Raw genomic sequence first — 64,310 nt, 5'->3', positions numbered from 1 at the left:
ATCTTCATAAGGTCCCAGTAATTCACTTTTGCTTTTAATTCCCTTGCCTTTGGGGATGTGTCGAGTAAGAGATTGCTACGGCTGAGGTCAGAGAGGTCTTTTCCTGCTTTCTCCTCTAGGGTTTTGATGGTTTCCTGTCTCACATTCAGGTCCTTTATCCATTTGGAGTTTATTTTTGTGAATGGTGTGAGAAAGTGGTCTAGTTTCAACCTTCTGCATGTTGCTGTCCAGTTCTCCCAGCACCATTTGTTAAAGAGACTGTCTTTTTTCCATTGGATGTTCTTTCCTGCTTTGTCAAAGATGAGTTGGCCATACGTTTGTGGGTCTAGTTCTGGGGTTTCTATTCTATTCCATTGGTCTATGTGTCTGTTTTTGTGCCAATACCATGCTGTCTTGATGATGACAGCTTTGTAGTAGAGGCTAAAGTCTGGGATTGTGATGCCTCCTGCTTTGGTCTTCTTCTTCAAAATTACTTTGGCTATTCGGGGCCTTTTGTGGTTCCATATGAATTTTAGGATTGCTTGTTCTAGTTTCGAGAAAAAAAGGAATGAAATCTTAAAACATGCTACAACATGAATAAAACTTGAAACAATTATACTAAGTGAAAGAAGCCAGACACAAAAGGCCACATATTGTAAGATTCCATTTATATGAAATGTCCAGGATAAGCAAATTCATAGAAATAGGAAGGAGAATAGTAGTTCCCATGGACTGGGGCTCAAGGGTGGGGAAAGAGAATATTGTGAGTGAGAGTTAATGGGGTTCAGGGTTTCTTTCTTGGGGTGATGAAAATTTTCTGGAGTTGGATCATGATAATAGTTATTCAACTCAGAATATACTAAAATCCATTGAATTGTACACTATAAATGGTAAGTTTTATGGTATGCAAATTATATCTCAGTGAACATATGAATAGGGGGTAATTATAAATTCTTTTACATTCATTTAGAATACACATGATCTTACCATAAGTAATTCTTTGCACTTATATCAAGATTGGTATGTAAAACACACACTGATTTCTATGGGGTATTCTGTGACCTTTGCTTAAAACTAAAGATATAATTATACTAGGTTTTTAAACTATACAGCTGTCTAGATATGTATATGAAACGGAGCTAAGAAATTTCCCAAATTCACTGTGTGATACAAAACTTTTTGACTCTTAGGCTGTGAAATCATGTGCAAATAAGAGAACTTTGACCTAAGATACATTCATGAAAAAGGATATTTTTAAAGCATCTACCATGTAGTGAGCAATTTACATGTGTTATGTCATTTGTCATAATAACCCTATGAAACTATTATTCTCATGCTCTAATAGTGAGCAAATGAGGTTAGTTAACAGGCCAAACATGTGTTGCTCTTTAGTAGAATATAAGAATGGCTGAGCAAAGATTCAAACCTCTAAACCTCAGACTCTTCTCCCAGTGTAACCCTGCCTTCCCAGAGATGGACCATGGATGAGCAGTCTTATTGCACCACATACATTTGGGGAGCTGGAGTAGATATGGGGATGGTGAGATGCCTGCTGGCACTAGAAGCCAGCAGTCAAAGGTAGAAAGACAGGATCATCTTCAATTTGAGACAGAGCCCTTCTTTCTTGAAAAGTATAGTATACTACAATCCCAAATAATGAAGTTTCCTGTGTGTGCTTTATCCAGAAACACCATTTCTTAAGGGATTACAGCAAGTACAAAAAACTGTTTTGAGTCCTCATTGATTCACTCTGTGCTCTGTCTTGGGAATATGAATATGACCTATATAAGTAGGACTTCTCATGGAGCCCAATCTGATGACAAACAAAGATAAGAGATAGTCGCAGTTCATCACAATACATGGCAGGGTGAATTTGTTATGGTGGCAGGGGTCGACATGTCTAACGCGGGGACATAGGTCCAGGAAAGGTCTCATGAAGATGATTCAGTAGGATCTTAAGGATGAGCAGGAATTTACTAGAAATCTATCTGTCCATATAAGGAGAGGTTAGCTCAGAGGAGGGAGGGAAGGAGAAGAAGCTATGGGAACATGCACAGAGTGGCGGAGGCTACTGTATTTCCATCCCACACCACACTGAGTCTGACATAGCTCCATTTCATATACATATCTAGACAACAATCAGTTGTCTACCCAATAGCTCTTCTCCTTTGTTGGCAGTGGAACCCCAATGTTGTTTGTGCTAATAAAATGGCCCTGCCCTTGAGGATGAATCATGGCTGACCGAAACCAGTCACGACAGTCCTCTTCCTCTTAGACAGACATTTATTTACCCGCTCCTGGCCTACAGTAAATAGTGGGAAAAGTTTCTTCTTTCCTGATAGAAGGGTCAGAAGTAACTGGCACCACATGAAGCAACAAATATCATCAGAGGAGCCAACATGCTAAGAATGAGGAATAGAAATGATGGAAATGACCGGTATCCTTGATGCATTGCAGAGAAGTTGTAACTACAAAATCCATCCACTTAGGACTTCTTGTCATGCAATAATATAATAAATCCTTCATTATTTGGCTTGCTGTAAGTAGCAATCAAAAACATTTCTAGAGGACTTCCAACTAAATCCTTTAGCAAGGTTTCCTCCCCACCCATCACCAGCTTCTCTTAATTTGGTGCATGGACTTCATCTCTGATTGATCACTGTGGAAAAACGCTGAGCTCTGTGGGTGTCCTTCCTAATATCGATTCATTTCTAACTCCATTTGCTCAGGAAAATTACAAGAAGAACATGACCATTCTGCCTTGGCATATTCATGATAATGGAGCACCAATGGCAGCCATCATATAGTCTGAAGTCCCTGGGGCCATGGCAGATAGCAAATGGCTATGGTGGAGATGGTCCATGATCCTGGGGACATGCACATGTCAGGTTGCAATTACCAGAAAGATTTCAGCTTTAGCTCCTGGCAGAGAACCTTGTTTATCTTTGTCATTGGCACCATTGCTTCCATCTCTAGGCCAAAAGCTTATTAGCCACTGGAAGTTGGCAGAGAAATACAGACCATGGCAACTGACTGTGACATGAAGAACTGATATTCTTGCAGACTTAACAGTGTCTCCACTGCTGCTTCCCACTGGCCACATTTATGATGACTCATCTCGAACAAGGCTATACTTAGTCATGTGTGTCAAATCCAACTGCAGTCCAAAAGTCAGAAATCATTTAATACTAGACTTGTATGGATTCTTTCAGTTTTGTACTTCATGTTCAATGTAAAAAAACCTACAAGAAAAACAGCCCCAAATGGCTTTTACCCCCAAGTTGAAGCCACGTAAATTTTATACATCAGTGAAAGCTCTGAGAAATGACAGCCTTGTGAAAATATACATGCTCTTTTCCTGTGAGTACTGGAGACTTGGTTAGGTATGATCTTCTTTAGGAAGTTGTAGGCTCACCAAAGGCAGAAGCAAGCCTTTTATTTTAGCACCTCCCATAATTCAGTGTGCTCTCCTCATTACTTCTATTTGTGCTGATTCTTTTCCTCACTCTGTCACTCTTCTCTATAGCCTCCCTCATCCCACCTTCTGGATCTTTCCTTCTCTTGGAGTTTCCATGTTCTTACGTATGGAGATTGGTTTAGCTCATGTAGGTTTCTCCACCTCTGCATCTCCACCCGTTACCCTCAAGTACAACATAGGTGCCTAGCCAAGTAGTGCAAACAGGGTTTCTCCTTAAAGGATGAGGGAAGGGAAATGCTGTGAATGTTTCTATCCATGTAATTCCCATAAATTATAATACGGACAAACTTACTCTCCCCCATAAAAACCCTCTGCCTCTCTCTTTGCCTACCAAATAAGTTCCACCTTGTTCTTCTGACCGTTGATGTCCTCCATTACCAAGACCAACCTTCCTTAAAAACAGGGTTACCTAATATCGGCACTGTTGACATTTTGGGCTGGACGAGTTTTGTTGTGGGGGCCTGTCCTGTACGTTGCAGCATCCCTGGCTTCTACCCATTAGATGCCAGTAGCATACCCCCATACAGTTGTGACAACCAAAAATGTCTCCAGATGTTGGTAATGTCCCCTGAATGGAAAAAATCTCTCTGGGCTGAGAAATATTGTTTTAAAGCCTTATCACCTACTACTTCCCATACTTTGGCTGTACTCTGTCTATAGCCAGCACATTCTGCATTATTTCACATTTACATCTCTGCTTACTCTATCTCTTCGGTTTTGGAGTGCCCTCCCTTTCATCACGCAACTCCATCAAACTAAAATCCTACTCATCCTTTAAGACCAAAATCATTACTCTGTAAAATATTGTTTTGTTTCCTCTTACTTGAAACTTTAAGTGTTTTTCCTTTGAATCGTCTGTAGTATTTTGTCCGTATCTCTCATAACTTAATTCTTCATTTCCGTTTGACTCCTTGAGTATTGTACCTATTTTGTGTGTGCTCAACAAATGAGTGTTTGCCAAATGGATATATGAATGCATCTTTTGTGGTGGGAAATTAGAACATGGGAATAGAAGATAACGGTCTCTCCTCTGTGAAGGAGGCCACATGAAAACTCATTCGCATGCTTTTTGAATCCTTCTTACTGAGTTACTGGCAATAGAGTAGCACAGATCTGAGGATTCAATCCATCCTGTCCTACTCAAAAGAATGTAAAGAAAGAAACCAGCAAGCTGATCTTGAATATTTCCTCCCTCCGACACAGATGATGGGTGCCCTAAACTACTTTCATTGTTGCTAAGTGACTAGAAAAATCTAGGCCAGTCCCCTCCTGCAGTGGATCCCTGGAAATGCCTTGTCTGACCAACCCTGGCTCTCACAACCATTAGCACTCACACTTGGGAAGTCTTTTCTGCCAGTGTAAGTAACATCAACAACAATACAAACATTAAGTTTTTCCTATACAGGCTTAGTCTTTTCCTCTATAAGTCATTAGTCACCTCCAGAGACAAGGCAAGTAGAAACTCAGTGAATTCCATCCAGTACAGCCTTCCAGTTGTCATGGCTACTGACCCAATGTGGTTTTGAAAACTGTCCTTACAACCAACGGACCATTACAGGAGTCCTTCGCGGAATAGTTTGACCTTAGTAGGGGAAATTCATTTCAAGTATCTCTACACTGCCACCTTGAGTTCACCGAGAATAGTGTGTCCTTGTCACTGAGCAGACAGATAGCTGTGTGATTTGCACGTTCTCTGTGCCTTAAATGGCAGGCACTACAGCAGGCTCAAGAAGCAAACCTTGTTCTTATCATTGGACTTTGGTCCCTCAAGCTGGGCAGACCTGTCAATGGAAACATCTGACATCTTATTGGTTGATAGCATAACCTAAACATATCTAGGCATCTGCTTTCTTTAGAGAGATTAGAAGTAAAAGCTCAGAATTAAATGGAATTAAATACAAAAATAGAAAAAAGAAAATCTTTTTCAGATTCTCTATTCCCAGGAGACTGACCAGGATTCAGACTTTTAAAAGCAAAAATAATAATAGTGACCAAGGAATATGTGTGTGTGTGTGTGTGTGTGTGTGTGTGTGTGTGTAAAAGATGGAGAAAATATGGTATTGCTTAATTTCCTCCTGACTGTCCAAATAATTTCATATCACTGAAGTTAATATTTTCTCATTTTAATAACGAGATTTTAAAAAACCCGAATAACATCTTTAAACAGGAAGTCTATTTAAAATTAGTTCACTATTTGTAACCCTGGCATAAACTTTTTCTCCTGGGTTTGTACCTAATGGCTGGTTGGAAAATCTAGAGGATCTGTTTCTTCTTTCCTCACCCCATTTGTGGAGTGGGATGTGGAGTGGGAGTGTTTTTCTTAAATTAATGTCTGTCACATTAATGATTAAATTCAATTAAGTTCATCTTGGAAGGTGATGTAAAAGACAGATTTCCTCATCCACTTAGGTGATTTATTGCCCTCTAGTGGTGTGAGATACTAAATATTGATGTAAAGCTAAAGCAGAATGAATTTGAATTAATTCACTCAATTATTTATTCAGTAGCTACTGTATGCCATGCATAGGTCTAGGCTCTGTGGCTATAGCAGCAAAGACGGTAAGCCAGAATCCTGACTTCAAGGTGCATATATTTTAATAGGAGAGACAGAAAATTAAAGTTTAAATATGAGTGGATTCTTTAGATTGTAGTGTCTAGAATGGCCTCCCTAAGAAGGTGATATTTGCCTTTAGATGTGAATGCCAAGAAAACCAGACAGAGGAAGATCAGGAGACAGAACGCTCCAGGCAAAGAAATAGCTAAAATAAGAATCTTAAAACAGAAATAAGCTTGGAGTATTCGAGGAACAGAAAGATTCATATTGGCTAGAGCATGGTAGATGGAGAGAATGGTATAAGATGAAGGTGGTCAGATCTTTTAAAAAAAATTTTTTTTCAACGTTTATTTATTTTTGGGGGACAGAGAGAAACAGAGCATGAACGGAGGAGGGGCAGAGAGAGAGGGAGACACAGAATCGGAAACAGGCTCCAGGCTCTGAGCCATCAGCCCAGAGCCCAACGTGGGGCTCGAACTCACAGACCGCGAGATCGTGACCTGGCTGAAGTCGGACGCTTAACCGACTGCGCCACCCAGGCGCCCCGAAGGTGGCCAGATCTTACAGGGTCTTGAAAAACCAAGGAAAAGCAAGTTGAAGAACATCAATTAGGGGGAATAACCTAATTTGATTCACATTCTTTAAAAGCTCACTCTGGTTACTATGTGGAGAATAATAAATTGTAAATGAGCAAAGGAGGAAGCTGGGAGACAGTGAGGAAGCTTATATAGTAATCCTCTATCAGAAATGACTGTGTCTCACTCCAGTGTTACGGTGGTGGAAATGGAGAGCCCTGGAGTATCTGATATGTTTTTAAGGTAGAATGAGCAGGATTTGTTGAATGGCTTGGATGTAGGTGTGAGGGAAAGTGAGGGCATGAGAATGACACCTCAGTTTTTAATTGAGTAACTGAGTGGAAGGAAATGGTATATACCAAGATGAGGAAGATTGCCTATGGGTTAGGTCTCAGAAGCAAATCAGGTCATGGCTTTCATGGCTTGGATACAAAATGCAGTACAATTTTTTAAAGAATGCGTAATAAAAAAGGGGGGGGAGGGGGGTGCACATGGGTGGCTCAGTCGGTTGTGTGTCAACTCTTGATTTTGGCCCAGGTCATGATCCCAGGGTCTTAGGATCGAGCCCCACGTTGGTCTCCACGCTGAGTGTGGAGCCTGCTTAAGATTTTCTCCTCTCTCTCTGAGCACCTAGGTGACTCAGTTGGTTAAGCTTCCTACTTAGGTTCAGGTCATTAAGTCATAGTTCATGGGCCTAAGCCCCGAATCAGGCTCTCTGCTGTCACCACACAGCCCACTTTGGATCCTCCGCCCCTCTCCTGCTCAATCTTTCTCTCTCTCTCAAAATAAATAAATAAACATATATATATGTTATATATAAATATGTGTTATAAATATGTTATGAATATATATATAAAGATTTTTTCTCTCTCTCCTCCCTCCACCGTTCTCCCTCTGCCCCTCTCCCCTACTCTCCCTCTCAAATATATAAAAAAAGAATGTACTATACAATGATGCCAGAACAATACATAAATATTTTTAAGTTTCAAGAGGTACAGGAGAGCTATAGAGTCTATCAAAGGAAATTAGGAAGCTCCCAGATGGCAGTGTGAGGCAACCCAAACAGGTAGTGAAAGAGAATTTAACACCATGGGACTAAGAGCCAAGAGCTGTGAAGCTTTCTGTGGGGAACTTCTCTCCCGGTTCCTTTCCTGTGATTTGGGGACTGCCATTATGTACCCCAAGAGAGTGTCATGAGAATCACAGAGTATGAGGTGAAAAAACTTGGAGAAAAACCAGTCTAACTCCTTTCTTTCACAAATAAAGGTGTTGAAGCCCAGACCCAAGTGGGTGGAAGGCACACCAGCATCTGTGGCTCTCCCACAATGTACCATATACCATATGAAGAACTTTGTGTACTTTATCTCATCAATTCTTTGAACAATCTTGCAAAGTATGTATAAATCCCCACTTTCCAGCAAAGAAAACTGAGTCTTTGAGAATCCAAAGATCCTATAGATAGCTACTAGTCGAGATGGAACTAGAACTCTCAAGTTCCAGTGCTTTGGAATCCATGCAATGTGCTCTTCTAAAGAATATTTTTTGAGGGCTGATGAGGGTGGGAGGGAGGGGAGGGTGGGTGATGGGTATTAAAGAGGGCATCTTTTGGGATGAGCACTGGGTGTTGTATGGAAACCAATTTGACAATAAATTTCATATATTTAAAAAAAAACAAGAGAAAACAACTGATACACTTACAACCATTCTGTTTTTCACTTTCAGTATTCAATAAATTACATGAAGTATTCAATACTTCATTATAAAATAAAAAAAGAATATTTTTGAAAATGTGAAGAGAAAAATGAAATTAATTTGGATAACTCTTCTTAAAGTTTAACATCCCATTCTTCCACCCAAACATATGAGGGCAAACCACATTACAAGGTTTCCATAGAGCAGCCAAGCAATTCTCCTGCCTGGCCCAGAACCAGACTTGGAGGTGATGATGATGATGATGATGCAGCTGCCGTTTTCCAAGTGCTTTCTAGGTTCCAGTGTTTCAAACATATTCTCTTGCTTAATCCTTGTAACAAATTTGCAATCAATTATCTTTATTTTAGAGATGAAACTAAGACGTGGAGAGGTTAAGTAATTAGCGCAAGGTCATATGACTACTGTACTCCGTGCAGAAGCTTGGATGTGGGCAGAGGGAAGATCTGTTTTCCTTCTAAGAAGTTTTGACAACTTCTCTTCCCTCAGGTCCTAGTGCAATGGCCCACATAGGCCTCTCCTCCTTTGCTGGGCTGAGGATGCGGGAAATGGGACCACTGAAAGGGCAACCTTTGACCACCATCAAACATCACGCACAGTATAGATCTTACCTCGCATTGTATTATGACCGTATAGGACAAAGTAGAAAGGGGAAAAAAAGCAAATGTGAGCCAGCAGAGGGTCTGTCTGTAAAACTGGGGGCTCTAAAGGCCCCTTGTGAGTCGGAGGAAGGACCCTGTGAAAGATAGCGGGCATCCCTACAGGCTTAGGAGAACCCCCGGGGTTGTCCTGGCGAGCCAATTGTACCCAATTCAGTGAATAGGTGTAAAGGCTATGAAGCTGAGAACAGAAAGCAGGCAAGGGTGTAGGCCTTTTCCAAATAGAAGTCTCTGCAGATTGTAGATTCCATGGCTAGTTGAAGGAATGCCATAACAACCATGGCTAGTTGTTAATATGATTCAGAGATGCCCGCGTGACCATTGCTTGTTGTAGTTGTGTAGTTTGAGTGAACCTGGACATTGTTAGCCCTGAGAGTCCGAGAACCAAGTTCCTGAGTGTGTTGGGCCATGCTGTGCTGTATAGTTATGCCATGTATTGCATGTCGCTGAGATCGTTGCACCACATCAGACCCAGTTAGTGGTTGCTGGCCTTACTGCAGAATTGTTAGTGTGCAGAATTCTCCAATCTCGTAAAATTGGAGGAGGACATTTCATCCTCCTGGGATGCTTAGTCACAGGATATTTTTAGCCCAACTATGTACTCCCGTCCCTGGCCTTTTTAGGATTTGGGGATCGGAAAACTTGTACTTCCGCTTGCCCTAGATACTTCCATTGTTTATCCTGACTGCAACACTACTCGCTTTATCCAAATGGTGTCTGAGTCCAGTTTTTTCATCCATCCAAGTTTGGTGTTGACATTTGTTCCTGCAGTCACCTTGCAGATCGGAGGCGGAGGCAGGGGTAATGACATTACTCCAAACCCAGGAGAGATGAAAGGACCAAGATGGTATCTGTGTTGATTGATCAACAGGGCATCAGCGATTTGAGATAGCTAAGGGCACAAGATGTGTGACAGGAAGAAACATGTGTGAAGCATGGCCTTTATCCCTCTGGATCTGGCCCCCTAACTTAAAACAGAGCAAGACTTCCCCCGCACCCCCGCCCCCAACCCCCAAAGTAGTCTAAAACTAGACATGGCCTGGCTATTATTTGCTGCTCTGATGAAAATCACTGAGCCAACAGAGGGAGCTAAAGCAGCACAAATGGGATTTCTGGACACACACTCATTGCAAAGAAATGCCCAAATATTTGGAGAAGGGCTTAAAGTTACCCTTTTCTATGGCATTTGGAGGATGCAGCAGAAAAGAGGCAAAAGCTCAATAAAAAATATTGCTACCAAGATTCTGTTGATAAGTGGTGATTGCTTCAATATCTACATATTTAATTCAAATGAATATCATGAATGAGAAACTTCTTAGCTGTCATCCAGGTGACTGGGTAAAAAAAAAATGTACCCACTTTCCTATTTTCATGGGTTGTGCTAAATGGGAATCTCTGGATTTGCCAAAGCTGACAGGTGTGATGAATGTAAAATAGTGCAGACTTTCAAAAAACAATAGGAAATAGAATTTTTAATTTAAAGAACAGTGAATGCATAGGCATTAATAGACACTAACTTTACACATTTGCTCAATTTGGCCATGAAAACATCAAGTGGGACCTATTAATTTACTCCAGGATGAGCTCCATAGTTGTGATAAAGAAAGTTCAGCAAGGTGGGGAACAGGATGCAATGACTGACCTTTATATTGCCTTGATGATGCCTTCTTCTCTACCCTGAAATAGAGGACAAGAAGGAACTATTTACTTTTACATGGAACAGAATACAGTATACTTTTACTGTACTGTCTTAGGACTATATTAATTCTATTTTTGCTAATACAGTAAGAAGAGATCTTCCCATGATAATCACAATCTATCTTTTTTTAATAAGAGCTTTCTATTTTGAAATCGTTTAAGACTAACCATATTTTTTTTAATTGGTGATAATTAAGAAAAACATTCTTAGCCATAGGAGATAGACAATATTACATCAGCTTTTTGGCTGGTGAATACACCTAAATATAAGGATTCATAAAAGTCCTAAGCATATCTTAAGCATATCCTTAATTACAAAAATAAGCTGAGAACATTTCTAATTCTACCGTGAGACGGGAGCAAATGGGCTGACAGAATAATTTGGATACTAGAGAAGTCGCCCCATACCTGGGTGTATTCTGGGATCTGTTTGCCAAGTTTCACATTAGAATAGTGCTTTTAAGTGAGGAGAAAGCCAGCAGATGCCACTGGGTCCTTATGAGCTTGTTGATTTTATAATATTGATCGTCTCCACAACAGAGACCTATCGCAATTTGAGACTGACAGAAACCTAGGGTAGCATTAGCCATGGGACTTTAGAACTTGACTTTAGAACCTAATGCAGCTGCCTATTGCTCCCCTTTTGAAACACTTTTAATTGTCGCTATTGATCACTGGTTAAGATGCATCTTCTATAGAAGGACACCAAAAATAATTCTAGGATCAGAAATTCAAAACTCCTTGGGTAACATTTGAAAGATATTCAGATGTTAGAGGGAACACTCGAAAAATAAAATTGATTAAACAGAAATGGTATAGTAAGGAATATACAAAAGGAAGTGAATTGATAGTGGTCCATAGGATCCACAACTGGCAGCTGTAGCCTAGATCCCAAATGGTCCTCACCATATTGTTAGGTATTATTAGGTATTAGGGATTTGTGAGTACATGAGTATATGAATACAAAAGAACATGGCTATGGCCAAGTTTGATCACTGCCCAATTAACTCAGAAGGGTTATGGAAGGTGATGACCGTCTACTCAGCCACCATAAAGACTCTGGTGGAAGACAAGTATAAGTCCGGTTCAATGGGCTAGGTACAAAGTATTTTGGTTGACTCTTACACACCTCTCAACACAAGAACTCTCATATTACTTTTTAATTTTTATGTAAACTCATAGCTAGCAGCAAGGACCTTCTATAAGCTCTTGGGCTAGAATTTGTTTTGTCTGGCAAGCATTAGGGTACCATAATTCAAAGACAAGATTTATAGAAAAAGCTATGGGCTTTTAGATCTCAGATATGGCTTGCTCATTTGATGCCTATTTGTTACATATGGATGAGAAAGATGGTGATGATTGGAACATCAAGGAAGGTCTATTGGTAAGGGTTTTAAAGGTAGTAACTGGGGTCCACAAGATGACTAGACCCTGAGAGACCATGAACCATGAAACATTGGGTTCTACACGATGTATCCCCTTGATCTCATCTAAAACTGTTTCTGTCTCCCAGGATTGCTCAGGTAGACAATGACAAAAGACAAATCCACCTTTGTTCAGAAGACAGAGCCCAAAGGGATGTGGGCCTCTATGTATCATCAGACTGACTATATTGAAACTTTACCTACAGCCCAGGTAGTTTTAAGTATATTGCCTGGTATTGACACTTTTTTCTGATTTAAACTTCATCCACCCTCAGCCTAGTCTACAATTAATGGACTGGAAATACAGACTTCCATTGATCCTGATGCTCAACTGACATATTAGCAGAAAAGAGAACACATTCTGTAGAATGAGCAGGGCAGGAGTGGCTGAGAAATACAATACAGAGCAGTCTTTTCATTTTCATGTTCCTTAGGAAGTAACAGTGTGACTGAAAATTAGGATGGGCAATTGAAGCAATTGTTATACCAAGTGATGCCAGGGACATGATGGACCACGGGCTTTCTAGGCAAGGAGTAACTGAACACGCTAAGCCACAAAAGCAGGTCACTGGTTGAACTAATTTCAAAAGCATGGAATAAAAAACGAGCAAGTGGGAAACAATGAACGGTTTCATACCACTCATACCATTTTGTATGCTTTTGGAGGGGGCAATCCATAAGCAAGTCCTATTAATTTGGAAGGGTTTTTTGGCACCCCCGCTTTATACCACCATGTGCTGCTATATCCATCTGGCTACAGATACCGCCAAGACTACTACTGACAATATTAGTAACAAACACTTAGTGCTTATTACATGCCTGGCACTATCCAAAGCACTTTACATGTTCTTTATGTTAAATGTGGGATTAATTGACTCTGGCAAGTCACTGATTTCCAGAGAAAATTGGCTTCTTTTCTCAGAGGTGTTGAAGCAAGTATCTTTACACAACTTTTCAAAGTGGGAGAGTGAGAGAAAATATGGGAGGAATCAGCGGATTATTAGCATGGTGTTAGTCAAAGTGTGTGGGTTACACAGCACAAAAACTTTGACTCAAAGAGCTTAGGTCAGAGAGAAAATGTATTGGCTTATGTAACTAGAAAGATCATGATATTGCTTGAAACAACTCAAACGTGGAAATAAATATCGTTTAGACCCTTCCCTCACGTTCTGTCCTTGCTTCTTTCTGAGTGACAACTTCATTCTCCCCTACCACAAATCGGTTTTCTCCTAGGCGCTAGTGTCATGGCCTCTGTTGCTTTCGGAGCTCACAAGTTTGCCATTCGAGAAGGAAGGGGTTTCCTGACTTCAGGTCCAATGTCAAAAATCCCAGAGAAGGGCTCTGATTGGACTAGCTTGGCTCACCTGCCCATATCCTGATCCAGACCCCATGACCAAGAGAATGGAGTCCAGGGGTCAGCAGCCCCCATTGGGACCACCTACTCTATCCATACAGGGCTCAGCTCCCTTAGTCAGCGAGACCGGGAGAAAGTGCAGCATGCCCAGTGGAGCCACAGCAGGTTCCCAGGGGACAAAGGATCTACTAGTGTGAGAGCAGCAGGAGCTGCTCCACACAATTCCAACCGCACATTTCATGGTACTCCATGTGAATGACGCCCTTCAGGCATGCGATGGCATAGCTACGGCAGAAGTCAGAGGAGAGTGGCAATGAACACAGCAAAAACCAGAAAATTGTAACTGGTCCCTTGGTGAGCCCATGAGGTGGTGGATTCTGAAAAGGAACGGAGAGACACTTGGCAGGGGTGAGGTTAGCATTTGGAGCCCTACTGGTCTTGCTGTGAAGATAGGGTCAACGTCTACTACGTCTGGTGGACACGTCCTTATTTGCAGTCCTGGCTGGTGTGGCCAGGGGGAGCTGAAGCTTACATCTCTCTTCTGAGTCCTTGGGAATAGAAACCCTAAGGTCACTCAAGATGGCCACGCTTGGAACGGATGCTACTGACAGAGGAAAAAAAGAGGACTAAAAATTCCCCTGGGTGAGGTTGACATTGTTCTCACCTACTTCCCAGCTACCTCCAAGAAGAGAGGAAGCATAACCACACACAGCCTTTCACATGTGAAGCAGATGGAAAGACAATAGAGCAGACCCTAAGCTTCCCAGTGCAGCCAGGGTTTTTATTATACTTTAACATTATTACTACTACTATTACTATTTTAATGAGCATCTTCTTCTATTTTGTTTTAGGGCTGTCATCAGATGGTATACCAAGGCCAAACAGTGCCAGTAGGCAGTCACCAGCCCTGTGCCTGCCAAGCATTTCGATGATTAATGTTCTTGGCCCAGAGAAAACAACATTCTCTCTCCAAATGCAGAATTTTTTTTTTTTTTTGGCATATAATTTTGGAAGCTAGGCCTAAAATTCTGTGTGACCATTTTGTCTGTTCTAGCCTAGTCATAGGCTTCATGGTTAGTATAGGACTTATTTTTATGACCAAGGAGAAATAGTAGAGTTCATCTATTCCAATCCATCCATCCTTCCTTACTTCTATCTTTTCCTCCTTCCTTCTTTCTTTCTTGTGAATTTACCAATATGTTTAATTTGAAATTACATTTTATCTGGTTATAAAAGTAAGCTACGTTAAGATAAAAAAAAAAGCTGGAAACAGAAAAATTCTGTTTCCAGAGATAAACACTGTGAACTGTTTTTTTGTATTCATTATATGACTTAAACTCACTCCTTTCTTTTGCTCTTTTCCCAAACTTGACCTCCTTCACCAAGGAATGGTGGCCCTTAAACTTTTGATCAGACAGAAGCAGCTATTCAGTCGGAGGAGTCAGGAAGCACCATCCCAAAGATCTTGGGGACCTGAAGACCTATTAGAATGTACCTCTTTCATTTTCAAATGGAAAAATTGAGTCCCAGAGTCATTTGCCAAAAGCCAATGGCTCTATTAGAGCTTTTCTAATGTAGTAGATAATTACTTCAAAATTCACTGTACTCACTTTCAAGTGTGAAGTCCAGGAAAAAGACAGAACACATCATGTGAAAGGATGCCAGAGGGGTTCCCAGGTGGCTCAGTTGGTTAAGCATCTGACTTTGGCTCAGGTCATGATCTCGGGGTTTGTGAGTTTGAGCCCCATGTTGGGCTCTGTGCTGACAGCTCAGAGCCTGGAGCCTGCTTCAGATTCTGTGTCTCCCTCTTTCTCTGCCCTCCCCTGCTCATACTATGCCCCCCTCTCTCTAAAATAAATAAACATTAAAAAAATTAGGATGCCAGAAAAGTTACTTAGTTTTCTTTTTTGAAGATATATGTCTCATCAGTGTGTGAAAACAATGCCATGGAAATATTCTATCATCAACTTTTAATTTACACTGCAGGTCATTTACTGAGAGTTTATATGAATTAGTGTCGGAAGGTATTCTGAACCCATCGTGTATGATCTTTCCCTAATCCTTGTCTGTGTGGGAAGTTGACATCTGGGCTGCTGTTTTATCAAGAGTGGTGTTGGCTTTGTGCTGGCCCAGATGACCCTTGCCTGCTTCCACTTGCACCAGAGGCACAGGGTGGGGGGCTAGACAGTGCACTGATGTGATCTGCTGGCCCCAAAGAGCCTTACTTGGCATTTGTCTTCTTATCAGGATGGGTTATCTCCCCGTCATTCAAAACTGTCAACTGAGGACCCCAGCATCAGCCTTGGGATCATCGGATGAGCTTGAAAGAAATTCAGAATCACATCTCACTCCAGAACTACTGAATCAGAACCTGAATTTTAACAAGGTCTCTGAGTGACTCATGAGAACATTCAAGTTTGAGAATCATTGGGCTAATTGTTTAAGAGTTACAGTGTTGGGGCGCCTGGGTGGCTTGGTCAGTTGAGGGTCCGGCTTCGGCTCAGGTCACGATCTCGCAGTCTGTGATTTCAAGCCCCGTGTCGGGCTCTGTGCTGACAGCTCGGAGCCTGGAGCCTTCTTCGGATTCTGTGTCCCCCCTCTCTCTCTGCCCCTCCTCCACTCATGCTCTGTCTTTCTCTGTCTCAGAAATAAATATTAAAAAAAAAAAAAAGAGTCACAGTGCATCTGTTTGCCCTCCTCTCTCTCCATTGCTCAAACAACACGTGCATATGCAAGCATGCAAACACATACACAATTCAGGTTTAAAATTAAAGAGAAGATACATAGGTCAATCATAGATTCCTAGTATTTAATTGCTGGATGCAAGGGTAGCCAGTAAAGGTCTTAAATAAGCACATCTTGTACAGATTTAAGAGTTTTCAGGCATAGTTGGTTATGTGGGAGGTGGTTATGGATCTATGTGTTTGCATTAGGTTGGAACTATGGTATTACTGCATTACTTTTTCAGCATTACTTTTTCCTGTTTGTTTTGTGGTCGTGCCTTAATAGTCATTAAACCAAAGTTGTAAAGACAGTTGCAAGTACCAGTGCATAGTATTGTCTACAAGAGGATGGTTTATTGGCAACACAGTTCAGACATTCTTTAATTCAAGGAGCCTTTGACTAGCACAGACTACTTAATAGTTTTTCCAGAACCATATTTCTCCTAATATAAGTTAAATTTCCTCCTACCATGCAAAGACGGACTCTCAGCCAGTCACCCAGTTATATTTATCTAATTCTTTTTTAAAAATGACTATATAAACTAGTTATAAAATAGAAAACATAATGTGTCAAATGGCCACCCCAGATTGTCCTCAATCAGAGGTGATCCACTATAGGGTTGTCCCCTGGGGAAAAGTCTGAAAGGACGGCACGCATGGGTCTGTGAGCAATATGTAGACTCATCTTATTTTTGTTTGTTAATAGTTGCTCATCACTGACACAATGGACAGGAGAACATCTGCCTCATGATGTGTTTATAATACTGACAAGAGCTCAATAAATCAAATATAAAGTCTAAAACTGATAAAAATAATTTAAAAATCTAATGTAAACAATGTAAACATTTAAAAATGTTTTAAACACATGACAAAATATTTATAAACAATTCATATCGCTACTAGTTAGCTTGTTTTAATTTTTGCTGCATGAATAAATTATATCCCCCAATCTATCAAAGTCTCCTTCTGTTTACACTGGGGTTCTCAATCTTGGCTGCATATTAAAATCACCTGGGAACTTTAAAAACTTTCCCCAAGCCCAGGGCAAATCCAAGAGATTATATCAGGATCTTTCTCTAGGGGTGGGACCTCTACATCAGTGTTTTCACCTTCATTTGGATGTAGGGAGAGGTTTGGTTGGTCAACAGGTGTAATCTATTAACTAAGGGAGACAGACATTCATTCAAGATAAAAGGACACCAGATGTTTACCAGGCATTCCATTCCAAGAGCCATTAATTTCCATCTGAAACACATTTGCTTCCTCTGTTATTTCATGTCTCTTTTACCAAAGTCACCAAGAGGATTTAGTGCTCTCAAAATAGAGGGGCCCTCTTCTGAAAAGGGCTCTTCTGAAAAGTTAAACCTGAGTGAAATGAATAGTTCCTTGTCCTCTGCATAGAACTTGCATTTGGCTCATTGTACTACACAAAGGTTTTTAAATAACCAGGTGATATCTTCAGCTGGTGCTTTGTAGCCATTAGTCTTCCCCAATGACCAGCCTGATGCAGGCAGTTCTCCCATTTGCCCTTGAGCTCAGAGACTTCGTTCCTGATCTGTCAGCACAGGAAATTGCTTGCAGGTATCTTCTTTCATGCAGGAGGCAGGGAAAACAAAGAGGCCATAATGCTCTGCATTTTGAGAATGTGTTCAGTTGGGACTGGAAAATTTTCCCCCGAAGCAAAGCCGTTCCACCTCTGGTGAACCAGGACCCCCCGTGTTAAGGACCACAGACAGCATTCGATTTTCAGAATGTTTCTGTGCAGAATTGAAAGTGAGCAACGATTTTAGTAAAATTAATAAAAAGCACATGTGACATAGCTTCTAACAAAATCATTCAAATTTCTAGTCACCGACTTTAGTTTTCTCAGTTGTATAACAGACTACACTTCAAAATATCATTTTTCTTGATATCCCTATTCTGCACTAATTGTTTAAAACTAGACTCTTAATGTTGGGTGTTTAGTATCACTAAATCACCATGAGCTGAACCATAGTGAAGAGAACAGAAAGATGAGGCTTTGGCTAATCAAGGTCTCTTTAATTCAGTAGCCATTTGCCGACAAACTCAAGTATGTACGAGGCATGTGTGTGAAATGAAATGGTTTCTCCTTCAGCTGCATCAATTCCCTGTCATGCTCAGAAGGGTGATGCCAAGCTGATGAACAAACCTCTTCACTTCATGGTTTTTGTTTTCTTGGATTACTCAAAATCTTCACTTCCCTGAAACCCATTCTGCTATAGTCTTCAAAGACTCCAAGGAATATCTATCTGTTCCTTTATGTAGTCTACCTATTTCCTGAAAAATTGTTAATGTTTATTTATTTTTGAGACAGAGACAGAGCATGAATGGCTGGAGGGTCAGAGAGAGAGAGAGAGAGACAGAATCCTTAGCAGGCTCCAGGCTGTGAGCTGTCAGCACAGAACCGATGCAGAGCTTGAAGAACCAATGAACCGTGCGATCATGACTTGAACAGAATTTGAATGCTTAATTGACTGAGCCACCCAGGTGCCCCTAAGTAGTCTACCTATTGCTCAAATATCTATGCATGACATCCTTCTTGACTTTTCCTCAGGGAAAAATCCAGTTTTTTTCCTTCTCTCCTTTGTATTGCTCCTTGGTTCTTATTTTCTATTCTCCAGCTTCAAATATACAAACTCTCTCTTTGGCATTACAGCTATTTCAAAGAGGACATATTTTCAAATTTGTAAAATTTCCAAAGGAATATAATTTTCAAATATGTATTTAAAAATGTGGTGGCTAGCTTTCTGAGAACCTGTCATAATGTTCTTACTACAGTCTTCACACAAAATATATGAGAGCAAAACAAAATATTCCTTGTCATTCCTCGTTTCAGAAAAGATCCCTTAATATAGTTCGTAACAGTTTATGGAGTGCTGTCAGAAATCCTAAGTGTAAAATACGATACAACCAGGGGTTTCTGGAGAGACAAAATATGAAGCACTTAAAGTATATATATCCAAAAAAAGTATATATATCTATATATTATATAAGTTTAAATATTTATAAAATATATTAAGTAATATATAGAAAATATAAAATACATCTTGTTAAATATATAATATGTAATGTTAATATGTATAGTAAATTTAAAGGGTTGAGATAGCAACATAAGTTTTGATAGGCTTTCCAGGAGAGAGCAAGAGAATAGGAGACAGGAAAAGAGGGAAAATCTTAGACTGGGTTTGGGGTGGGTGTCCTCGTGCACGGGGAAGTCTTCTTTAGCTCATCTGCTCTTCAGGGGAAGCATCCTTATAATAATGCTTATGTTAATAATAAGAGCCAGTATTTATTGAGTGTCTGTGCCCCCCAGTTTTGACATAAAATAGTTGTTTGTGTACTGTTTACATAAATGTTCACATTATACACACACACACACACACACACACACACACGCCTTTTTAGGTATTTAGGATGGTGAGGAATGTGCAGATGTGGAAGTGGGAGGGTAGGAGATAGCTAGGCAAACAAATAAATGAACAAAGCTGTGATAGAAGCTATAAGAGGCACTGAGTGTGGCCATGCATTTCCTCTTAACTGGCAACATGTTCTTGAATTTTTAGATAGAAATAGAACTCAGTGGGGGGGACTTTTCATTGATGTCTCAGAACCTGAAGTAGAATGGGATGTGGTTTTCATCTCTGTGGTATTAACTTTGGTCAAAAGATGGCAGCAAAGCTCAGCTAGTTCTTCACAAGTCACTTCTCAACCACTAGGGGAGGAGAGCATGGCTTGTTCAGATCTTCGAAAGGTTAATGGGTAAGTGGGAGAAAGATTATCTTGGCAGTTACACATGGACTTCGTTTTCTGATCGTGTTATCACAATATTTATTAAATATTAAAAATATCACAAGTTCAATATCAGCCAAGTTACAATATTAAAATCACATTTATTCATTCATTTGTTAATTTACAAATGTAAATATCCATTAATTTCCCAAATGTTTGAGAACCTGATGGGAGCTGGCTCTGTACTGAGGGCTGATGATACCTGCCAGCAAAAACAGAGGTTCTAGCTCTTACTGAACACACTCAGTATGCGACAGAAATGAATTTATAATTATTCATAGGAATATGATTGCCATAGGATATGAGCCCCACAGGAGGGGAGATTTTTGTCTGTCTAATTCTCTGGTGCATCATAAGTGCCTAGAACAGTCCCTGGCACAACGTAGGTCATCAGTAAGGAGTTGCTGACTGAATGAAGGAGTGTAATTACAAATTTGAGATGCGTGTGTCCAGAACATAATTCTATGTGAGTGTCTAGCGAAGAAATACAACCTGGGTTTGAGGAAATGATATTGGACACAAGGCCAGAAGGATAAGTAGGCGGTAGCCAGGTGGCTGTGCATATGCATGTGTATTGGGGGTGAGGCGGTCTCAGGTACAGAGAAGACCATAAGCAAAGGCCCTGTGACAGTAGTGGCTTTTGGGGGAAGGGAGGAAGGCTTTTGGGGGAAGGCTTTTGCCTCAAGGAGAGGCATGAACAACATGGCTTAATGAAAGGAACTAAAAGACAGCCAATGTGGCCACAGCACGGAGTAAGGGGTGGTCCAGGGATGCATGGTAGATCAGATGAGCGGTTTGAAGAGCCTCTGGTGTAAAGAATGAGGAAGAGAAGTACAGGAATAGATTTCAGGGGGAACTGTTGACTATTTATCACAGGTCCACATGAGAGATGAGGGGAGCTTAGACTGGGGAGGTGCTGATGGAGTGGAAGGAAGCTGTCAAGACCACCAGATAGTCAGCAGGCAAAACCACTAGGACTTGGTAGTGCATAGGTTCTAGAGGGTGAAGGAGACGAGGTTCCAAGCATGACTTCTGGATTCCTGACTTGTGCAGCAGGGAGGTGGGGTAGACAGGAAGTCTTGCAGGAAACCCAGTTTGGGGGAAAAGAGAAGATCAGGGGCTCTGTCCAGGATGGGTTGGGAATTTGAGACATCCTAACAGAAATATTAAACGCAGGGTTGGATTTAAGGGTCGGAGCTTGGAGAGGTCTGGGGTAGAAATGGATTTGGGAGTTATTGGCCTGTAGATGACATTTGAAGGAGACGGCATGGTTGAACCCTCCTAGGGAGAGAGAGCAGGAAAAGAAATGGGGCCTAAGACTAGCCTGGAGAGGTTCCCACAGTCAGTGGTCAGGGAGAGAAGGATGGACCTGCACGCAAGACAGAAGGAGTGGCCAAAAGAGTCAGGAGGAAAATCAGAAAAGAGTGTTGTGTGCACAATGGACAGAGTTCTCCAGAAGCAGGAAGATCCTCCCTGTGTCCTGAGAAAGACAGGTCAACATGTCCCTCCCTTCAGTAAGCTCACTCGTTCACTTGTTTATCCATTACTCCTTCTAGGCCTTGACTCCTGATAGAGCCAGACCCAGGATACAGTCACGGTAGAGCCACCAGAACCCCACAGCAGGGCAAACAGGACTAGGGAATAACGGCATGGACAGAAATACCAGTTAATTAGTGAAAGAAGTGAACTTACAGATACACAGAAAAGGAAAGACCCCTGGACTAAGGGTCAGGAGACTTGAGATCCAGTCTGAGTTGACCACTGACTGCTTTGCCAGTTCTGGGGTCTCCCTCACCAGGTTTGATTTCGGGGTGAGTATCATTAAATTTCAGGGGAGAGGACAGAGGGTGGGGTGGTAGGTGGAGAAAGAGGAGGGAAAGGAAAAATAATGGTCTGCATACCTTGTGGGATTTGCTTGCAGATCTTATGAAATCAGGTGTGTGTGCTCTGGAAAACATATCATCAGATATGTTTCTATATGGCATTAGGATTTTTTATTAGTCTTATAAAATACGGGGCGACTGGGTGGCTCAGTCGGTTAAGCGTCCGACTTCGGCTCAGGTCGCGATCTCGCGGTCCGTGAGTTCGAGCCCCGCGTCGGGCTCTGTGCTGACAGCTCAGAGCCTGGAGCCTGTTTCAGATTCTGTGTCTCCCTCTCTCTGACCCTCCCCCGTTCATGCTCTGTCTCTCTCTGTCTCAAAAATAAATAAACATTAAAAAAATTAAAAAAAAATAGAACCATGTAATTTCTAAATCTGAAGCGTTTCCAGGCGTTTATTCCTAAAAACCTGTGTGGATGCCATTGATTCCTTTCTAGCCTGCTGCCAGCAACGTATTCTTTTCTAACTAAAAATTTAAAAAAACAAAATAAAAGAAAGAAAGCCTCTAAAATCTACTACTGATGCAAGGAAAAAGATAAATGTAGAATTTTAACAAGACAGATTCAGGGCCGTTCACGCTAATGGATTTCAGGCCAAACAGTGAAAACAAAAGGATTACCACTAAATCCTCAAATCTGCTTTGAAAGCTGAGGAGAAGGGAGAGGGCTCATCCAACCATTACCTGGCAACCCCTGCCTATGTGTGGTGGCTATTTGGTGACCTCTCTTCGGGAGGGCCATCTGGTGCCTGGCTTTTTAATCAGCCTCCTTCGGAGGGGTGGTCCCGTGCCAGTGATGGTGTGGCAAAGCCTTTTCTTATTTCAAGCAAATTATCTCTAGAGCAATGCCACATTGGCCAAAGTAATCGCTGCCTTGGAACAAGAACCCAGCTCTGGCACCTTCTGTCATAAACCCCTGTGTTTGAACTGTGCTGATAGGATTCAAGCTTTCCTTTTCTAAAGATAATGTTGACTTGAGAGGGTAGACGTCTCATTCATTTCCTTAAATCCTGCCTTAAAAGTACCTACCGTCCAAAAGATGCTGTACCATAGATAAAGCTTCAGCTTCAGGCCTTTTCAATGGAGAAGCCTCTTCTCAGACTCTGTACCTTGTTTTGCCTTAGTAATTTGGTATTCTTTTCTTTAAAAAAAAAAAAAAAAAAAGTTTATTTTATTTATTTTTGAGAGAGAGGAGGGGAGGGGCAGAGAGAGAAAGAAAAAATCCCAAGCAGGCTCCATACTGTCAGCACAGAGCCAGACATGGGGCTCAAACCCACGAACCTGTGAGATCATGACCTGATCTGATATCAACAGTCAGATGCTTAACTGACTGAGCCACTCAGGCACCCATCTATTTCTTTTTTTTTTTTTTTCCAATATATGAAGTTTATTGTCAAATTGGTTTCCATACAACACCCAGTGCTCATCCAAAAAGGTGCCCTCCTCAATACCCATCACCCACCCTCCCCTCCCTCCCACCCCCCATCAACCCTCAGTTTGTTCTCAGTTTTTAAGAGTCTCTTATGCTTTGGCTCTCTTCCACTCTAACCTCTTTTTTTTTTTTCTTCCCCTCCCCCATGGGCCATCTATTTCTTAAAGAGCCAGTTCCCCAAAACCTGCTCCTCCCCTGCTCTCAACTAGCAAGAATATGCTAGACTTGCAAATTACCAAGACAGTAATGGGGTAAGCTTTGATGACTTCGATCCACTTTCATGGCACATTTCACTCCAGACTTTTAAGGTATATTTATATAACCAGGTTTCTCAAATTCTCTAGGATTCTGGGATCATTCCCTCTGTAAAAAAAAAAAAAATTTTTTTAACTTTTACTCATTTTTTTTGAGACACAGAGAGAGACAGTGTGAGCAGGGGAAGGACAGAGAGAGAGGGAGACACAGAATCCGAAGCAGTCTCCAGGTTTTGAGCTGTCAGCACACAGCCTGACATGGGGACTCAAACTCACAAACTGGGGGATAATGCCCTGAGCCAAAGTTGGATGCTAAACCAACTGAGCCACCCAGAAACCCCATTCCCTCTTGTGTCAGAAAAATGTATTGAGCCTCTTTTTCAAATAAATGTAGGGAATCCAGCATGCTTCCCCCATTTCTAAAGTTTCTTGGGAGCTGGGTAGAGAGGAGGAGAGGGGTGACTTTTTCCTCTTACCTCTCAGGCTGAATTCCTCCTCCTGGCCATCTCTGCTTCTGTGGCTGTGGTCTTCTCTTCTCGTTACTTCTCACATATCAGCTCAGCCCCACCTCCTTCAGTCCCCCAAACGCTCCTTACACAAGACCATTGCTGAAGGTAACAGATTTCTACTGAAAGCCTGAGGGGACTGAGGGCCATTCTAGAAGAGCTGGAAAAAATTGTAAGTCAAATACGGGACACAATTTTTCTTCAAGATGTTCTCTTTTTGGAAGGTTCTGCCTTTGCGGTATCAGGACCTGTTCTCTCATGGAATCTGACCTCTCTTCCTCTAACTTCCCCAAGGTCCCTCAGGGGCCACACACTTTCTCCCTCTAGAGAAGCTACAAGGAAACTCTTGTACTTTATTATACAGACCAACTTCTCTCTCTTCATTTTAATCTTCTCCTCTGGTTCAGGCCCCGGGAGCTTTGCCTTTCACAACCAGAAAACCATTCAATGATGCATCTCATCATGAGCCTCTAAGACAGAAGGAGTTTTGACTGTTCTTCCTGCTTTAAATATGAAAAGTTCCTTTCCATTAGATTCAAAGCTACGTTGACCAGGCTACAGTTTTTGAGAGTATACAGCAGAGCTCACACCTTTTTGGGTTTGCGTTAGTGAGTCTTAGCAAACTGGCCCTCACATTCTGGGTAATTTAGTAAAGTAACTCTGGACAGAAGGGTCTTTGCACTGTGTTTTCCCATGCATCTCCCCTCTCCTGCCCGCACAACCATCTTTCCCTCTGAAAGTGAATTTAGAATGTCTCAATTCAATACTTGGGCAAATTGTTGGCAATTTTAAACCCACCTGGACTTTGGACATCTTGAAAAACAAGCAACGTTGATGTTTCATGGAAACTGACTTTTTGGTCTCTGATGTTTACTGAAAACTGGGGCTTCTAACCAGCATCACCAGTTGACCATTAGTTAGTTACTTGCCTTCTTACACTTTGGGAAGCAGATCAATGTCAAAGTATAGTTTTCACAAGGTCAAAAACATGACCATTTTATGAAATAAAATGAGCACACACTAAAGATTTTCTTTTCTCATTAACGAAGGACCAAAACTGGTTCAAAGGAATATAGGAGAATTAAATGTATTTGTAGTCACTGAAAGAAACCACATTGGAATAAGTGAGTAAGTTACACACAAATTTGGTTAGTGTATACAGGGCAATAAAACTTAGACCTTTGGTTGTAATCTGTTTTTACCAAGCAGATATAATTTCGTTGTGGGCAGAAATCCATTTGCATTGCTACCAGACTAGAATCATTTGCATTGCTTAAGTTTACTATGAGTTAACACATATAAATTAATAGTAAATAGTAAGTCAAACAAAGGGCAGAGCACATCTCTGGAGAATTAGGTAATCGTCAGTTGGGCCCATTGGACACATTCCAGTGTGACACAGAAAGGGTCATTCTTTTTCCTGTTTTCAAGTTTTGGATATGTTTTGTCCTTAACATTAGAAATCACCTGTATTTTCTTCTCACCTTCTCTAGGTATACCACTCATTTAAAAAGTCTTTGCTCAACAATGGTTTCCGTGATAAAGCCAATTATTTTAGAGAACAATGTATATACTTCACACAGTTCTAACATTTAAGCCCTCCCTGACTCCCCAGGATGCCCTCTCATTTAGAATACTCTATGAATGGCTTAGGTACATTTACCTTATCCCCTAGAACAAGATATTTATACACATGCAGAAAGCTGGAGAGCACTGGCCATGGTTTCTGCCATAAGACACGTAGCATGACCAGACACTGGGCTAGAGGCATCATAATTATGTTTTCATTCAAGATACAAAGATATAGTAACTTATTTCCTCTCCATTAATTTTGACATATGAAACCAAAGGTACAAAATCTTAAGAAGAGTTGAAACAGGGGCGCCTGGGTGGCTCAGTCGGTTAAGCATCGGACTTTGGCTGACATCACGATCTCGCAGTTGTGAGTTTGAGCCCCACATCAGGCTCGCAGTTAGAGAGTTTGAGCCCTGCATCAGGCTCTCTGCTGTCAGCACGCAGCCTGCTTTGGATCCTCTGTCTGCCTTTCTCTCTGCCCCCTTCCCTGCTTGCGCGCACGCTCTCTCTCTCTCTCTCTCAAAAATAAGATAAAAAAATAAAATCAAAGAGTTGAAACGACAGATTCTTCTAGGGATGATTTAAATATATTAAAGGGAAGAAAGTATAAAACACATTGATCTTCTGACTGCTTATCTTGACATAGTCAGTGGGTCACCACAGAGCAAATGTTCAGTCCTGAAACAGGGAGGGACTTCTGTAGTTTGCCGGGTTTGTGGTGCTCAATGCAGTGACTACAGGTGCTTCCCGCCCACCTCAGGGGACACCACCCTGTGATAGGGGAAGGTGACTTGTTAGCACTGCAGGAGGGAGCTTATTCTGAGATAAGGTAACATAGGCAAGAGTTAGCTGGGCTTTGGAAACATTCGTGTAACAAATAGCTTAAATGTCCATCTGCCTCATCCCAGCCTCTGTGCAAAAGTTCCAAATTCCAGCCCTAATCCTACAGAATTCCCACCGCTCTCCTTTGGCTGAACTATTGGGAAAATTCTTTCTGCAGCTGTTTGGGAAGCCGGTTGCAGTCAGGGCAGAGCAGCAGTGACCACATTGAGCTCCTGCACGTCCAAAACATATTATCTACAATCACTGAAGGTCAGTAGAGTGAGAACAATTTGAAATCTACTGATAATCCCTAAACATAAGTATTGATTGGGCTGTTACAAGGCCTCTGTTGCAAGAGGACCATGCATGAGGCCAATAATCAGCAGTATTTATAAAGTTAAATTTATCTTCCCTTTATTTCCCTTGCTAATTCTTGTTGAGAAACAGCATGACAAAAAACAGCCAAAGGGTGACGGGGAAGTATCTCTGAGTGTTTCAAAATCACACGTGTCTATTTATACAATTTGGATTGCGCTCGCATCATACAGGAAACACTGCTTTTTCTTTTGTTTTGTTTTTTTACATTTTTAAAAATTGTGGCAAAATATACACTACATAAGAGCGACCATCTTAACCATTTTTAGGTATATAATTCAGTGGCATTAAGTACATTCACCATGATGTACAACCATCATCACTATCCATTTCTGGAATGTTTTCATCATCCCAAACAGAAATGCTGTACCCATCGAACAGTCTCTCCTCATTCCTCCCTCCAAAAGTCCCTAGCAACAACCATCCTATTTTCTGTCATGAATTTACTATTCCAGGTCCCTCATGTAAGTGGAAGAATACAATAATTGTTCTTTGGTATCTGGCATATTTCATTGAGCCTAAGGTTTTCAAGTTTCAACACTGCTTTTTTTTTTTAATGTTTATTTTTGAGAGGAAGAGAGACAGAGTGGAGGAGGGGCATAGAGAGGGAGACACAGAATCTGAAGCAGGTTCCAGGCTCTGAGCTATCAGCACAGAGCCCAACGCGGGGCTCAAACCCACAAACCGCGAGATCATGACCTGAGCCGAACTCACAGGCTTAAACAGACCAAGCTACTCAGGCATCCCAACACTGCTTTGCTTTTAACAAAGTTACTTTGAATACTTCGTTTGTCTCTTATAGAGAGAATAATTTAGTAGTATCTTGTAATATGATTTAATATGTCTCAAACTCAAAATCCCCATTTTTGCCTTATAAAACAGCTGGCAGTGGGTCACTGATTACTTTAAAAAAAATTTTTTTTAACATTTATTTATTTGAGAGAGAGAGAGAGACAGAGCACGAGTGGGGAGGGGCAGAGAGAGAGACACAGAATCCGAAGCAGGTTCCAGGCTCCCAGCTGTCAGCACAGAGCCCGACGCAGGGGTTCGAACCCATGAACTGTGAGATCATGACCTGAGCCAAGGTGGGATGCTTAACCCACTGAGCCAACCAGGTGCCCCTGTAATTACTTTTTTTTTTTTTTTAAGCTAGGTATTGGCTCTGTAAAATATGAACAGCAAAGAGAGAACAGGAAGAATCTTCCCTATGTGACTAATTGTGGCTGCAAGTTTGACTTGAAATTCAGTACTGAAATGAAACCTGCTTGTTGTACCTAGACTAGAAAAAAAAAAATCAACAACAGTATGTTCTGTGCATTGCTTTTCTTGTGAGCTGTGGAGAGATGGGACCACGATGGATGCCACTTGTTAGAGGACAATGGCATGCAGTCGCTGTCCAGCACACCCAGCAGAAATACTCGTAGGCATACGAAAAATACACCCAGATGGTATTCTCCATTTTTCAAGCTAAAAATGCCAATTGTCTCTCTAGTCTGTGCCCAGAATGCTGCCTTTTCTAGACAGAGGCTCAAGCATTGATTTCCATGCCCAGTGAAACAGGGTGCTTATTAACCAGACAATCAGAGCTTCTTTCATCCCAGCTCCTTGCTCATCATGCAGGGCCTTCAATACCGGATCGAGATGCAGGAAGGAATGGGGCGAGAGAACAACATAATGGGAAAATAAGATCGACTGTGATCATGGAGGAACCACCAACCTAGTTCTTCCCAGCTGTAGTCCAATTACAATCAGTAGCTCCCAGATGTACAGCAAAGCAACTGTCCCCAAAAGTAAATTCTTCTTTAGGATAAGCTGCTCGTGAGCAGTTCCCGTTGGAGCCAAACTCATGCCATCAAATGAAAGCCTCAAATTATGTAAAGCTTAAAACACAAACACACGCAAATACACATTCAAGACCAAAATGAGATACAGTGAAGAGAATAAATTAGCACCAGCTGCAGCCCAATTAAGCAAAGGCTTCCACAAGGGAAAGCTTACTTACAATTTACCTAAACAAACCCTCTTCCTTTTTGTTGCAATTTGCTGCTTATTAATTTTTCTTATTAAAATGACTACAAAGAGTAACCAAGAGCATCGTTATCACATCGGGGAAAAAAAAAAAAAACTCAACCATTTCTTCCAACCAAGAGAATGCTTTGGAGGGGTATTTTTGGCCAAATATTTGTGTTTGTAACATTTAAAAAATATTTAAAATTAGAAAAACTTGAAGTTGCACATGCACACAGTTAAGAAAGTCAACGCTCATGATAAACACAGCAATTTCCAGCTCCCTCCTTCCTTGTCTCCTCAGAGCCCACACGTTTCAAATCTTTCAGCTATTTCTTCTGGTATTTATCTCTGTATTTCTAGATAATGTGCCTCCGTTATAATTTCTGGGTTTATGAATTTTTATTTTATCTGTTGACTTTCTACATGATGAAGATTTTGTCACCTTTCATATGAGTCCTAACACTTCTAACCTCCCTTTCATCCCCCAAATTCCCAATATAATTATACTGAGGGGCAGAGGGAGAAGAGGGTAAAAAAAGTCTGAGGGAATGCGGTGCCTGGGTGGCTCAGTGGGTTAAGCGTCCAATTTCCGCTCAGGTCATGATCTCACAGTTCTTAAATTCAAGCCCCATGAGCCCTGTGCTGACAGTGCGGAGCCTGCTTGGGATTCTCTCTACCCCTCTCCCACTCACTCTCTCTCAAAATAAATAAATAAACTTCAAAAAAAAAAAAAGTCTGAGGTCTTGTTCTATTGCATGTTGTGAAATGTATATGGAAAGACAAAGAAGAATAAAGTAAAAGCAACCTCTTATACAGGGCTTGCTTTGGCCAGCACCTTACCTATAAGAATTCACTGAACCCTCATAGCGATCCTACAAAGTATGTACTGGGAGTATCCCCATTTTAAAGATGAGAAAACTAAAGCACAGGTAGTATAAGTAACTAGGAGTCATCCACTGTCTCTACACTAGATCCAGGATCACAGATGTGGCAGCTCTTTGAAAGATTAGAAGCAAAGGAGATAATGATAATGTCGATGTTACCTGGCCAATACCAGACACACACATACAGCTGGGAACCAGAGCAAGAAGGACGTACAAAAGTTAACCCAGGCTTGGTGGGGGAATGATGTTTACACAGTTTGGAGGAGGGTCCCTCTTTAAGTAAAAGAGTATGAATTTGGGCACCAAACTGCATATTTATTTACAGTAAAGAAAAGAAATCAAAATGAATTAAAAATCTAAAGGGGTGACAAATACCACAAACATTACAACATGCAGAAAAACAACATCACATATTCATTAACAGTCTGATATTCCTCTCTAGTCCTTTCCCTACCCCCATTTCAGCTGCATGCTCTTTGATTGCCTTTTCGTATACCAACAATGTTGCAATATCATTTGCTAAAGAGTCCAGAAAGTGAATTCATTCTTTCCTCTACCATGATTGATTAAAAATGTGTTTTTAATACTAATGGTTTAGTACTTTATTTTAGTTTTATGACTCATTGTTGGAAATACCATGTGAATCTTAGGATATTGTCCAATTTGAGAAAATCTCTAGTATATACATTTTTCATAATGGGCTGACAATTTCAGGGCATTTCCAGTGTCATTGCATTGTGACTGTCTTCCCTCCTCTTTGAATTGATGACATTCATAAATGAATGGCCAGAAAGGGACCCAGAGTATGGAGCCTTCCAGCTTGCCGCCTGTGCGGGTGTAGACCCCAAGGCCTTAAGCTCCTGACCTCTACCACCCAGGCTGCTTCAGCTCTCACCTCACAGCTTGGATGTTGCCACTCAGTTCCAGGTGACAGAGTCTGTTGTTTTTCCAGGAAGCTGACATCCTGCCCCCAAGAGCAGTTCAAATTTCATCTCCTAGGTTGAAGACTGAAGGATATTGACACAATGGCCCTGTGATCCAGGCCAACGCTGGCAGCCCAGGGAAGCAGCATCAGAGGGGCAGGAGGCTCAGGCTGCCTCTGGAGTCAAAGCCATGACTTATCCTAGGAAGGAGGCCAGAGCTTGATGGGCAAAGACTGAGCCAAATGCAGTAATGAAAAGACTAGCTAGGCTATGCATGAGTGGAAAGCTAAGTACGCATTTCATCCCTCAAACCAAACGCCTGAGACATCCCACCAAAATAAAGTCATACATCTTCATTTGAACAATTTTCATTATAAAGCCATGGGAAGAGCGGAAGTCAGGTAGCTGACTGGAATAACAGGAGAGCAGAGTTTTGCTGGCTGTTCTCGGCCACAGAGACAACCTTTTCATCCCCAGCCTACAATTCCTCACTATACATGGGAAAGCTGGAAGGGATCACCAGCTTGGTCCCTTCCAGGACCCAGGACTAGCCAGACACGAGTGGGAATTGGAATCCCTACTCCTCATATCCCAAACCAAACAAAACAAAACAAGCAGCCAGCTGTGTGGAAACCCAGTTCTGGTCACATTTCTTAGGTTCAACTCAGAGCGGCAGGGGTCATGCTCCAGCCTGGGAATTGAAATGGAAATCCAAAAGAGGGCACCATAAACCATTCTATAAGAAAAGAAGAGTTTCCACTGTCATCCCAAAGTTTTAGAAAGTGTGCAAATTCATGAAAACTTGGTGCCTGAAGAGTTAAATAGAAAAGAGAGGGTCTGAAAAGATCTACAAGCACCTTCTTCTAGCTGGAAGCTTGCAGAATGCATCCCCACTGATGGAGGAAAAAAGGAATACCATTTCCTGAATAGAGCATCCAATTGCTTTTCTGCACCTCCCCTTTCCTCCTTCTCCCTCACGCCCCTCTTCCTCCTTCTCACTAATGTGTAATAAAGAAAGGCTTGTCACTTTCTAATTTGTGTTCATGTAAGCATCTTAAAACAACTTGTGGGCTTTTCTAGTGGAAATCTTAGGAAATAAGCTATTAGGCTACTACTTCTCCAACCCATGGAAAAAAATATGTTTTAATCACGTGCAGCAGCATTGCACTACATAAGCAAAAAAACCAAAAACCAAAAAACAAACAACAAAAAAACCCCCAAAAAACCCCAAAACAACTTTCCCGAATCCAGTCACTGGTGTGCAAACCTGTTCAGTAGAATCCCTTGATTTTCAAGAATAACATCACAAGATCTCTGGTGTCAGTTGTTTCTAAGAATGAGTGTGCAGTACTTTCTTCTGATCAATATTTTTTTTCTTATTTTAAGAATCATTGTTGTTATTTCTGATAATAAAAGTAACACATGGCTGTAATAAAAATTACAAAGTGCATGCCATAAAACAGCGAAAGTCCCTATAACCTCAGAGATAAACACTGCTTGGTTTATATTCATCCAGATACTTTTTTTCAGTGCATGCTATTATGGATCTTTATAGTACATATAAATTGAAATGAGAACATATGTAATGCTGTTTTTACTTTGCCTTTTTCTTTTTAAACTTGGCTCTCAGTAGTGGACATCTTTTGACATCAATACATGGAGAACGGCTTCTCTCTTTTCGTAACACCATAGAGTCCCCTTGTATGGAATTAGCATGATTGTTTAATCTGCTATTGATATGCATTTGGGTTGTTTCCAGTGCTCCTGAATAGAAACAGTAATGAATACAATTCTCCTGTAATAATCTGTGTGCACACCTGCAAGTGTTTCTGCAAGAGAAACTTCTAGAAGGGAAATTGCAGGGTCAGAAACTATACATATCTTAATTTGAACAGACCCTGCCAAACTGTCTTCTGAAAGGATTGAGCCAGTTTATACCACCATTAAATAAATCAGCCTGCCTTTGCCTCTGACACTTCCGCCAATACTTGTACTCCCAAACTTTTAAGGGCTTACCAATGTGATAAACAACACAAAAGAGAGGTCTTTTTAAAATTTCCCACATTTGAATTTATCGTAATAGAAAATATAAAGACATTAAGTATGGAATCACTAATGACAAGCCGCTAAAAAGTAAACAAGTAAATAAAGCAGTAGTGAAAAAAATTCAGCTCCATACTTTCTTATGCTTTCTCTAAGGTTCAGCATCAAAATTAATAAATCATCAAAAGAAAGTGCAGGTGACTAAGGGGGCAATTACCTATTGGGAGTAGCCAGGGTCCACTTCATTTTCCCAGGCTTAGGACATTCCAAAATCCGTGGTGCACTCAGAGTCCTGCCTCCTTCTTAGCCCTGGCTAATCCCCATGAGCCCACAGCTAAAAAAAAAAACAAAAATGAGAACTACTCACAGAGAGCCAGGCTGGGCGGGCAAAGAGGCTAACGGTACATCCCAAGAGCTTCAAGGGAACATGTCTCCTTGATTCCTTCCTTCTGATTTAAAAGAGAGCTCTAAATTGCATGTCTGTCTCTTTCCATCAGTGAACAAAGGTGGTCTTTAAAACGTGATTGGCCAGAGGGCAAACGGTCTCTCCGTTACAGAACCAGAGCCGCTAATGGGGTGGCAGCAGCTTTTGTGTTGGAAATGGGGTTCCCCTTGAAAGGGGCCTCCTTGGTTTGTTTCCTAGTGTTTTTCTCTAGTTGCAAAATAAATGCCTGAGCAGGATAAAATAAAATTCAAGCAGTGTGAGATGAAATGTTAGTGATGAAAAGTTAGCTTTTAGTAGTAGCTTAGTAGTAATGAAAAGTTAGCTTCTCTTGCAGTCCAGACCCGCAGTCCTGATACACTTATTAATAATTTCTGGCATATCTTTCTGGTAATTTTCTGTGCACACACACATACCAATTTTTTTTTTTAACATTTATTTATTTTTGAGACAGAGACAGAGCATGAACAGGGGAGGGTCAGAGAGAGGGAGACACAGAATCCGAAACAGGCTCCAGGCTCTGAGCTGTCTGCACAGAGTCCAACGCGGGGCTCGAACTCACGGACCGTGAGATCATGACCTGAGCCGAAGTCGGACGCTTAACCGACCGAGCCACCCAGGCACCCCTACCAATTTTTTTTTTAATTTTTTTTTTAACGTTTATTTATTTTTGAGACAGAGAGAGACAGAGCATGAACGGGGGAGGGGCAGAGAGAGAGGGAGACACAGAATGGGAAGCAGGCTCCAGGCTCCGAGCCATCAGCCCAGAGCCCGACGCGGGGCTCGAACTCACGGACCGCGAGATCGTGACCTGAGCTCAAGTCGGACGCTTAACCGACTGAGCCACCCAGGCGCCCCACCCCTACCAATTTTTTACATAAACGGAAGCACACTGTGCACACTACTGTGTAACTTTTTTTATTGTGTACTTTTTTTTTTTTTTCAGCTAACACGCTGTATGGATTGTCCCAAATCTTCACGTGTGGATTTACCTCATTCTTCTTAACAACTGCACAGTGTCCTACGGTGGCCACAGTCTATTTCACCTGTGGCTCTACTGAAAAGGACTGAGGTTGAATTCATGGTCTGGGTGCGATATTTACACACAGCCCTTTATGCCAATATATGTGCAGACTCTACTCCTAAAATGGAATGGCTGTGTCATAGGACTTTTTGCATTTTTAATTTGGCTAGCTATTCCAAAATCACTTTTTAAAAAAAGTTGTACCATTTCACACTCCCACCAACAGTATATACAGGGGCTCTTCTTCATTCTCTCAAAAGAAGCTCTTTAAAGATTAGCAAACATATGCTACATGAAATGAAACTGTCCCAAGGAAATGGATTTGTAAATGAAAGACCCAAATTACATAAATCGGAAGCCTTCAAAGTGGCCACATTAGGTCCATTGATATGAATCTCTATGATGACTTTATATGTCTCCATTTACACTGAGATCTTTGTGAACCACACCAACTTTGGCAATTTTACCCATAAATCACTGTCTCTGAAGGAGATAGCGGTTTCAACACCACTTACATGTCATATTGAAAAAGTTTTCTAGCACATTCTCCCATTCTGGAGCTTGAGTTTGCCCCCTTTCCCAAGTTATTACCAGGATAACTTTCCGTTGCCCCTAAATAACCTCTGCTCTGAGCTACTGGTGGCACAAGAGACAACGACCACGTTCATTGTCATTAATAACAATGCTGCCTTCAGGTTATATAGAACTTCTCCACCAAAGTGCCCTTAACATTTTCATATATGTTTTCTCATTTATCTCCACAGCCTCTTATTGAGGTTGGGAAGGTGTTGCTGAAATCTGTGGAGATACACACAAAAGTTATTGTGGTATCTTCTATAGCAGCCACGAAAATGAGACCCTGTGTCAAGATCCCAGAATAAATAAAGGGGGATCTCGGGACACTAGGTACCGGGACTTAAAAGAAATTCAGGAAGTGATATTTCTTTTCTTAGTCTCTTTTGGGTTTCCTCAGAATCTGTGGGCGACCTTTAAAAATGCAACGTCAGGGCACTAAGAAGCCAGACCTGCTTCCCGTGGGCCTGACTGTTGTCGGCAGATGACCCCATGCTCTGACCTGGCCACTCTACATCTAGGAACTGAGAGTGCAGATTCCCGTACTCTTATAACCTATGGATAAAGGAACAGCAAGGTGTTGTGAGGATGGCTAGGGAGGGAGAGCAAGTGGCAGTGGGAAGAACAGATCTGGCAGTTTTAACCCTGCTGCCTGCTGATCAGGTACATGATTCCAGTGTGTTCAAGCAGGCTCTCTTAAGCATTTTCAGAGGTAAATCTACATTAGGATTCTTCAGAGGTCACAAAGCCCAATTCAAGTAGGGCAGCAGTTTGGCTGAGAGGCCCCACAGCTCTGAAAGGCGCTGCGTATCTTGTACAGAGCCTAGTTTACTTGGGGGAGCGCTATATACCGAGGGATTTTATTTTGAGTTCCAGAAACTGATGAGGAGGTACCTGCTGCAGTTGTAAGCTCTCCTTTCCAGACAACTGCAGATGTCACTTGCCCTTTGCAAGGCCTCCGCCAGCCTTTCCGGATGTCCCAGGGCTGAGCCCAACCAGAGAAGAGCCCAACTCAGAGTCCACTGTGCCCTGGAGGCCACCATTGCCAAATGCAACAGACCCCTGGCACAGGAACTCCATTGAGTGTATTCTGAAGTCTTCATACTGCTCAAGGATCCCCAACCTGAAACAGCATGACATCTTCAATACCAATCAAGGCAAACCTGGTACATTCCCAGGCCTCCAGGAGAAGGCCAGGAGCAGGAAAAGGAAGCAAGAAGAAAGTTAACAGTTATTACACCTCCATTCTGTGCCTTGAGCTTTGTGTAGCTTCCTTGGTGGCAGGTACTCGTATAACCATTCTATAAAAGGGGAACTTGAGGATCAAAGAGGTTAAACAACTTGCTTAGAATCACACAGTCCTTTAGTGTCTATGTAGACATTATTGATTTGGCCTGACTTGCATCACTTCCTCCTTAAGTAACAGTATCATCTCTTCCAGGTTTAATTGGGAGTCCCCACCCGCCCCATCCCACCCAGGGGTGAATATGTGATTTAGAATTGGCCAATCAGCAATATCACCAAGTCTTTGTTGTACCCTTGGAAAGAGACTCTCTCCTTCCTCCACCCATCCTGAGTACTAAGGATCACATGAGTCTATAGCTACTGAGGAAGACCCCAGAGTGAAGCCATTGGAGAAATAGCATGGAAAGATAGAACACAGATTTCCAATAACATCTTTTGAGGGCCTTGATGTTGCTGTGCCTGAAAGCATAACAACTCCTTGGATTTTTCAGTGACATGAGCCAATACAGCCTTTGCTTATACTATTTTGATGCATGCCCTAAAAAGCTTGAATTGGAACCCAGCTTTCTCTGACTCTAGAGCCAATGCTCTTTCCATGAAATCGAACAGCTTCCCCAGATACAGCCCTCACTGAGCTGGTATCTTCTGAGGCCAACATTCACACTTTGGTTGCATACTTCAGGGTGGGGAACAAGTCCCACGCAGCCCTGAACTTGAGGACATTTCTAGTATGGACCCTTTGAAAAAGTTACCCCTCAACAGACATACACGCACACACACATACACATACACACTCACACACACATATTCCTCTAGGGGTTGATGGCTGAAAAAAAGCTTCCCTTAGCATCTGGTCCTCAGTCATCCTCTGGGGCCTTGGGCTGTGTTGCATCCTCCTCAAGCTGTGGTGGTGTGGGCCCCTTAGAGAGCCAAGATCTCTCCAGTCGTACCCATGTGTGGGGACACCAAGCAGTCCTTCAGGGGGGGAGGGGCACCAGCAATTGTGGCCATGTTCCTGGGAAAACATTGTTGGGGGAGGGGGGGAGTGTCTTAATCTATTTGGGCTACCATAAGAAATTGTCATAAACTGGATGGCTTAAACAACAGAAACTTATTTTCTCACAGTTCTAGAGGCTGGAAGTCCCAGATCAAGGTGTTGGCAAAATAGGTTTCATTCTGCGGCCTCTTCTCTTGGCTTGTAGGTGGCTGCCATCTTGCTTTGTGTTCACGTGATCTTTTCTTGCCTGTGCTAGGGAGAGGGAGACAGGGAGAGAGGGACAGGAGAGTGCTCTGATGGTGCCTCTTCTTATAAGGACACGAATCCTACTGGATCAGGGTCCTACCCTATTTCCAAATACAGTTATGTTGGGGCTAGGGCTTCGACATACAAATTTGGGCTGGGGGGGGGGGACATAAACATTCAGTCCATAAACACAGATGCCCTGGAAATTTTCAGTCAAAGGAGATGTGAAGAAAACGTAGAACAGAATACCCAGAAGAACGTGAAGGCAGTTGGTGCTTTTTCTCAGAGCCTAGGCTTAAGCACTTTGCAATCATCAGGATAGATATCTTCTGGATATATGCTTTTTTGTTGTTCATTATAGGATAGAACGCTGGGATTCCTCTTGTTTGGGCAGCAATGTATGTCAGGGCTTCCTGGTTTCAAGATAAATCCACATGCTAAGGTTGTGGTATCCCAACTGGGAAAACGAAATTAGTTAACTGAAAATGAAAAATAGGAAAATTAAACCAGCAAGTTCTCTAAACATATTGGGCCAATTTAAAACCCAGGTTAACATTGATTTATTGTTTTAATAAGATTCCCGTGTAAGGAAAAATGAGTGGTCTACACCATAAATAAGTATAGGAATGTGTTTATTGGGCTGCAATATGTAGGAGCAACAGGGCAAATGACTCCTCAAGTTTTCTGTATTTTTCCCCTTATCTTTAAAGTCACTGGGCCTGAATGTATTATTTTTACCTAAGATGCATGTCCCCAGAATAATGTAAAAGTTAATATTCTGAGTACTGTCTTCACCAGAAATGACCCATGACGGGAGAACTCAGATGGGGGCCTGAAGAAACACTGGTCCACAGCTCTCCAGCTGGGACAATTATGCTCAGAAGAAGCCAGGGGGAGAGACACCTGGACATTCACCCAGCCCCAGGACCGGCTCAAACTGGGGTCAGTCTGCAGCACACAGTTGTCACTGTAGGGCTGAGGCTTCAGGAGCCAGTGGCACCCCTTTCTCCTCAATAATTCAAGTCTGTCTGAAGTCCAAAGAGCTTGCCCAGCAACCCTTGGTCTCTTTGGCCAGCCGCAATTCAGAACTATGGTTAAGAGTTTGGGGCTCTCACACTGAACACTCTGGAAGAGGCAGTCATGGGAAGATATGTGCACTTCCATTTGACAATGAGGCTGGAGGAAAAATGCCCAGAAGTCATAGCCAAGGTGCAGACACTACATGGCGAACATAAAACCTCGAAAACCACGTGATCACCCCTGACTCTGACAGCACAGAGGCTGGAGACACAAGGGTCATTTCTATGGCTTTGCAAAGAGGTGCAGAGCCAAGCATCCACGTCCCCAGTCTTTCAGGAAATAACCTCTTAGGAATAACAGGCTCTATCAAGAAGGCATGGAACCTACTGGGAATTTAACTTTGTTCCCAGTGTTTTATTTCGTGAGCTGAGTGGTGGATACAGGGATAACTTTTATATTTTTTCTTGTTCTTTTTTTTTTTTAAATGTATTAAATACTATACTATTAAATTAAATACTATATAATACGTTTAAGAAATAAAATTACATTACATTAAAGTAGGACAATAGGGATATCTTTTAAAATTCAATATGATTGATGAACTTGAGGTGGCGGGGGGTTGGGCGGGGGGGAACTGAAGAGTTATATGTTTATAAGAAGTCCAGATAAGATACTTCCCATCCAGCTTTAAATCTTTTCCCAGAGTAAAAGAAATACAGTCTACCAGCTGTTGCATCAAATCCTAAAATATTAGCTACAGACCATTCTGCTCCTTGTTTGGACCCAAAAGGATAGAAAAGCCACAACTGTTGTCATTTTGCAGGTAGAGTGCATTGAATCCCTACACAGCTCGTTTTCATCCGTGTAGTTCCTACACACACAGCCCCAGAAAGATGATGGCTGTTTGCCTTTTTCACTATGGAGGATGAAATATGGACACATCGCATGAGGCTGAGCACACTCTGGAAAGGGACAGGAAGGCTACAATCAGAAACAAAGGCATTTTGTTCCACAGACCCTCCCTCCCCACCAGAAAGGCTTTGCAATTGCACTCAGCAATCTGGTGTGTATCAGATGTTAGATAAAATTAATTGGGAACAGACATTTATCATTATTGATTTGTATTTGATGGGCATTTATAACACTACATTATCAACAAACAGAAGATAAAAAGGCTGAGGAGTAATGGGGGCTGGCAAGGTTTCATGAAAGGATGTAATCTTTATCATGAGGCACTTGCTCACATTAACAAGTCCATGAAATTGATTTCCATGGAAAATGCTTTAGAAGAAAACCCAAGGAGATCTTGCAGAATTACCGAAACTGTTATCTTTGGGGGAATGTCTATGTGTATGTACATATGTTTGTGTCTTTAATTGAACTATTTCTTGCCTTGGATAATAAGATCTAAATGAAAAAGTTAAGGCTGAAAGGCCTTATTATATGCAGTAAGCTCGTATTTCAAATAAATTAAATGTGGCTCCATTCATTGCTCCATTAAAAGTACGAACTTCAATGCAATTAGGTTGATTAATGACATACTAGTTAATAAATGAAAATAAAGTGAATATTATTATATGAGAAGGGTTGGTTTGGGAAGGGGGGGTTAAAGGAAAACAGTGGGCTTGTTTGACCAATATACAGCCCAAATGCCCACCTGGAGAACTGTAGCCCCAATAGTTTACAAGAAAACATTCAAAACTATGGTGTGATATGGTGGGAAGGAATGGAGCCAGCTCAGGAGTCAAGTAGATGTGAGTGGAATTTGGATACACCCTTTACTAGATGTGTGACCTTGGGCATCAGGCTCCTCACCTATAAGATGGGAGTAATAACTACCCCCCCAGACGGTGGTCGTGAGGGGGAATGAAGCCATGAATATAAAACTCTGAGCCCAGGTGCTAGCACATAGTAGGCATTGGACTCAGAGTTAATTTCTCTTTGAACCTTGGGAAAAGGTTCAAAGAAGTACCTAGAAGTTTTATTCTTTCAGGAGAAGAGAGTCTGGGTTTTAACTTGCTGTAGTAACAGTGAGAGAAAATAAAGAAGGCGATGGGATGTTATCAATAGTTTCTCCCCATGGCTCTCAAGCCCTTTATGAGCCACTTTAGAGTTCTTGATTATAAACTTCAGCAGCCAGTACGCAAAGATGTAGCTTTTCCAGTTGTAAAATACCGAAATGCTTTCCTACTGATTGCTAAGTTACCACTGCACCGAGTCCCTATGTGAACACCTAACCACCTTGGAACCCCTCCTCCTCACTGATCCAGCAACCAAAGGGTTAATGCTTACTCCTCAGTGGGGGAAAACGGGGAGGGTGTTAGAAAATCTTGAGAGTTCTGGCTAGTTGTCCAGGCGGATACACAGGAATGTATCACCACACCCTACCGGTTTCTAAAGACTTTATCAGTCTCTTTTCTAGCTAGATGTTTCTTCACACACCTCTTTGGTCCCCAGCTTATTTGTGGGATAGCAGAGAACTTGAAGTCACTCTCCCTTGGGGAGGTCCCTTTGGTGGACTGGAGCTGGCTGTCCTGGCTGGGGTCTCATCTACTTGGATAGTTTCCCCTCTTAGCTCCAGCTGCTGTGGGGTCACTTTTCCCTATAAGGTCTGCAATATAAATCAAAAGGGTATAACTGAAGTCCCAGCCCACAGGGTAAGCATTGTTTGTTTTGAAGGATTCCGAACCTTGAAAGGAGAGATCTCAACAATGTGGTTTCCTGTGGGTGGGCCTGTTCGGAATAGGCAGTCTTTCTCCCGAGGGCATATACATTCTTGGAAAGAGCTGACTGACTGCTCTCAGCCCCAGCCCTTGCTCACACAAAACTGGGCAAGTTAGATCCCTGCTGCCCTCCAATGGATCCCCCTTCTGGTAGTCACTCCCCTCTAGGGTGTTGAGTTATTGTAAAGAGGCCCATGAATCCATTTTTGCAACAAGCACTGTCTTTATTCATCACCAATATTTACATACTTTGGGCCAGGTCCTGCAGCAGTCGGTCCTCCCCGGTGTTTAAATGTTATCAGATACTGTTGTGATTAACAAAACACAGACTTTTCCAAAAGCGTACCAAACTCACATATTTTTAAATCAACGGATATTAAAAGTACATCTACTATAGTGTGGGAGGCTGTAAAATTTGACATTAACAAGAGGTCCTCATCCCAGAAAAGTTGGGCAGCCCTGTGGCTCATTATGGAGATGAAAAGAAGGTACATGACTGAATGATTAGCATATTAGTGAAGAGACGTAAGAACGCCAACTCACCCCGCTTCTGCATGGGAGGCTACCATTCCTGTCAGTGGGATGTTCCTACTTCTCCATCACTGCAAAGCAAAGAGGAAGTTTAGGGTAATTCCAGAGACTCGCGGCACTCAGGAAAGCGTGCCCACATCGAAATCGGACTTTTACAAGCAAGACCGGTGATGGCCGCTGAATACAAGTGTGTCACCACCTCTGGGAGCATGGAGATCTAAGGGGGCTACAGGCCAATGAAATTCGATTTGCATTTTCTCTTCCCTCCCTCCTCAGCCCCCCGTCCTCCTGTTCTTTCCTCCTCTGGCTGGGCTTCAGAAAAGTGTTGGCAGGTGGCATCCAGCTGGGACGGCTGCCAGGTTTCTAGATGGAGGAGCTGTACTGCAGCTGTGTTGGCAGGGAGAGGCCCGGAGGAGCCAGAGTAAACGAATTAAGTCCTGATTCTCCATGGTGAGCTACGGGACATTCCTGACGCACGGGGGCAGCTGCTGGCTGCATGGAATCAGCTCCTACCGGCGGAGCGGCAGAGCGCTGGAAATAGACCCGCGGCAACCCTGACGCACAGGGAGAGCCATCACCGTGCTAAAGCAACGTGGGGAGGGGTCAACTTGGTCTTAAACAAACCCCCCACATAAATGCTTTTTTTTTTTTTTTAATCTCATTATTTGCTGGTGATGTTGTAATATGCCTTCAACCGAGCCGCACTATCTCGAGCAAACATCTCATAATCTTTCTCATCCAATCCCCAATTGGCAGTATTTTAAGGAGTGGCTGGGTTCCAAGGGCAATGTGCCACGTCTCCACAGAATTAAATAAAAGGGGGAATTGGCAAAGTGAAGGCGACAAATGTATGTAGTCATCTATGTCTCAGATCCAGAAAAATTACTCTTTAAAAAAATTTTTGTTTAGGGGTGCCTGGGTGGCTCAGTCGATTAGGCATCCGACTTCGGCTCAGGTCGTGATCTCGTGGTTCGCGAGTTCAAGCCCCGCATCGGGCTCTGTGCTGACAGCTCGGAGCCTGGAGCCTGCTTCCCATTCCATGTCTCCCTCTCTCTCTCTGCCCCTCCCCCACTCACGCTGTGTCTCCCTCTGTCTCAAAAATAAAAATAAACATTAAGAGAAAATTTTTGAAATGTTTTTTATTTATTTTTGAGAGAGAGAGAGAGAGAGAGAGAGAGAGAGAGAGAGAGAGACAGAGCATGAGCAGGGGAGGGGCAGAGAGAGAAGGAGACACAGAATCTGAGGCAGCTCCAGTCTCTGAGCTGTCAGCACAGAGCCCGACATGGGCCAGAACTCGTGAACCACAGATCGTGACCTGGGCGGAAATTGGACGCTCAACGGACTGAGCCACCCAGGCGCCCCAACATTACTCTTTTTTTTTTAAGAAGTCAGATGAGTTGTGACCAAACAATGGAGTGGCACGGGGCCCTCTAGACTAACCTTAGTCAGTCTTTCAATTTCCTCAGGAGTTAATTTCTGACATATAAAATATGTTAAGTATTTAACATACTTAAAATACATAAAATTGTGTATGCTTCAATATCATTGAATAATGCTCCCCCCGCCAAAATGTCCACGTCCTCCTCCCTAGACCCTGCGCAGTATTACCTTACACAGCAAAGGGACTTTGCAGGTGTAATCAGGAACTTCAGATGGGGAGATGGGTCTGGATTATCTGGGTAGGTCGGATGTAATCACAAGAGTGCTTATAAGCGAAAGAGGGAGCTAAGACAGCCAGTGTCAGTGATGAGATGTGAGAAAGACTGGACCGGCCCAGCTGACTCTGAAGATAGAAGGGGTTCACAAGCCAAGGAGTGCAGGCAACTTCTACAAACTAGACAAGGCAAGGAAACAGATTCCCTCCCAGAGCCTCCAGAACAGAAAACAGCACCACAGACATCTTGACTAAAAAATTCTACATTTCTTTTAGGATTAAATACAGTCTATTCCATTCAGAATAGATCCTCTGGCAATATTTATAGGATAGCTTTCAAATGATGCTCTTTTCTTAAATCCTCTTCTCAACAGGGAGGTGAGTATCAAACCCTAATTACACGAGATAATTGGGTAAATGTGACACAAGGTGTTATTTGCAGAAACTAAGTCACACAAAAAGTAGAGAGCAGACAGAAGTGGACTTCTTAGTCTCACATGATCACTGCCATGGGAACTTAACTCCTGTGCCTTACTGATTTTGGAAATAAGCAAATGTCTAGATGAAACTCCCTTACTTTCCCCACCCCTAGATTCTGAAATATATCAGAGATTCAACCTTCAGAAATAGTTACTATATCAGTAAAATCAATATCCCCCCAGAACTTTAAGATCTAGAATTGTACTGGCAGAAAATGAAAGCATGAAATCTCTCCGAAGTTACAGCTTTCACAAGAGGAAAAGGAATAAAGACTTGAATTGTTCAAGTTAAGCTACTATTTTCCAAGGTGCGTTTCAATGGCCGTTTTTGGGCCAGGTGTGCGTTTTATGTGAAGTGATCTTTAATTTCAAAAGGTTTGAGGGTGAGAAAAAAACACATATCATTGTCCCCATGTCAAAACATAACTCAATCTGGTATGTAACTGAAAAATACAAGCCAGGGTAAGATTGCATGGGGGTATGTTTTCCAAGTGTATCCCTACTGAAATTTCTTTGCAAGCCAGTTGTGGACCAGCTACAAGTAATCCCAGATCCCCAGTTGTGCACTGTGAGGGAAGTGACAATAAGCTGGAATCCACAGGGGTCAGGACCAGGGGGATGATCCAGCTACAGCAGTGGCCTCTCAGGAAGAGGACCAGGACCCCAGAGGTAATGCGTTGGGAACATCAGACATTCAGGTCCCCCTGGGATAGTATTACTATTCAAGTAGTCTAACTGGTGCAATTGTATCTCTGGATGGAGAGAACATCCCTTAGCACATAGATAATAGCAATTCCTTGTAAGAAGGGATGGGGTCCATGTGGACTGAAGCACAGCAGCTTCAAGCTGGGGTACAGGGAGGTGGGCATGTGTAAAAACAGTATGCAGCTCTGTAGGGAGAAGGGAGTAAGCAGATGGTCATGGAGTTGAACTAGAGGGCTAGGGTTCATGGCAGCTCCAGGCCAAGGAGGAAAAAGAAGTTCGTGAACCAGGACAAAAGCTCTTTGCTGCATGGAACAAACAAAGTTACTTAAGAAAACTGTGGCTCCTTAAGCAGCAACCACTAAGCTTAAGAACCTAATTCTAAATCTCATGCATATTCTGATTGTTCTGATTGTTCTGATTGGCTTAGGGACTGGCTCTGGTTGGACCTTCCTGTTGGAAACCATCAGTCTCTGCCCCTGGGCAGAGCTGGTGGCAGGGTAAGAGATATTTCCATCAATGCTGGCTTCGTCCAAGTGGATTGTTCTATTTTTTTCAGTAAGAAGCTGTAAGAATTTGAATTTCACATCCGTGTGTGTGTGTGTGTGTGTGTGTGTGTGTGTGTGACACAAGACTTGACCACTGAATTATTAGGTGACAGACCAAATAATAGCTCCTTTCTTTTTTTCTGGTTTCCTATCGGCTTAGCTTACACTGGCCTGTCTGTCAGACTAAAAGTCATACGGGGCTTCGTAAATAAAAATGCGAGTTATGAAAATACATGTGGCGATGATCTCAGGTGGGGTCTCGAGAAAACAGAACCTAAGACAGAGATTGCACCAGGTGATTTATTGGGGGGTGCGGCCCATGGAAGAGTGGGGGAGGTAGGATTGGCAATGGGAGAAGCCTATCTGCCATGCATGCACAAAGATGGTCTCAGCTCCTCCCCCAGGGAGCCCTGAGGCTGGGCTGGCTCTGCAGAGTTGCCCTGAATTGGGGTGAAGGGGACTGGACCTCAATATTCCCGCATGGCCAGTCACTGAATGTGGGCTGCCTCTGAGAGGGGAATGTGACCTTGGTCCAGGTGGCTGTCTTCACAGCAAGTCCTGGAGAGGGACTTGGCTGAAACCAGTCAGCCTCCAACACAGGAAGAGTGAGTGAGAGCAGTGGGTCTGGAGGTGGTGATCTGGGCGGGGCATCACCGCACCCTCTGCAGCCCAGGCTTCCCACTGCTCCCACCCCCTCACTTCCTACACTATCTTCTGGGGCCAGTTCATCCAAGATACAGAAGGGACAAACTTGGGAAAAACTGGACAGTTTTTCCTGGGAAAAACTTCAGGGACAAAACTTGGTAGCACGAACTACAACTCCTGCCTCTGCATGGGTATAACTGATACTCATCATTCCCCTCTTTCATCATCCATTCTAGAACCTCTCTACTCTAGCATCTCTCCAGCATTACCTGGTGGGTGGCCCATGCCCTCCTCCCCGAGAAGCTTGAGCTCCTGGTCACCATGCACTTCTTGAATGACAGATGCTGCACCTGTCCACTCACCATCAAAATTGGGCAAGAAAGTATCAGGAAGCAGGAGATCACCTGGGTGTCACAGCAGTTCTCTCCTGTCCCCGTCATGTGATAGCAGCCTTATGTCCTCTTGATGATGAGCATCAATTACCCGGCGAGCATGGTGACTCCTCTCCTTGTGTGCAGGCTTCTTGGCATAAGAAGCTTGCAGTAACCAGGTGGAAGCGATAGCCCAAGTTTTAGTGGGTTGCTTGCTATGTCCTGTGGTGGTAGCATTTCCCCCTGAGAACTCTAAACCACAGGACCCAGAGCTATGGGGTCAAAACCTACATGTTTTCTAAGTCATTGGTATTGAGAGAAAGTGGGGCCACTCCCACTTCTCCCTCTGGGTTCCTAAGACTGTGTGTATTCTGTTGGCTTGCATGTAGGTGGTTTCCTGGGGAGCATGCTCAAGATCAATGCCTATGCGGTAGTGAAGGAAGCAGGACTGGGCAGAAAAACAGTGGAAGAATCAGGACTGGAAGAAAAACTGTGATACGGTCACCAGAAAAGCCTCAGGTAATCCCATGGTGAGCTTTGGGGCTGGATGGCCCTGTAACGTTATTCTGAACTGGCCAGGCCAGACCTTTACAATTGGCATGGCCATTGAATGGTTGTTGATTCGGGATGTACCCTACATCCTGGAGGCTGGCGCCCCTTCCTCACATGGCATTCTCTCTTCCAGCTGGCCCCCGCCTCCTCAGACTTCCTTGTCCCCCATTTGCTCTTTCCCCTTCTAGGCCCCTGACCAATCAGGCAAGCATTCACCACTGTCTAGGACTCCATATGTCCTCTCACCTCAGAGCACTTCTCTTGCTGCCTAACGTGGACAGGCAGGTGAATCACACAAGGGATTTCTCACTTGTGTCTCTCTGTTGAGCTGATCCATCCATGAACCCAACCCACTAGCCTTTAACAGGGAGGAATGGGCCACATCTGTGGGCCCAGAGGGTTCCCAAGAATATGGGGATCCACATTTTTCTAGCACATCAACCTAGACATACCTACCCCATGTCTCAAGGTGTCACTCCTGGCTTTGGCACCCAGACTTCTCTGGAGCTCTGCTACTTTAAGAATTAAACCCTGGGCCTATTCCTTAGCTTTTCTGCCCTCCAACTGCAGACGAGTCTCTTCATATGCTGTTAAGGAAGCCCTCTGGCGTTCACACTTAGCCTTATCACTCAGTTCCAACTGTTGCAGGTCTAGTGCCCAGGGAAGCAAAGTCTGAGAGATTTGCCCACAGAAAGCTTATGAGGAAGTGGAGGTGCTCTCAAGTTCAACCCATGTGCGGGGAGCAAAGGAAGCTGTACTGAGCAGAGGGAGAAGATGAATGGTGATGGGGTCCCACCAGAGGCCTCAGCTGATCCCACGGGAGCTCTGCACTGGGATGGCCCTGCAGGGTGGTCTCAGATGGGAACGGGGGCCAGGCCTTTATGCCCTGCATCATTCACCTGGTAAGGGCTGCCCTTGGGAAGGAAGCATGACCTTGAGCAAAGTGGCCGGCTCTCTTTAGCCCACAGCCAGTCCCAGAAAAGGACTTAGCCAAGAGCTGTCAGCCTCTGGGACAAAGTGTGAAGTGAGGAATGAATGCTTGAGTCCTCCAGGGAGATCTGGACAGAGAACCTTGATGTCTACTACCCCAACCTACCTACTAACACATAACAGGATTTTAGAAACCTTCATGCACAACAAGAAATTCCTTTCAGATCCTCGGTTGAAATGTCAAGTGAAATAAGCCTTTGTGACCCTCAAATACACATCTTAGGTCTTCTGGGTCCCAAGGTTCAAAACATACCAAGTTTTTTCTTTTTCCTTTGTCACATAGACAACAAAAAGTATCCATTTGGCATTTGGAGTAGACAACCGTACTGATCTTCCTGCAGATGGTCTCAGGCTTTTAATCTTCTTGTCTACCTTCCCGTCTTTGCTGCTTGGAGCTAAAAACCACACCAATTCTCTAAGCAACTCAAAATGTGAACAGCCTCATGGCATGCAGATATGTGTTCTCTGGGCCATGTTGAGTCATGCCTCGTGGTCCTAAACTGCCCGGGGCCATCCATGATGTGCCCTGGATCTACAGACAGCACGCTGCCCACGATGGAAAGAAGCAGTGTAACCGCGGCCCATTCCTTAGCAAGGAAAAGCAGTTGAATTCTGTGTGCTGAAGACAAATTGGCCATAAACTCCGCAAGCCATGGAGGTTATTTCAGTTACTAAATGATTAAAGTCTCTAATCTCTGGAGCGGTAATAAAGAACACCGGAGAAGGGGGCTGGGCTTCTGATGCTGGGGGAAGGTACAGAATGTCTCTCTCGACACCATGCCAGAGGAAGCCCACCCCATCAGAGAACCACAGATAAGTAAGACATCATTAATAAATCAATGACAGGAAAATGAAAACGGAAGCAGATGAATCAGCCAGCGGAGCAGGTCGTAGATGAAGAACAACGCATCTGTTGCTACCGTTGGTGCATTAACAAATAAGTCTGCTGGATCAGACGGTCTTTCCTACTTAGACTTGGAATAATGAAGCTTCAAGAGCGATTAAAGCATAAATCAATTTTTAAATGTATCTTGTACCTCCCCCAAACAACAGGAGGCATATTTTTCCTTGCTTTGAATTCTTTTTGGCAGGCAACGGGAGGTGCAGGGATAAAAAAACGCTGCCTCATTTTGGCTCTGCTGTGAGGTACGAGCACACAGCTAATTTAGTGTTTAGCCTTACGCTTTGATTCTTACCAGCTGAAGACACTGAGCTGTGCTTAATCGATATGTTAAATCCGAGCCGATGCATTTCGGCTCGAGCAACATCCACCAGTTCCCTTGTCCAGGACAGCTCGGTTCTAGCTGCTTTTCCTCGTCATGCAGGTATTGATTTCCATTTTATTTTGTTTTTATTGAAGGTTTCAGTAAGATTAACAGTTGAGGTGGTGAAACATTTTTCTCTTTTGAAGCATAATTTCTCCTTTATATACGATAAAAAAAAAAAAAAGTTTGCTTCTCCCTAATGGCAAAGTGGTCAGGTTGGAGGACATTAAGAGTGGACACCTGCAATTGATTTGGCAAACTGACATCCGTGTCCAAAGGGGGAGAGGTGCACTCTAGACATAATATTTTTTATTGAAGTATAGCTGACATACAATATTATATTAGTTTTAGGTGTGTGATAGAGTGGAGACTTATATACATTACTAAATGCTCACTATGGTAAGTGTAGTTATCATCAGTCACCATTCAAAGCTCTTACAATATTATTGACTATGTAGGTCCTATACTTTTCATCCCTGTGATTTATTTATTATATAGTGGAAATTTGTACCTCTTCACCCTTTTGCCTATTTTGTCTCTTCACCTATTTTGCCCAGCCCCCCACCCCTTCCTCCCTCCTGGCAACCACCAGTTTGTTCTCTAGATTTATAAACCTATATTCCTCTTTTGTTTGTTCATTTTTTAGATTCCACATATAAACCAAATCATACAGTATACCTCTTTGTCTGACTTATTTCACTTAGCATCCATAATAGCTTGTAGGACCATCCATGTTGTTGTAAATGGCAAGAGTTCATTCTTTATGGCTGAGTAATATTCCCTTGTGTAACAGAGAGAACTTAGCATGTCTGAGAAACTTAGAGGCTTCTGTCTGGTCCTGCATGTAGGCATGTTACAGCTAAGATGTGCAAAAAATGCTTCTTACCCGAAACCTACGTCGCCAGGGGAGATAAGGAAGTGTGTATAGAAATGACCAAGCAAGGTTTACAGGAACCACGTGACCTGTTCAAGTGTCTTGAGATGTTCCTCCCTTTTTGACTTCAACTCCCCCCCACCTCCGCCACCTTCCGCCTCTTCCTAACATAAAAGCTCAAATCTCATGCTCGGGGAGATAGTTCTTTGGGATAACAGTCCACCATCTCCTCGGTTTGCTGGCTTTCTGAATATAGTCACTTTCCTGACCCCAACATCTTGCCTCTCAACTTATCGGGCCTGTGGTGGGGGGGAGCGGAATAAGTTCGACCCAGTTACCATTTGGTAGCCTGGCCCTGAGTAGGTTGTGGCCAGCTGCCCCGCCCAGGGATTCTCCAGCTAACTCTCCAGCAGCTGCCAGACCACGTGTTCCAAAGCTTCTCTGACTTCCTGGAGCCGCACCTGCTGCCCCTGCCTGTGGCTGGCTGGACACAGAATCCACAAACCCTGCCAGTCGCCAGACTGGGAAGTAGGGTAAGTCACTCCAGCGTGTACAACTGGGAACTCTCCTGCCGTTTGGGCTTTTCCTTGGGGAGAAGTCATTTTGTTTGCATTTGTCTCGGGGATCCTGTTGGAGAGGGCAATGGTTGTTGGGCTCACACCTGTTTGTTTGTGACCCAGTTTATTTGCGCTTGGTTTGTTTGCTGCTGCAGCTTTGGATATCTTTGGGCCAGCCGTGTTAGATTTGTTTTGTAACAGGCCTTCATTGTTCTCTCCCCAAATATTAGTGACTCTCAGCTTTCTTCCTCCCATTCAGTTGCCTCCAAATAGGGGATGTTCTAGGAAGCCGTTCGGTTTAGTTGGTGAAGCCCCTGACTTGTGAGGACGAACGAATGCTAACAGAGGTACTCTAGGCTTCATTTAGTCATAGTTTTGTTTCTTCTGTGTCCTTTTGGGATCTTTGGCTAGAAAGATGGCATGTCCTGTCCCCAAAGAAAGCCCATTAGGACAGATTTTGAATAAATCAACCAGAGAAATAAAGCAACCAGAGAAAAAGCCTGTCTTGCAGGAGGGACAGATAGGAGTCAGAGATAAAGGAATGGTAGGGGGGACTTGGAATCCACCTCGGCATGGCCAGCAGCTGCCTCTGCCTCCCCCCTCTGTTCCTGCACCACCACCTGCGCGGGTAGCTAGCTTAGCCAGCTCCTGTACCATCACTGGTGCCTCCAGCACCATCGGCGCCCCCCCTACCGTCACTATTGAGGAACAAAAAGCACCCCAAGCTGTAGGGCCAGCTCCTCATAAGCTTCAGACTGAAATACCTCCCAGACAAAACGGAGGGGTGCGGGGGCTACTCTGGACTTAAACCGCCCAGATTTCCCCACAGGAGCCCCAGGTAAAATTGACAGCAGGGAACACACTGATGGTTTGGTAGGCACAGGTGCAACATGTTTGGAGTTAAAGCTAATTGAAGTTGTTAGTTTAACTAAAATAAACATGACTTTACACTTACCAGCATGAAATGTAAAACTTTTAGTCTACCAATTTTACTAAAGGCCAAATAAGCTCGTGGTATCTGTTGCAACTTGTCAGCACAAAGATAACTTAAAACGATGTTTAATTTCATCTCTCTCATGAAGTTTTCATGGGTGATTGCTAAGAGCAAGTAGGTTAAAAGGGCTTATAGGTAAACTTTTAAATAGCTTTCAAAATCTTTGGTAACCTGGAGCTTTGAAGGTTTGCCAATTTAAACAATAAATTGGGTTGAATTCGTTGGATATCTAAGTCTTTTCCAAATAAGGTAAAATACTAAAATATTAATTACTGAGCATAGGTTTGTCAGCTTTTGTTTTATTACAGAGAAACTAAAGATACTTGGGTCTTTTAGTGAACATTTTATGCTTTACTGAAAGTTGTACTATGTAAAAACACATGTCTAGAAATCATAAAATGTATTCATGAGTTTCTCAATCTAAAGAATTCTGGTGCAACATAGTTCACAATTGGTTACTACTTAGTTTTCATTGGAAACTAAGGTTTCTAGGAGTTAAAATTCTGATAAATGTAATTAAGACTGCTAGATATGATAAGGAAAACAACTCTGTATGTAGGGAAAGTAGGAGATGTGTAGGAAAGGTATAAGAAATGAAAATACATTTTTGTTGAGGGAAAAGAAAGTAGTTGTATCCTGAAATGGGATTGGTTATTTAGAGAGGACAAACTTGGACAAAATCTGAATGAAAAAGAAGGTTCTAGAAGGTTTGTGAAGTGGAATCTTTGGGAAAAAAATTTATGTGTGGTCAGGACTAAGATTGGAATGAATGAGTTTTAAAAGAGAAGGTATAAGATTGGAATTTGGGTTTTCTCTCCGTGTAAAAGACAAGGTTTTCTTGGATTGTTGGTCTGTTCTTAAAAAGAAAATTGTAAACAAAGATTTTTTCTTTATCTGCCCAGAAAAATAAAGTTTCAATGTTTTGTCTTTATCAGGTCTTTGATTACTTTAAGAAAGTTAAAAATTCTCAATATTAAGGGAGCTAAGTTTTGCTAGCAACTGTAAAAACTTCTGTCAAATCTGTTATTGCCAACTTGGTTAAGTAGATAATTGAATTAAGTTTTATAATAATTGGTAATCCTGTTTAGGCACATGCTTTAGAACCTTTTGAGGTTTTAACAAACTTCCCCAAAATTCAAATTCTAAATGAAATCTTTTTGACAAATTAGGCTTGTTTATTTTGTTTGTTAAGTTACCTGGGAAGTATTGTCAAGAAAATGATAAGCCTTCTTAGCTTACATCATGTGGGTAAATACTAGAACTGTTCCGGAAATTATATAAAATTCCTAAACTTTTAATATGTCCTGATATAATGTCATCACATGTAATTCTAATTATTGAAGTGTTGTGTGTCACAAACATAACCTAGTATCATCGTCAACTGCATCCTAATGAATTCTCATCAGATTGTTAACCATGGCCATTTCTGAGTTTTGTCATTTATGGTTCTCGTTTCATTCTGATGCTCTTGCAAATGTGTTTCAGTTTCAAGGAGACTCATGAAAAGGACTTTTGACAAATACAGGTTTCTGATATCTTTTTAAACATATTTATTTATTTTGAGAGAGAGAGAGAGAGAGAGAGAGAGAGAAAGAGAGAGAGAGAGAGAACATGTGCGTGTGAGCGTGGGATGGGTGGAAAGAGAGGGAAAGAGAGAATACCAAGCAGGCTCTGTACTGTCAGCCTGGAGCCTGATACGGAACTCGATCCCATGAACCATGAGATCACAATCTGAGCCAAAATCAAGAGTCAGAAACTTAACTGACTGAGTCATCCAGGTGCCCCGGTTTCTGACATCTTTAAGATCATAAAACTAAGCTAAGAAATCCCAAAACTAATGGGAAAACTGCATTCAAACAAGAATTAGTAACATGGGGCAAAATGAATTGAGAAATATGATTATAATTTATATGACTTTTGTTTGAAAACTGGCTGGTTCTCTAATATTTGCTCTTCTAGGTTTAAGAAAATGTTTTCTCTTAAGATATCTATGACTTACAGAAATTTGATGAAATATTTGTTTGTAAACACATAGAAACATTTATCTTTTCACCCTGCTTGAACCCTCCAGAATTCAGAAACTCTCAGTGAGTGTTCTTCCTTTCATGGTACTTCCAGTTATTTGCATAAGTTCAATGAAAATCTGTTCTCCCTGTAACAGGACACCATTGAAAACATGAGTTATATCACCAAGGCTTTGACTGGAATGTCATATTTGAGAGAGACATGTGTGGACCCAGGTATGACAGATTTAAGGAACTAAGGTTGGCTTTATGGAACCAATAGAACCCTTGGAAATGTTGGCCTGATACCTTGCTTCCAGAGTTCCCGACAGCCTTACCAGGCGAGTAAAGAATGTCACTTCCTGCCAGGTGCAGAAATCTCAGGATATTTTGGGGACCTTGAAAAGAGAGGAATTCACCCAAATCTACAGGGATTTTAGGCACATCTGATGGCAACGCTTTGGGTTGGCTTCTGGCCTTGAGAGGCTCTTAAAAGTTCAATCTGAAATCTCTTATAAAAAGTTGCAGCAAAGCATATTTAAAAGCATCTATATGGCCAATTGCTGCACTTAGGTAAATAATTAGGTCGAGTTTGTTGAAAGTAATTTTTTTTTTTTACAAACTAGTCTTCATTTGGCTATCTTTGATAAAAATGAGGGTGATTTTAGAGAGAGAAATTATCTTTCAAAACATTCATTTGTGGGTGTTAGCTTCTAGTTCTGATTGTCTTTGAGGGTTTGTTATTTGCTTATAAAACTGGGTTGGATCCTGAATTCTTCTGGTTTCCTTGAATATCTGGCTATGACTCTTCAAACTAAGGTTTCCAATTTTCTCCCATTCTCTTGACTTGAACTCATTGGAAACTAAAACTGCTATTTTTCCTGAAGCCTTGCAAACTGAAGCAAGACAACTTGAGTTAAACTTCAGAGAGATTGCCACAATGGCTCACGTATAGACAATCTTCATGCCTGTTGCTCTGTGGGCCCCTTGAAAGGATCACCAGGAACATTTGAACTACAAACTAGAAAAATCCATCAGATTGCCACTGCCTGCCTCCACTCCACCTGAGGATACTTTGAGACCAACATCTCAAAATCTTCTCACTGGCAGCAATCAGGACTCAAACGTCAGGTTTACAATTTGCTGCAACTATTAACCTGTGTTTTTCTATTGTTTCCGTAGAAATACCTATGGTTACTTCTAAAACCCCAGTGCCAAAAAGAGGCACTAAGAAATGTTTCATAAGTCAAATCGAATGGTTCCATTCTGTAGCTGCCTCTCTCATTGACCCCGCCCATCAACATAGTAATCTTTGATTTAGAGATATTGGACAATAAAGCAGGGCAAAAGTAGGGTGGCCGAGACTGGGGAAGGGGGAAGGGCCAGAAAGCACCCACAACACCAAACTCTGGAGTGGGAAAATAAAAAAAGAATCTGAGGGGCGCCTGGGTGGCGCAGTCGGTTAAGCGTCCGTGAGTTCGAGCCCCGCGTCGGGCTCTGGGCTGATGGCTCGGAGCCTGGAGCCTGTTTCCGATTCTGTGTCTCCCTCTCTCTCTGCCCCTCCCCCGTTCATGCTCTGTCTCTCTCTGTCCCAAAAATAAATAAACGTTGAAAAAAAAATTTTTTTTAAAAAGAATCTGATTTCCAGTTATCACATTATATTAATTGAGGTATCCAGTTTTAAACAAAGAATTACAAGGTATGCAAAGAAGCAGAAAAATACGGACCATTTGTAGGAAAATAATAGTCAATTGCAACTGCCCTTGTCCCTAGTAGGGTGTTGGACTTATTATATAAAAACTTTAAATCAGCTATTATAAATATGTTCAAAGAACAAGAAAAATCATTTCTAAACAATGAAAGGCAAATGTGAAAATAATATCTCAGCAAGTGGAGAATCAATAAAGAGATAGAAATTATAAAATATAATTGAACAGAAATTCTGGAGTTGCAGAGTATAATAACTGAAATGAAAAATTTATGCAAAGGTCTCAAAAGAAGTATATATAAGCTGGTGAAAGAAAGGATCCATGAACCTGAAGATAGGTCAATTGAGATTACCCAGTTTGAGGAACAAAAGAAAAAAGTTTTTAAAAATTACCAAAAGCTGGGGCACCTTGGTGGCCTAGTTGGTTAAGTGTTCAACTCTTAATTTCAGCTCAGGTCATGATCTCGTGGTTCGTGAGATAGAGTCCTGAGTTGGTCTCTGTGCTGACAGCATGGAGCCTGCTTGAGACTCTCTCTCTCTTCCTCTCTCTCTGCCCCTCCCCCACTCACTTTCTCTTCCCCACCCCTGTTTCTAAATAAACATTAAAAAAAACATAATGGAATGCTACTTGGCAATGAGAAAGAATGAAATATGGCCTTTTGTAGCAACATGGATGGAAGTGGAGAGTGTTACACTAAGTGAAATAAGTCAGGCAGACTTATTTTCACTCTTATGTGGATCCTGAGAAACTTAACAGAAGACCATGGGGGAGGGGAAGGAAAAAAAAAAAAGAGAGGGAGAGAGTGAAACCATAAGAGACTCTTAAAACTGAGAATAAACTGAGGGTTGATGGGGGTGGGAGGGAGGGGAGGGTGGGTGATGGGCCTTGAGGAGGGCAGCCGTTGGGATGAGCACTGGGTGTTATATGGAAACCAATTTGACAATAAATTACATATTTAAAAAAACCAATTACACTGCCTTTAAAAAAATTACCACAGGCTAAGCAATCTGTGAAACAGCATTAAACCCACCAACACATGCATGATGAGAATCCCAGAAGGAGAGGAGAGGTAAGAGAGAAAGGACAGAAAGAATACGTGAAAAAGTTATGGCTTAAAACTTCTTAAATTTTACAATGGCATTAATCTGTACATCTAAGAAGCACAATGAACTTCAAGAAGAATAAACTTAAAGAGATGAACAAACGGATACATCTAACTGTCAAAAGTTAAAGAGGGGATCTGAAAACAGCAAGAGAAAAGTGACTTATTGCATATAAGAGATTCTTCATAAGACTGACAGCTAACTATCAGAAACTGTAGAGGCCAAAAAGCAGTAAGAAAACCTAGCAACACTCACTAGGATGGCTGTAATGAAAAGATCACAAGCGTTGGTAAAGGATGTAGAGAAACTGGGAATGTAAAGTGGGTGTAGATACTTTGGAAAACTGTTTGGCAGTTCCTGGAAAGATTAAACCTAGAATTACTTTATGGCCCCATAGTTCTACTCCTAAGTATGTATGTGTGTGCATGTATATGTATGTACTTGTATGTATATGTACATATATATGTATATGTACATATATGTATGTATATGTATGTATATGTACACATATATATGTATATATGTGTGTGTGTGTGTATGTACACATACACCCCAAAGAGAAATAAAAGCATATGTTCATGCAAAAGTTTACTGATAAATTTTCCTAACAGCATTATTCATAATAGCCCCAAATTGGAAACTATTCCAGTGTCCATCAACTGATGAATGGATAGATTTAAAATATGGTATATCCATACAATGAAATAATATTCAGAGATAAAAAGGAACAAAGTACTGACTTACGCTATAACCTGGATGAGCCTTGAAAACACTAAGCTGTGTGAAAGCAGCCAGCCACAGAGACCACGTATTATATGATTCCATTTACATGTAATTACCAAAACAGGCAAAGCTATAGAAACAGAATGTAAATTGGTGGTTGCCAGGGCTGGGGGTAGGGACAGGTTTGGAGGAAACTGGGGTGTTTCATTACTGGGTATAGCATTTCTTTTTCAGGTGATGAAATGTTCTAGAAGTGATTATATTATTGATTATAAAATTTTGTAAATGTATATTATAAATGAGTGATTTATAAGGTATATTAATTATATTTCAATAAAGCTATTATTTAAAAAAAGAAACTCTATCATAGGATGAAGAAAAAAAAAACAAAATCTGAGGATGGGAATGGTAGTCTCCAAGGGGACTGCCATATTCCTGGTTCTGTTACTGAAAGGAAGCAGGCAGGAGAGATATCTGTGTGTACAATGATCAGATTCCACCTTGTATTTCATCCCCACAATGTTGTGCTGATAGTCTTTATGTGTACAGAAAAGGGCAGAAGTCCTGCAGGACATCCTTCTTCAGGACTGAGGGATCTACACTATCCTGTTAGCCCATGTGACCCCTTCTCAACAGGCCCTGCTCCACTCTATTGCAACTCACCCATCACTGAGTTTACCCACTTTCCTGGGATAGAATTCTTTTTTTTATTCAGGATGGCAAGGACATGGCCCAATCTAGTGTGACATCTCCGTTAGTCTACACTCAATGTTGGCTTACACAAGGTGTGGCCTGTCTGGCTCTTTGGGGTTAATATTTCTTTGATAGAAAACTTCAAGTTTCTGAGAGCTTCAGCCAGATGTCCTATGGATAACTGTCTGGTAGCAAAGTCTCTGTTTCTCACCATCCCCCACCCCACATCTTCAATGACCTTCTACCTGAGGTTGAGTTCTTTAGTATTCTTTAGCATTCCACGGGGGTTGGGAAGGCCTCCAGCTTAATCAACATGTCAGGGACTTCACCATCACATTATCCCTAGGGCATGAGGGTTCTCATTTCAGGAAGGCTTGAAATCCCTTATTTCCGATAGTAAGTAGGTCCTTCTGGAATCCTTGGTACACGAAAAATTAGTAGGTGTCAAATGCTTGTTGATCTATTGATTCATCTTCATCATAGAACTGATCAAAATTTAGTCTGAAAAGAAACGAAATAGTGCTTAAAGCTGATGCTACACAGTAAACCAAGAGCGTAACCAGAGTACCTCAGCATTCCCATCTGTTAAATGAAAATGTTATTTTTGAAGTGTTTGAGCATCTTCAGATAAATGCTAATACACCAGGAAAGTGGATTCAGCATCCGAGTATCTGACAGAAAAGCATGTCCTCCTTAGCCAGGTCTCTCTCTACCACACAGGGAGGCTGTTCTTCGGCAAGCTCAGAGAAAGAACACAGGGGAGAGTGAACTAAGACTTCAAGACACAACACAGATCCTTTTCCCTGCTTACTTTCTCTTTCTTCTTACTTGAGCAAAGTTAAAATGAAGCTTCCTTGCTGAGCGTGTTTTTCCGAAGTATTAGCTAACGTGGTCAGTAATTGGGATACATTTGTCCGTGTTAAAACTCACAAATTCAAAAAGTGGCTGAGTTCAAACTAAAATAAGTGTGATATATAAAGGTCTTTAGTGATCTTTAACCCAGACCATAATTAGACTCTCTGGAATATGGAAAAACCAGAACAATTCAATAAACTCACATTGTGGTGGAAAGTCCATTGGCATTCCATATTCCAGCAGATTATGCCTGGGTGGGCTCTTCGTTTCTCTGCTTCTTGAATTCTCTGTTTTACTAATGACCTCTGTGCTCATTAGAAGCTGTTAGCACATTACAATGGCATTTATGAAGCACCAAAGGGGTGTATATTTGTCTTGTATTTACTCCTTCATTCCTGAGACTAATGCTCAGGTTTTCCTTCACGCGGGTTCTCTTTCCAGCTCACTCTGGTGTTTTGGAAACAGCACAATCAAGGCCAGCTTCCAGGAGTACGACTTGTGCAGTCACATAGCACTCCATGCTCAGAGGACCCCACACTTGGAAGGACCCCACACTCGGAAGGGCCCCACACTCGGAAGGGCCCCACACTTAGTTTACTATGTTCTGCTGTCATTGTCTTGAAATCCCTAATAATTTTTGAACAAAGAGCCACATTTTCATTTTGCACTTGGCCCTGCCAACTTTATGTAGCTAGGACTGAACACAGTACGTGGGGTTTCAGATTTCAGATTTGATCCCCGTTGTTGTATGTTTCTTAACCTCTCTCAACTTCATCTTCCTCAGTTGTTAAATACAGGAAGAATAGTATTCTGTATCACAGAATTGTCCTAAGAATTAAATGAGCTAGAAAAACATGCCAGTGCCTGGGACGTGGTTCTAGTAACTAACCCTTATTAATTGCTTACTCTGTGTGAGGCACTGTGCCTGACAGTTTACAAAGAGTAGCTCACATATTCCTCGCAACAGCCAGCCCACCTCCATCATCAGCCAGCACCCCTGCTTTGCACTCATAGATTTTTCATAGCCAGTGTCTGTTCCCATTGGTCCAGCATCCCTTCCGGTTGGTCAGCATCTGTGATCATAGCACTGCTCTCAGTGCTCTGTGTGGTCAGTAGTGGTTTGTAAACGAGGGAACTGAGGCACAAACATATTGAGTAACTTGCTCAAGTCCACACAGCTTGTAAGTGGATCATTTTAACTACTTATGTCGTAACCGTTAGTAAAGGGCAGAGACTCCAGTAGAAGTGAGGTCTTTACATTTGAAATTTAGTGGGGCGCCTGGGTCGTGATCTCATGGTTTGTGAGTTCGAGCCCCACGTCAGGCTCTGTGCTGACAACTCAGAGCCTGGAGCCTGCTTCGGATTCTTGTCTCTCTCTCTCCGTCTGCCCTTCCCCCGCTCAGGCTCTATCTCTGTCTCTCACAGATAAATAAACATTAAAAGGTTTTTTTTTTTTTAATTTGCAATTTAGTGTTCTTTCCTCTGACCCTCAAGTCTCTCTACCCCCAAGGAATTAATAGTCAAATGATGGTGATAAGACACATGTAAACTTGGCTATTGCATAAGATCATGTGTTCCGACCTGCCCACCTCCACCTGCCAAACACATGTACTCTCAGGTAACAGGAAATCCAGATGTATGTGCGTGTGTGTGTGAAAAAAAAATTTTTTTTTAATTTTTTACTTAAAAATAACTGTAGACTGGGGCGCCTAGGTGGCTCAGCCAATTAAGCATCTGACTCTTGATTTCAGCTCAGGTCATGATCTCACCAACTGTGGGGCTCTGTGCTGACACTATACAACCTGCTTGGGATTCTTACTCTCTCCTGTCCCTCTCTCTGCCCCTCATCTGCTGGTGCTCACTTTTTCTCTCTCAAAATAAATAAACAAACTTAAAAAATAAATAATTTTACACTTGCAGAAAAGCTGTAAACATAGTAAAGAGTTTATATGTACCCTTCACCCAGCTTTCCTTGATATTTATGACTTCTAGGGTATTAATTAAACAGTAGTGCTTATTCAAAGTTCAGCTGTTTTTCTCATAATGTGCTTTTTCTGTTCCAGGATCCAGTCTAGGATCCCACAATGCTTTTAGTGGTTATGTTTCTTTAGCTTCCTCTACTCTGCAGCCATTGCTCAGTCTTTGCTTATCTTTCCCAGTCTTGACAGTCGGGATGATTACCGATATATTATTCCATACAGCGTCTCTCAATTTGTGTTTGATGTTTCCTTATGGTTAAGTTGAGATTATGCATTTTTGGCTCGAGTATCATACAAGTGGTGTTGTGTTCTTCACCCCTGTGCGTCACGTTAGGGGTACATGATGTCCATATTCTTATTGCTGGTGATCTCCACTTACATTGCTTGGTTAAGGTGGTGGCTGCTGTATTTTTCTACTGTAAATGTACCATTTTTTTCCGTCTGTATGTGATAAATATTTTGGGGAAATACTTTGAGGCTACATAAATGTCCTGTTTCTTCTTAAACTTTCGTCCACCGATTTTACATCCATCAAGGGAACATGCCTACAATAATTATCACTGTGATATTGGCCTAATGGTGACTTTGTGTTCCCCTCATTCATTCTACTTTTATTAGTTAGAATTCTTCCATAAGGAAAAGCTGTCCCTTTTCCCTCATTTACGTATTTATTCTATCATATGGATATTTATTTTATGAGTTATAATCCAATACTATCATTATTATTTTGTTGCTCAAATTGTTTGGATTTGGCCATTGGGAGTTCCTTCAGCTTGGCTGTTATGTGCATTTGACTTGCCCCCATCCCTTTTTGAGCACTTCTTTATTTTCTGGTACTGGTGCTCCAGGCTCCTGTTGTATTTTCCTTGCCCCAGCTCTGGAATCAATCACTTCTGCAAGGAGCCCTGGTTCTTTTTATCTGAGAATACATATCTTGGCGTTAAAATATAGAAAATGAATTCAAATATCTGAAGAACACTGTGGGGGCACATTTGGCCCATAGTCTTTCACCTTGTGACATCTGATGCAGGGGGTCAGTTAGTGACCAAGAAGGAGAAAGGCTGGGATCAGGATGAGAAAAGCCTTGAATGTCCAAAGAAAAGTTTGGAATTCATGCAGCCAGCAATGGGACATGGGACACTATGCACAGGTTTTGAGTAGAAGTGAAATATGTTTAAAAACGTGTCTGGGGGAGGTAAACAGGAAGATTTAAAAATAGAACTTTCTATGGGGCGCCTGGGTGGCGCAGTCGGTTAAGCGTCCGACTTCAGCCAGGTCACGATCTCGCGGTCCGTGAGTTCGAGCCCCGCGTCGGGCTCTGGGCTGATGGCTCAGAGCCTGGAGCCTGTTTCCGATTCTGTGTCTCCCTCTCTCTCTGCCCCTCCCCTGTTCATGCTCTGTCTCTCTCTGTCCCAAAAATAAATAAACGTTGAAAAAAAAATAAAAAAAAAATAGAACTTTCTAGAAGTAGGAAGTTGAGTCAATGAAACAAAGGTATAAAAGTCTACATTAGGGACTTCTCTCTGCTATTCCCCCATGCTGGAGGGTCTTTCTCCTGTTCTCTGCCAACTTAAATCCTCCTTACCTCTCAAGGCCTCCTTCTCCAGAAAGTCTTTCCTGACCCCCCTCCCAGAATTGATCCTTCTTCCTCTGTGTATCCCTGGCCCAGATTGGTTTGTAATTTCCCTCTACATGCATTTCATTCTGCTATGTATGCTGGTGCTCTGTTTGAATGCTGGTTTCACCCACTTAATTACTATTTGCTGACAGGAATGGCCTTAGTCGTCTTTATCTCTTCCCAGTGCTTAACACAGTTCCACTCACATAGGATAGATGCTCAACTCAGAACTCAGTTGGTTATAGGAACTATTTATAATTCACTCTGAGATGTTGGATAAATGAAAACAAAGTGCCAGTATATGTAAATGTCTTCGAAGTCATACAATTTTTCAGTTGAAATTATTTCACTCCCTGACAAATCATTCCAGCCTGATGTGTGAGGCAGTACAAGTGTTTGAAAGCACGACAGTAAGAGCATAAAACACACACACACACACACACACACACACACACTTTCTGAGCCCACAGATTAAGTCTGTTCTTAAGATGAATACTGGTCAGATCTACACTCAATGTTGAAGGAGTTTCATAATAAAGGGATTTTCCTTACAGAGAAGACAAGAGCTGTCTTGAAAAGTCCATTTGGAAGGTACCTCTTAGGGCTATATGAAGCCTTTGAAAGCATGAAAGGAATACCTTCCCTTTTTGAGTGAGAACATTCCTAAAGGCCTTGATAGAAGTGAACTCTGTGATAATCGTGTTTCCTCTTTAGAGTTGTGCTATGACATGATTAAAATCTATGCTTCAACCACATAAAATCAAATTTCATCCTCCTAAAATGTAGAGAATTGATAATAGTCAGTAAAGCAATCACCCTACAGAAAATAGGTTCTGTGGTATTCGTCAAGGAGACAGCATGAAGGCTCGCAGCCTCTGCAGCCTCCGTTCCCAGGCTCCTGCCAGATTTGCCAGCCTCTCTTCTGGTAGCAGATACCTCTGTGACAGCTGGCACCTTGAGTCTAGAAGGGAGGAAGAGGGAAAAAAAAGGAAAGAGATGTGAGAGAGGAAGGAAGGCTGCAAAGATAGCAGCTATTGACTCTTTGTCCACCAGGCGGCACCTGCCGGCTAGCACAGCACCAGTAGGAGAGGCAGGTCTATAGGGGAAGGGCAGGTCTAAGAGATGCAGAGCGAGGAAAATGCCAAAGGAACAAGAGTACAGAAGTAAGTCCTGTGAAGAGAGTAGGCCTCAGCAATATGGGGACTGGGGGGGGGGGGGCACAGGAGGTAATTCAAAAGAAGCATAATGAAGGATCAAACCCAAGAGGTGGGGTGGGATAACATTTTGTCAGACTCACCAAGGTTCCCTCATCCTGTTCCTTGTTGCAATGACTTCCCCTCTCCCCTGCTCCCTAAGTCAGCTGTGTTCATTTTAGATCAGGAGCTCCTTTATTTTGGATGAGGAGTGCCATTCATTGGCCCCAGAGAAGAGAACAGATGGGAAAGAACAAAGAAGTCGACTTTCTGCTTTTGTAGGTTTAAATACATGTTCTAAACCTTAGCAGAGTCCATAGCTTTGAGGGAAGAGGTTTCTTCATTACTCTGAGCTGAGGTCCTAGCATAGACAATAGATTTTTAAGAATATGGTACTGAAAGACAGTCCAGGCAGCATGGCACAGGGCAACACAGAAGGATGGAAACAAAAGAGGACCTTTACAGTCCTCAGACTCTCCTGCACACACAGGAGGAAATTTGCTTTGTTCCTGGGAATGTCAAAGAGGTGATAGAGAGGAGGGTCATTGGATCTGAAGGAGCTATCATTTGGGATGAGGGGTACGCAAAGTGTATGGGGTTGATAACCTGATGCCAGAGAGGGACTGAAGACACTGGGGCTATGACCAGCGGCCATATGGTACAATGTCCGATGACCAGATGGCACAAGTTACATCTCAGTGAACACCAAACCACACCGAAGGCCAGCCTCCCCTTCCCTTTGCTAGAAGTCTTAGCCCTCCTCAATTTAGAATGTCCATGGAGGAAGGGGGAGGGGGCAGGGACTGAAATACACTAAGTTTGTAAAGTTAGAGAAAAATAAAGTGATTTATGTCTTAGCATACTTGGTAACTTGGATTTAAAAATTTTTACCTGCTACATAATTAGGAAGCTAATTAATATTAATATATCAAACCTACCCTGAATGAGGTTAGTTCTATGTCTGAGTTCAGATTTCTGGGAGCATCAAAGACAGAAGAAATCTCTTGAAGGGAAGTAGAGCCTTCTCTTTCTATTCTTTTGTTTTGTTTTGGTTTGGTTTTTTTTTTTTTTTTTGCATATTCCAGCTATGTTACAAAAAAAAAAAAGGTATAGGCCCCCCACCCTTCACCCCAGGCAATTTTATTTAAAGCAGTTTGCTCCAATGTGTTGGGTTATGACTCATTAGATAAGAACATTTTCTTTAGCTTCGTGTAGATATTAGAAGTCCATATGATCTAAGGTCAAGTCCCAAATGAAAGGAACATAGAGGTGATACAATTATACTGACTTCAGAGCAGATGGCTGTTTTCTGGAGGGAAATGGTGCATAAAACACA

At 42.2% G+C, this 64,310-nt stretch overlaps 2 long non-coding RNA genes across 2 annotated transcripts; both read right to left on the bottom strand.

Annotated features, from left to right (window-relative positions):
* Window positions 1-16,219: 16,219 nt before the first annotated feature.
* Window positions 16,220-31,568, bottom strand: LOC121031810 (uncharacterized). Its single transcript, XR_005790898.1, has 2 exons — window positions 30,596-31,568; window positions 16,220-17,911 (listed from the first exon to the last, which is right to left on the bottom strand). It is a non-coding gene; the product is annotated as an uncharacterized LOC121031810 (long non-coding RNA).
* A 29-nt stretch (window positions 31,569-31,597) lies between these two features.
* On the bottom strand, window positions 31,598-41,704 carry LOC121031809 (uncharacterized). Its single transcript, XR_005790897.1, has 4 exons — window positions 41,480-41,704; window positions 35,600-37,672; window positions 32,884-33,000; window positions 31,598-32,387 (listed from the first exon to the last, which is right to left on the bottom strand). It is a non-coding gene; the product is annotated as an uncharacterized LOC121031809 (long non-coding RNA).
* Between the last annotated feature and the right edge of the window lie 22,606 nt (window positions 41,705-64,310).

The sequence above is a fragment of the Herpailurus yagouaroundi genome, unplaced genomic scaffold (genome assembly GCF_014898765.1).
Source record: "Herpailurus yagouaroundi ecotype Mexico unplaced genomic scaffold, PumYag 141, whole genome shotgun sequence".
In the NCBI taxonomy this organism is placed as follows: Eukaryota; Metazoa; Chordata; class Mammalia; order Carnivora; family Felidae; genus Herpailurus; species Herpailurus yagouaroundi.
The sequence above is the reverse complement of the archived record's forward strand: the minus strand, read 5'-3'. Positions and strand labels throughout refer to the sequence as shown.